The sequence below is a fragment of the Pinus tabuliformis genome, chromosome Q (genome assembly GCF_031772625.1).
Source record: "Pinus tabuliformis cultivar Carrire ecotype Pingquan chromosome Q, CPIR1, whole genome shotgun sequence".
Classification (NCBI taxonomy): Eukaryota; Viridiplantae; Streptophyta; class Pinopsida; order Pinales; family Pinaceae; genus Pinus; species Pinus tabuliformis.
Genome location: NC_142296.1, coordinates 928,626,529 through 928,698,617, shown reverse-complemented (window position 1 = coordinate 928,698,617; position 72,089 = coordinate 928,626,529).

The following is a 72,089-nucleotide window of genomic DNA, read 5'->3' as shown; positions in this document are numbered from 1 at the left end:
ATTGCTGAGAGGGTGTGTTGAAAATGCAGTAAGAAAGTTTCAATTTCGATTTTTCCTTAATCAAATTGAGGAAATTCGAATTTCCTCATTAGCAGGGAACGTGGAGGAGCTAACTAAGGTGAGATGGTGCTTGTCACTCAGTTAAGAACACTCGATTCTTGTTAATGATTTGAAGTTCAATTTTCTTGTGTTGATTCCTAAAAAATAGGAGTCTAGCTCAGTTAATTCAATTTAAGGGCATGAAGCTCAATTGGATGTAGCGATTCCTAAATTTTAGGAGCCCAGGTTGATTAATTTCAGTTTTAGCAATTTAATTCAGCTAAATTGAGTTATGGCCAATTAAAATAGTTTTAACTATTGGAGGAACTAGTGGAAGATCAAGTTGTGGAAGTGGAACTTCAACCACACTTAGTGATCATCCAGATAACTGATCAATCAACCTAAATTAGCTCATGCATGTAAAGAATTTGTGTTAACCAATTGAGATGGAGATTCCAAGGCAGTGTACTATCAGTTGTAGACTATTCCGAAGCGTAGAGGTGGTGCATGCAGTCAGAGGAAGGACCTAAAGGAATTGCGCAATCCAAACAAGGGAATTTCCTAATTAATAGGGTCCTAATTCTTTAAGGAACAACACAAGGAAACATGATCTTGGAGGGCTTGAAATTTGGCTAATTTTTGGCCAGAGTCAGTCAGTCAGGCAGAGAGATAGACTATACATTTGCAGGTTATGCTCAGGCTTGAGAAAGCATATGTATTCTTCTCTATTCTTTGATTAATGATACATATATGAAGAGGTTTTGAGAAGTTTCTTTCCTCTAGATAAATATCTGTGCATGTGCGATGTTTCCTTTTGCATGTCTATGATTTATGTTCTAGATTGTGAATTAACTTCCACAGAGCATTAGAGTAGCTTCGAGTATTGTGATTTAGTAAATTTCATGAGAAGTTTCGAATCTACACATTAATTTATATATTTCTTTAGGCCTGGAATGAACATGACATCCTTGAGTCAGAGAGGGGATCCCAACTCCATATAAAAAGGTGACTGTACCAATCCTGGTCGCGCTATACCTTTTGTCATCCCCCAACTCTATGTGCATATGGAGATCTTTCTTCTCTAGGTCACTAAAAAACTCTCTACACCTTGTCATGTGGAACAATGCACCTAAGGTCAAGTACCACCCGCTCCCCATCACTGTGTTGGCCATGCAATGGATAAGGGTGGAGTCAAGCTCGAAATGTGAAGCTAAGGCTTCACCTACTACTCCTCTTGAGGTCTTCTTGCTCAAGTTTTTGTGTGGACACTTTATGGCATAGTGCCCGAATTCATGATAATTGAAGCATTTAATTTTGGACAAATATTTCTCCTTGTTCCCTTGGATGGATTTTGGTTTGGTTTGAGATTTCTTCTCTTTTCCCTTCTTTCCCTTTCCAACTAACACAAATTTTTCTTCATCCTCTCCCTTGGATGAAGTCCAATTTATGGTATTTTTCTTTATCTCCTCTTATACAAAATTAAACCATAAGCATTCCCAATTCGGTAATTTCTCCCTCCTGTTCACAAGTCTTGGTAGCTATGTTAGCTTTTGGGAAGGCCTAGAAGATCTAGGATTACCAAGTCATCTTCTACAACATTAACAAAGACCCCACCAAGTTCATCATTAACTTGTGTAAATATTCTCAGATACTGCGGGATAGTGCCATTCTTTTGCATCTTGATATTTCAAAGTTTATCCTTGAGTTCTAGTTTCTTGTGGTTGCTGCCATTCTCGAAAAATTCTGTCAGTGCTTTCCACATTGAAAAAGGAGTTCCTTTTCATGGATATTTGAGATAATGTGGTCTCTTACTCCCTCCAAGATTATTCTCCTCACCTTCGCTACATATTTATTCCATTGGGCTAGGTTCTCTGCATCAGATGGTTGTGGTTTTGCAATATATGTGTTGAGATATTCTAGTAATCTATTGTCATCCAATACCACCTCCACGTGATCCTTCCATGCAATGAAATTAGAGATTAATTGCAAGGTATACTCTAGTCTCATCCCATTAAAGGTCATATTCCCAACTCTGTAGAGATCCATCTACACTGAACTGAAAATTCAAACCTCCTAAGAAACAAATTTGAAATTCCTATTCTAATGTGAATCATGCTTTGATACCATGTAGAAATTATAGTGTAGAATTGTAATTGCTCATGAAATTTTAATCTAAATCACAAGATACAATACTACTCTTTCTCTACGGAATTCAAATTCACAATTTATAACATTAATCACAAACATGCAAAGATAAATGACACACATGCAGACAATATTTTTCTAGGGGAAAGCAATATGCTAAAACCCCTTTGCCTTCTTGCATTAATCTGATGAATAGAGATGTATTACAATTTCTAGCTCAATCTAAGCTCAACCTACAAGTGAATAACCTATCACTCTACTAATTGAGACGCTCTGATATAGACTTAGTTGATTTATACCTCTTTTTTAGCCCCTATTTCCTTGCACAATTCTTGAGGAAATTAAGCCATTATTATTTAGGAGTTTTATCCAAAATTATTCCACAATTCTGAAGGTTTATCATGTGAATGCATGCAACACATGTACACTTAAGACTAGTCGACAGATGATTTTACATTTCCTTAGAATATCCACCTCAGTTGGGGAACTTGAATTATCCGCATGCACTAGCTTTATTTGGTTGATTTATAAATTAACTAGATGATCACTGAGTTAGACTGAAGTCCCACTGCACAACTAACCTTCCACTAGTTCCTCCAACAGTTAGAACTAGTTTAAATGAAAACAACTTGAAATAACTGACATTGATTGCTACAAATTAGCAATCATACATGCTAAACTGAACTATAAATCCTCTTACTCGAATTTATTGAGCTAACTTGGTGACAAGAGCCATGTCACACAAGTTAACTACATCCAAGTTGTCTGCTAATGTGGAAATTCAAATTTTCTCAATTTGACCAAGGAAAAATAAAATTGAGACTTTCTTGTTGGATTCTTCAACACATGTTGCATACTTTTGATGGGCCCTGTTACATGAAAAATTAGAAATGCATGAAAGCACATGCTTGCAATCACATTTTTAATGTATTTCTAATTTTTCATGTGGCAAGGTCCGTTGAAAGTATGCAACATGGGTACTCCTTGGACGAGGAATTAAATTCCACACCCAACGAGTGCTCCCACTTGAAATTTGAGTGAAACAATTGGGAGATACGTTGAAAAGGAAGTTTTATTTTATTTTACTCTTTTTACCTTTTGTTGATGGTCCTGGAATCGCCAACATGTAAAGGGATCTACCCAGTAAGAAGTCTTAATTATGCCTCAGCGTGTTTGGTGTAGGAGTCCCAGTAGTGGGTCGTACGGTAATGCATTGACCGCGATTTTTCACAGAGGAAAGTAAGATGTCCCTGTTGGTAACAAGGGTGTGACAACTGCAGTAAGTCAAGGAAGGTGCATGAGAGGTTCTAACACATGAGGTTTGAGATGAGTGCACCCCTTGGAAACCTGTGATAGAATGTAGTTAACAAGGGAATACACAAGCAAAGATGCATCACAACATGGAAGGCAAGTTAGCTAGCAATCCAAAGTGATGGTTAAACCAACAACATGTTTCAGAAAGATTCATACATACATATAAAGAAATAACTATAAATGCATGAGTAAGAAAACAGATGCATATATAATTTAGAGTAAACATATAGCTGAAATACAATACAACATATGCATGAAACATGCTGGCTCTTGTTATATTAATAAGTGTAAGTTCCAGTCATACAATACATCCATATCCAACCACTAGTTCTGATAGTGGAACGTTATAGCCACAACCGCCTTCTCCTCCAAAGAGATGTACAAGCTCTATGCAGTGGAGAAGCCAAGGCTCGTTACAATACTGTTGAGGCTCTCTCTAAGATAGTCCTATCAGAAGCTTGGCTGACCAAAAGCCTTTACAATGAGTTATGAGGTTCTATTTATAGCAAAGGGTGGGGTGACCCTTGACATTCCCCTTTGTGATAGTTCATCTACCCTCATGACTCTTCATCTACTCTATGACTGTTACATCCAACTATTGACACTTGAACTTCCAATTGACAAGACATTACATTACAATGAACATGTGCCCATGTGAGACAAAATGGCTTGAGCAAGCCATGCAAGACATCACTGACACTCGGTCCGTTGTGGTGAGACCAACTCTTTGACATGCTTGTGATGGTGAAGGTGGTGAGCTGATGCCAAGCTTGGTCATATGTGATGGTGTGCATCCGCTCCATGGTGACATCTTGTTGAAGTGAACTCTTGTCTTTGTTGCATCTGGGTTCAGTGGTGCGGCTCCTCCATCCAACTTGTCTGCTAGCATGCACATGGTCTTCTTGGGTGTGGCTGAATCGGCAACACACTGATGCATAGTATCCATGCTGATCTTCTAGTGTGTGATGGTGGTTATGCACATCAACTGTCAACTGCACGTTCAGCTCCAGTCGGAATTGCTTCTTGTCTTTGCCTCGATGAGTGTGCCAAATGGGTTAGATCGCACATGTGCGCATAATGACATGCATGCTACTGAATTCCCTTGCATGCGATCAACAACACTGCTCACCATGTCTGCTCCGTGCCAATTGTTGGGATGGATCTATAACTTGTACAAGCGTAGTTTCATCTGTGAGTGCATGTTGCACCCATTGCTGTACCTATTCCTACTGCAACTCATTCTCTCGTCTATGCAACTCCTATTCTTCCTTGAGTTGCTACTTCAACACATGCAACTCCTTCTCTATTTTGTTCTCTGTCTTCACGTGGTCTTCATGTCATGCCGTCACCTCATAGCCTGAGTCTCCAAAGTTTATTTTATCACAAGTTGATCTACTTGAGCTTGCGACTTTGTTCCGTCTCTGTGTTGTCAAAAAACTTCCTCTTGCATTCGTAGCATCCAGTATGTTGCCTTCAGCTGCTGTTGATGGTGCTACTTGCTGTGATGCCGCTGCCATCATATCTTGATGTCCTTGTCTACGAACAACTTGATGTCTTTGCGGGTAGGCAAGTTCATAGACACTTGATTGACTGCATCCCCAAGTGTTCTTTGAACAGTGTCTTTGACTCTGATCTCCTGGAAACCATTGTACCTGTGCTGCTGAGAGGCAGATGAACACCTGCGATACCTGGAAACATGACAACACTCATGGAAAGCAATCTGTCAGTTGAAAACCAAAATGAACTTGAGAACTGACTTACAACATACCTATGTGACTGATCATGAAGGTCGCGCAATTTCCGCTGGGAGGTCGGAAGATTGACTGCCAAAACTACACGAGGCATAGTCCAGGCTGTTAGGAGGATGAATGAATGATGGAACTACATAATGCATAGTCCAACCTGGATTACTGAGGAATAAACTACACAATACATGATTTCAGTCAGCAGTGACATGCAAATAGCAAACTACATTACTCAGTTTCTAGGGCCAACAGGACATTGCCTCCAAGAATTGTGCAATGCAAGCCTGGAGGTTAGTGCCTGGCTAGAATTGCACAATTTTTGGAGGGAAGGTAGAGTCTTCGCTTCTAGGAATGTGTAGTGCTAGTCAGGCAAGGCATGGTCCAGGCCAATGCAGCTCAGTCTGGCCGACGGGTGACTGAAAACATGAGATGTGTGAATGCATGATGAGATGAGTGAAAACAAGAGTGAATTATAATTCATGGAAGCAACAAGTGTAGGATTCAGGAAATAGGAAGGCATGCAGGTGTGTGAAGCGAGTTGCTACAATGGCGACCATCCATGCAAAAACAATTTCATGCAAGCAACAACAATGAGATATTAACAAAAATTGAAACGGTGCTAGTACAAGCTAGTATGTATCAAAACGACACCAAGAGCTCACTGAAATCAAGAAGACAACATTCATACGAAGCAAAACACAAAAAGCGCCAGAAATGTAGCGCGAGACATGAATAGCGGGCTTACCCCAAAACAACTGAGCTGAATGTGCCGATGACTCCTAGATGCAATGTGGGATGCCAGAGCTGCAAAATTGATGTGAGGAATGAGCTATGCAGCGTCTGGTTGAGGATTTTTAATAAAATCGAGGTTGCAACATGCATGCCACAAATCTAGGGAAAGCGACACTTGGTGGGAGGTTTCTAAAATGATCTTTGCATTTAACCTCTAGTTACTAAAAATAGATCCCTAAAATAAGGGATGCCTTTGCATGCTGCCTTGGGAGGAGTAGTGCATGCATGCAAAACAATTTTTCTCTGTCCCAGAGGGAACCGATCAACTCAACTGCACATGCAACAATCTTCTCAGCTGGGAGGAAAAATAATGCGCATTTCTGGGAGGGAGCTGGGTTGGCTTCCTAGAGGGATTGTGCAATTTATGGGCAGATCAGCTGAATGCTGCCCAAGATTACGTAATTTATGGGATGAGAAGTCATGCTGGGAGGAATTATGTAATTTTTCCAGTGAATACTGACATGCAAATTTGTACAATTTTGGAGCTCAGCAGACTGCCAAACAAAATTGTGCAAATTTCTAGAGGGAAAAGATACATAGAAATATAATAAACCTTCTCTTTATTGATTCTCCCAACGATTACAGACTCGACTTGCCTTACACACTCAGCTGCAGGGGTCTGCTCACTGAGCTGCAGACTACTAGGCCTCTGCACACTTAGCTGCAGAGCCTTCTCCTACTCTATGACCCACATACACACTTTATACTTTGACTCAATCACTTAGACTTCTCCTCCTCTTCTATTCCTCTTCTATCATTTATCTTATACACTTAGAGCCTCACTCTATTTATACAATCCCATGGCCCGTCGACCATGGGTAGGTATATCCATCCGACATTACATTACAAAAACTAGGGTGGGCAGCCCTCTGACTCTATTATAATTTCGCGCCCCACACCCATAACTTGCGGAGCTTTTATAAGAAGACTTGGTCAAAACTAGTGCTTTAAGCCCAAAAACATGCCTTGGGGGGATTCCATGCCCAACACTTGTGCTCTTAGGAATTGATTGGGCCAGTGACATGAACAGGGTGATTAATCTAAAAAAGCGAAAAATGATTTTTGAAAAGAAGTCACTATGCGTAATTATACCCCTGGACCCTGTTGAAGGATCGTGCTATACGGAGCCGGTGCGCGACTATGAAAGTGATGATGATTTGGATTGCATCTATAAGATAACAACACAAAACCAGGATTGGGTGAATCCCATCGTGGATGGGCGGATTGCATGGGAGCGCGAAAGCTCCTGTAATTCAGACTCAGATGAGGAGACAAAGCGATGGCAGAATCAGTTACACGAGGTAACTACACTAAATTGTAATATGATGACAAGGTTGTTGTGCTGTGTATCAAAAAAAGTAAGAGACGTACCTACTTATGATGGCCTAAGTGAGGCAGATACCTTCTTGAATAAATTTGAAAGGGAGGTTCCGGAAAAGCAATGCTTCCAGGCCTTGGACTGGGTACTGCACGCTATGCCCACGAGGTGGTGGGGTATGCACAAAGGGAACTTTGATGAATGACGCGAGTGTAGGGGAATGATGTGCTTACATTTTGGGAAGCCTAGGGTGTGATTGATAGATAAGTACAATGGGCAGGATGATCCACGCACACATCTAGCCAAATGGATGCAGGCATATGGGGAAAATCCACAGTCTGAGTGGGTACACCTATTCTGTCATACCTTGGATCTTATACCAATGAATTGGTATATAGAAATAGACCTCTGCCACGGGACAAGTGAATGGGATGTTCTACACAAAGGGTTCATGATAACCTTCAATTTTGAGGATGAGTGGGACAACATTGATGAAGCACTACAAGAGGTAAAAGCAACCATCTTTAGGATACCATAGGAGCCAGTAGAATCAATTCAGCTTGAATGGTCTACTCAGTTGATTTGCACGCTGGAATGTATAATGTAATTGCTGAAGAAGAAGATGAAGATCTGTGGAGAATTAACATTCCAGAGACAAAAGGCCATCGCAAGGTTCAGGGACCACATAGGGAGAACCCTGACATCACCACGCTGGTGAAGTCTACGCAGGTGAATATTGGTACGGAGGCGGAACCTAAAATTGTGAAGATTGGAGACTATTGAGATGGCTCGATGATGGATAAGGTCACTGAATTAATCTGCGAATATCAGGACTTATTCCCGACCAAGTTTACAGATTCGAAGGGAATAATCGAAGATTTAGGGGTAATGAAGATCACGTTAAAACTTGACACGAATCTAGTTAAGCAGAGGCCGTATCGCTTCAATTCGAAATACAAGGAGAAGGTCCGCATAGAACTAGACAAGATGCTTACAGCAGGCATCATTGAGCCTATGGAGGAATCTGATTGGGTAAGCCCTATGGTGGTACAAGAGAAGAAGCAGATGGAAGAAATTGGAATATGTGTGGATCTCAGAAAGTTGAAAAACACATGTGTACATGATCCATTCCCAACTCAGTTCATAGATGAGGTGTTGGACAATGTAGGTGGTCAGCAAGCATATTCTTTCACTGATGGGTTCTCAGGGTACCACCAGATCAAAATAGCGCTAGAGGATAGGAGCAAGACAACCTTCGTGACTGAGTGGGGTTGCTTTGAATATACTGTCATTCCATTTGGATTGAAGAATGCCCCTGCTATCTTTTCGTGCGTAGTTGTTGCGGCATTCAGGGAATATATTCATAAGTTCTTGGAGGTCTATTTTGATGGCTGGACTATATTTGGGCTGGTTAGGTGCCAGGTAGCGAACCTATTGTTGATGCTAGATACATGCCGAAGATAAAAAATCACGCTAAACCTCAAGAAGTGTACGTTTCTCGTTCCTTTTGGGAACCTATTGGCTTATTGGGGCTTGACCTAGGTTTAGAAATGTTTAGCCCAACAAATCCCGAAACTACTGGCCCTTTCGGCAACAGTCCGTGGAGTGCCGACTGAGGTCTCACCTGAGGTAGTATGGGAGGGTTCTGGAACCAGGTTTTCGCACCCTAGGGATGTCGTGATGAGGTCTGGAAGTTCGCGAACTGATCCTACACGCTACGCTACTCCCATGCAACCATCTGTTCAGAGTATCTACCTTCGTGTGGTTTGGAAGATGAGTGCGAGTGAAATTTACCTTTTCTGTGCTTAATATTATTATAGATCTTGAATTACTTAAGATGGTACAATGCTTTCAGTTACCATTTAACATAACAGACATACGCGCAATCATAAACCATAAATAGATGCATGAACCAAAATATAGAACAGATACGCAATATTCCAAAACCAACTTATCTTTATTAATGTCTTTTTCTAGTTACAATCCTCCTCCTGCCCTGCGCACACAGTTGTAGGGGTCTGCGCACACAGCTGCAGACTCTACCGAGCCTTCGCACACACAGCTGCATAGCCTCTATCCCCAATTACGACCCAAAACCTAGACTTACTGACTCAGATCTAATACCGCATTCAGACACCCATATTACTTCTTACATCCCCACAAGCTTCCTTTTACACTTAGAGCCTCGCTCTTATTTATACATTCCCATGGTTCGCAGACCGTGGGTAGGTTGACACGTTCTAGATTAATTTACAATATTTTAGGGCAGAATACCCTTAGACTTGACTCATTACAATTCGTGCTCTGCACACTTTGCAGAGCTTGTACAATACCAATACCCAAAAGTGTGGCCTTTAAGCCCCAAAACTGTTACGTGGGGGATCAGTTGCCCAACGGGCCCCCAACACAATCATCGTGACTCATCTTGAGTCACTCATCGATGTGGCGAGACACATTACCAAGGCTTCGTGATCCACCATCCCAGTGAGTGATGCACTACGCTTTGTTGCTTCATCCTTGCCTCCTGCAACACTTCTTCAAGCTCCTGCTCCATTGCCCCTACTAATTCGCGTAACCAATGATGCTCATTCTGCTCTACTTGGTTAACAAAAAGAGGTCCCTCATAGGATTTTAGCTCTAGCTGAGATGCCAAAGTCATGAACTCTTTGTGCAAGAGCAACAAGCTTGCGATCACTGGTCTCGTATACTCAATGTCTGCTGAAGCTTGTGTTGCATTTTTTCAAGAGAGATGTTGCTGTCTGCGAGGTCCCAATCTTCAAGTTTCATCATGGCACGTGGCCCAGGGATGCACTTTTCAATGGAATTCTATCTTTTATCCCAAGATTCACCATCATGCCCTTATCTTTCATAGGTCGCTTTCCAGACCACAGGTTTCGCGGCGACATCAGAACTAGTCCTGCTATCTATTTGGGAATTTGTGGTATATCTCCCACTACTGGCATTGGGCTCGGCACGGTGACCTCGGCTGTCGGAATTACGTTGTCCTGAAGGTCTTGCATCTCTTTTGGCAATGTTGCAACCACTGGGTTTATTCTCAAAGCATCGAAGTTGGACGGGTCCATATCTATCAGATAGCTCAATAACTTAGGTCTCACAGTGCCATGGTTTGTTCGGTGGATGACCAGCTATGATTTATAGGCCAACCAATATTCAAATTCGATCGTTCCCTCCTTTTCTGGTTCATTAATGCAATACTAACGGGAGATCGTTTCAAATCCAGTTCTAACTCCATGTCTTAAATGCCCGCCGTCTGCTTCTCGTTGTCTCAGATTGAAAATATTGTCATGGACAGTGACCTCAATGGTCACTTTCCCACCTTTATGTGTAGTAGCGCAACCCTTTATGCGCGACCACGATTCCTACGATAAACGCACCTTACGTGGAACCCTGTTTCCACGCAGCTTTCCTACAGACTCGTTTATAGTCCCGTTCCTTCTTTCAACTACTTGGAGTGCTGAGACTGTCTCCTCTTCAGCTAGTCAGGTGGTCACACCCTCTTGGTGTACTGCTAGCATGTCCTGGCGAACATCCCGTGACACGGTTTCTGTTGTCACCGCTATGTGCACTGTTGGGTGCGGCACGCTCTCTTGATTTCTCTTGAGAATGAGGCGCGACCTTAACCACGGTATCCGACCAATTACCTTGCGGTCATATTCCTTCAATTCATCCTTAGGTTTGCACATATCCCACTGCAACTTTCCAGGTTTGTCATTTAGAAAGTCCTCCTTTAGTTCTTTTTCCAACTGTTTAATCTCCACGTCTAGCATCATATTTTTCCTTCTGAGTAGTACCCTGTTTTTTTCCAATTCGCGAATTTGTGCATTCCATTGCTGAATGGCTTCCTGAATCCCTTCATACTCCTCTTCCCACGGTTGTATGAGCCCTTTAGCCTAGACTTCGCACGGTATTCTCTTCTTCGATATTACTACATCCACGGCCTTTTGTAGAGATGCTTTAGGGACCTCAGTTCTTGTACCATTCTATAGCCTCAACTTCACATCCATGTTTTTGCAGAGTGCCGAACATGCCCATCTGACCTATGGGACGTGTAGATCCATTTTTTTATATTGTATCCACCAACCCTTATTTGTGACTTCGCGTACCTTGGCGAATGCTCCCCCCTTCGCACTTGGTAATGTGATTCGCCATTGCATCCTATTATATCCCACACTTGTAATACTGCTACGCGCCTGAACAGTCCGTTCTAGTATGGTACTTTCAACTTTGTCTAAGGATTCGTCCAATCTTGTTACTTCCTCATCTGTTAGCATTTCCCTTTCTTTGGTCGTCACACGTCGTGGTGATCGAATCATCAGGTTGAAATTCAACGTGGTTACTTCATGCAACCAGTTTTGCCAGCATTATATTTCTTCATCTGAATCTAAAGTACAAGAACAGTCATGTTCCCATGATATTCTCCCATCTTCAGTTGGGTTCACTCGATCCTGGTCTTGCGCCATTATCTGGTAAATGCAATCCAACTCATCGTCACTGTCATTCTCGTGCACAGGTTCTGTGTATCGTGCTCCTTCGGCTGGATCCAGCGGAACTACTACGCATAGGCACTTTTTCTCGAAAATTATTTTCTGCTTCTTCAGGTTGATGCCTCCATTCATATCCGTGGCCCAGTTTATTCCTAGCAATGCGGGGTAAGGGTTACTGTCATATACAATCTCTATTACCTCGAAGTCCATTTTCATGCTCACACCTTCAATATCCACTGTTACCCCTTGCAGTCTTCCCATGGGCACAATCTTTTGTTGGTTCGCCATCCGTAATTGAATAGGAGACCACTGTAACACGGGCCGGCACATTTGTTCCCAAGTCTGTTTTGGTAACACGTTCGCATCTGAACCCAGGTTGAGGACTACCTGATCCATCTCATTTTCATCAATTTCCGCCGTCAACCACATTTCCCTCCCAGTGCACAAATCATGCTTCCCAATCTTTCGAACTACACGCGGTTCCCCCGATCCTGTGCACCTAGAGATCAGCTCTTGGAGTCCTTTAACTACCTTATTATCTCGTAGTAGCTTCATGCAGGTCTCTAAAAAGGTAGTAAGCATAGACGGATCCATTCCTGGTTCTGGTTGATACTTACTACCTGAAGTAGAGGTCTCCTTGAAGCTCTTCTTAGCTTCCATAACTATTTCCTTTGCGCGTTCCGAGTCAAGCTCAGATTCCTTTGTAGGGGTCGTGCAAACCCATGTATCATCATCATGTTGCTTTCCCTTATCTTCCCCTGTAGTTGCGCCATTTCTAAGCACCATATTCACGTTAGGGTCTTCTTCTCGTGGTTCAGACCTCATCATTTGGATATTTTGAGTTGGAGTAGGCTGTAGTACCCCTTTCTCGCGCATCTATGCGATCAACTTTAGACAATCTACTGCTTCATGATCAAAATCATAACAATACAGACAACATATTCTAGTCGAATTCATATAGTTACGCGCGTAGTGCTCGGGTCCTCCGCAAGTGTAGCAGATTAATTGTCCACGCCCTCATTTGGGTCCTATTCCTCCTCATCCTCGACCTTGCCCTTGAAATCCGCCTCGTGCGATTGCTGCAGCTAGATCGAGGCCTCACATTTTTGTCTGCATTTGATAAGCTGGGGTCCTATCCATCATTAGCTCATAGCTCCGACATGTCCGCTCATCATGACCCACTGATCTATAGAAATTACAATACAGTTGCTGCAGAGTCTGGGTATACTTCTGCAACAGGGGATAGTTGTCCATCGTGTGCTTTCCTCCCACCTGAAAAATCGCACAAAAAAGTGCGGGGGGTGCACTCGTCCCTGCTTGTGCCTCCGGTCTCAACAACATCAATCCCCCTCCCACCAAATAGTTCACGAATACAGGATAGTGATCCTTATCATGACCTTGGCCTTTACATTTTATACACCACACTTCTTCGTGTGCCTCTGGTCGGGGTGCCCTATCCTGCTTCAAACTTTTCATCTCCAAGAATAGGTTTTTTAGTTGCATGTGGATTTGTTGGACTCCCAAACCTAGATCCTGTGTCAGAGTTTCATGCAACCTCATCGCCATTTCCAATGCTTCTGCCTGGGTTGAGAGCTTTTGTTGTGATAGTGCCATCCTCAGGTGTGGTGTCAAAGATGCCACAAACCACGCACGGTGTTGCAAATCTGTCAGTGTCATATTAGCCTCGCGGATTATACTTTTTAGCCTCTAATCCAGATCCCAGGGGGTTTTGCCTTGAAGCATCGCGATCTCCTTGAATCTGATGATCAGTTGCGTCTCCGAATTCGGCCGGCTAAATTCTCTGTTCAATACATTCTGGACCTCCACTATTTCGAAATTTGAGTGATCATTCGAGTGCTTGATATACCATGTCAGTGCGCGATCCTACAACACACTTACTAATGTGGCCTTCTTAATGTTATCATCTATAACCCCCATGCTCTTCCCACACTGCTCTTACTACGAACCAAAACTGATTTGGATCTTCATTCCCTACTCCTCTGAATATAGACAACTTGATCATGCTCGCCATGCTAAAATGCTGGTTTGGTGGAGGCGGTGTGGGTGAAGATGGAGGTGAAGAAGGTGACAGGAGTGGTGGCATTAGCGGGGATGATAACTGCGGAATGTGCTGCCTGATCAAACTGACTGCACTCCTCATAGAAACCCAAGCGCGCTCTTCCTCACTTGCTCGCGGAGGTGAAATTAAAGGAGTATTTCCTAACCCTTCAATCCCTTTGTAGACCTTTCTGCTCCACGTCATTCCACTCATTAATGTATTTGCATCACCCATTTTTCACATAAAAACATCTTAATCCAAGTATTTAAAGACTTGATGTACTTACCTTGTGGTCCCTTGAGAAAACATCTTTCTACTTCGCTATAGCTAACAGTTGTGTCTATCGTAAATTCAGTGATAAACCCTCCTATTATCTGATCCAGCCAATGGTCTACGACCCACGCGATCTTATCTTCAGATGCCTCTAGCCTGCGCACCAACTTTGGAGTCCACACTATCGATTGATTGAGCTTGCACCTTCCTTGGCTGTTTGTTAGCCTCATGATCCAATCGTAGAGTTCCGAAGAGAAGGTCATGAAGAAGATCTTGTGGATTTCTGTATATATGAAGCGATCCAACCACCTCTTCTCGAATATCTGCGGGGTTTTGTTTTCCTGTATTACGAACTCGTGCAACTTCTGATCCAATCAATCTTCAATTTCTTTCTTCGTAGGGTTCCAATGTTTCAACATTAGACATCCCTTAGGTAGATCCCAGTCCTGGCAATGGAACCATTTGTTGGCTTATTGTGGCCTGACTCAAGTTCAGAAATGTTTAGCCCAACAAATCCCGAAACTACTAGCCCTTTCGGCAATAGTCCGCGGAGTGCGGACTGAGGTCTCACCCAAGGTAGTATGGGAGGGTGTTGGAACTAGGTTTCCTCACCTTAGGGATGTCTTGATGAGGTTTGGAAGTTCGCGAACTGATCCTATGCGTTGCGCTACTCCCGCACAACTGTCTATTCATAGTATCTACCTTCGTGTGGTTTGGGAGATGAGTGCGAGTGCAATTTACCTTTTCTATGCTTAATATTATTATAGATCTTGAATTACTTAAGACAGAACAATGCTTTTAGTTACCATTTAACATAACAGACATATGCGCAATCATAAACCATAAACAGATGCATGATCCAGAATATAGAACAGATACGCAATATTCCAAAACCAACTTATCTTTATTAATGTATTTTTCTAGTTACAATCCTCTTCCTGCCCTGTGCACACAGCTGCGGACTCTACCGGGCCTCCGCACACACATCTACGAACTCTACCGGGCCTTCGCACACATAGCTGCGGACTCTACCGGGCCTTCGCACACACAGCTACGGACTCTACCGGGCCTTCGTGCACACAACTGCAGAGCATCTATCCCCAATTATGACCCAAAACCTGGACTTACAGACTCAGATCTAATACCGCATTCAGACACCCATATTACTTCTTACATCCCCATAAGCTGCCTTTTACACTTAGAGCCTTGCTCTTATTTATACATTCCCATGGTCCACAGACCATGGGTAGGCCGACACGTTGTAGATTAATTTAAAATATTATAGGGTGGACTACCCTTAGATTTGACTTATTACAATTCGCGCTTTACGCACTTCGCGGAGCTTTTACAATACCAATACCCAAAAGTGTGGGATTTAAGCCCCAAACCGTTACGCGGGGGATCTGTGCCTAACAAAACCTGTTGGGGCATGTGGTTTGTAGATAAGGGCTGATGGTAGACCCTACGAAAATCGCGATGATTATGAATTTGGAAGCACCGTGGAGTGCAAAAAAGCTGCGCGCTACTTTGGGGCATACAGGGTACTACAGGAAGTTCATCAAAAGCTATGCCCAAATCACTACACCGATGGAAAAGCTGTTGAAAAAGGATGTCATGTTCTACTGGAACAATGACTATAAGAAAAGCTTGGATGTATTGAAAGAAAAGATGGTTACTGCACCGATTCTGGTCTTCCCGAACTGGAAGAAAGAGTTTCATGTCCATGTTGACGCATCGAGTATAGCGCTGGGGGTAGTACTAACACAAGATGGTGGAGAAGGCTTGGATAACCCTAGCGCATTCTCAAGTCGCAGATTATCTAGAGCAGAAAAGAACTATTCCACCATTGAACGCGAGGGACTAGCTATGGTATATGCTCTCTAGAAGTATCAACACTACTTGCTAGGAGGTCACTTTAAGATGTATACAGATCATCCCGCGTTGAAGTACTTGGTCAATAAGCCTATTTTGGGGGGGCACATATGCAGATGGCTTTTATTGTTCCAAGAATATGATTTTGAAGTCGTTCTGAAGCCTGGACGATTGAACGCGGGACCAGATCACTTGTCGCACATTGAGACAAGAGACGAACCTACTAGTCTGGAGGAAGGATTACCCGACGTGCAGCTCTTTGCTGTGCGTGTAGTGGATGGACATTTTGAAGATATAATTCACTTTCTCATGACTGGAACTACCCTAAAAGGGTACTCTATCCAGTATAAGAAGGAACTAGTGGTGCGCGCGGTAGATTTCTTTGTCATTGCAGGGCACCTATATAATATGGGGAATGATGAGATACTGCGCAGGTATGTACCTGATTTTGAACGAAGAAATATACTCACGAACACTCATGGGGGCACTGCAGGAGGACATTATGTAGGGAGAGCAACCGTGTAGAAGATTCTCCACACAATGTTGTGGTGGCTGACCCTTCATCAGGATTTAAAAGTACATTGCAAGGCCTGTGATGTATGTCAACGAACAAGTGAACCATTGCAGAGGGATGAGATGCCTTTGAATCAGCAAATAACATTGCAACCTGTTGTACCTCTGAGATAGTAGTAGGTTAGGCTACCAATACCAGAGCATCGAAAATAATTGTTTTGGGGGTTTTTGGTTTAAGTTTTTGGAAGACCAATGAATGAAGACAGATGTAGAATTAAAGTAATTAATCCTTTGGGGTACATTAATACCTCAGTAGAGGGCTGCTATAACGCATTACACAGTGATATAGATCAAAATAGCGGTGAGTAGAAGACAACAAAAATATGATTATCACAATTTCTAGATTGTAAAACAGAACAATCATAAGTTGGAAAACCTTCTGAACTATGTTCAAAAGATTCAAGGCAGTATACTTAAGCTTACACAAGATGCTAGTGATTTATGATTAGAGGGGATTAGATACACAAACAGTTTCATTAATCCAATCTCTTAATAGATGATCACTTTAGGAGCTTATAGGAATCAATTGAAACTCTAATTGTTCCTACCTAGATATCTCTGCAAGTCATAAGCATATGAAGAAAACACATAATAATTGAAAACTGGAAAAACTTACTGGATAACTGTGTAAAACCAGATTCAGAATCCTCTTCTTTGTATTAAGGTTCTAGAAAGATCGATTACATCAAGTGTTTGCAAAAGCTTCCTTCAAAGGTGGCTTCCAGGTTCATAGTAGTATAAACAATCAAAGACTTTTACAAGCAATGAGCTATGAATCTTGAACTCCAAACCATTACAACTCAAGAAGAGAGTTATTTATACAATAATAAAACTACAAATATCTTAAAACTGTTTAAGATTTATTCAAGGAAAGAAAAGATCTCCATGGCAAGAAGGTATGGGCAGCTGTTTGAACTACTTCTTGTTGTCCCATTTGTTCAGGCTGTGCTGGCTTTTTGTTGGATATTTTCACCCTTTATGCTGCTTTGTTGTTGTATCCTCTATGCTGGTAGATTTCTTCAGTTAAAGCTTTTATTTGACATTGTTTAAACTCTGTGAATCTCTTTTAACCCTGATGAGTAGATTTGACTGTGCATTCCAGGTTTTACTATGTTTTCAACAGTAAATCTTCATATTTAGTCTTTAAACTGTTTCGCAGGCTTTTTGTTTATAAGCCTGAAACAATAGTCTTATTACCTGCAAAACATAGAACTCATTAAGAAAAATATGGTGATAGAGGAGGTCATGATGGCTCTGCTGAGCTTGAAAGGTTATCACAAGAAGTCTGGGGCATATCGGAGGCTAAATTATGGCTTAAATGGGCCGCAGAGGCATTATTGGGATGCACTGTGTTTAAAATAGGAAAATAGAGCAAATGGTGCTTTTTGTTTAAATGGAGAAAAACAGTCTTGCTTTTGAACTATCGGGCGATGAACAATGCGAAAGAGATACGAAGGATTAATTAAGGTGAGAATGGCTTAATCATGTTTAAAACAATGATTAGTGGCTTAAATGGTGGTTTTGGGTCATTTCCATGTTTATATCGAAAATCGATTTAACACAGAAAATCATCGTAAAACAATACATGGTGGATTTGAAAATGTATTAACTCTGGCGGATAATGATATCGGGTCCAAGGTTAATCGCATATCACTATCGGAGTGGGCAGGGGGTAGGCTCATCGCAAAGGGATGTGATGGGGGCTGGATGCGATACGGTAGTGAATTGCAATATATAATTGGTCGGGTGCGTATCCCATCACAATCGGAGATTACACTGGGCAATGGGTTATGGTATAGCGGGACGCTGTGACAAAGGCAGATGCGATATGGTAATAGACTGAAATATATAAGTGGTCGGGTCCTGCTTTGATATCGCAGTCGGGGATCGGAGTAGGTAGAGGGTTATGCAAATGCGGGGAGGTTTATTTATATGGAAAAGCTTTCAATCCACCGAGATGCGATGCGATATGTTAATATGAAATACATAGTTTTTAATAAAATTATTGTATATGCATGTTTTAAAGGCCTGTGGTCCCGCCGATTATTGCGATGCAATATTATATTGTAATATATAGTTTTATTATAAACTAAGGGTTTCGGGCTATATTATAAAGGATTTAATATTTATACGGGAAAAGGGAATTTATTAAGGATTTAATAAATTATGTCAATGTTAATATGAAATATAGCGGAAAAGAGGAATAACATTAAATATAATGCTTTTTATGAACGTTTTGACTTTTTCTATAGCATTTATACTTAGGGTAAAGGTATTTTTATGGGTTTTTTTATGTAAAAAGGGATTTTACATGGTGTTTTTACTTTTCCTAGGTAAAAAGGGTTTTTACCATAGGAAAAGGGATTTTTAATGGAAATTAATGCTTATGAATGTATGAAGGGGAAATTAATCAATAGATGAATAAATGGAGATGAATGGGAAAGTTAATTACTTGATCAAGTAGTCCTTCATTTGCCTTGTATAATTGCCTCTTGGACATAGAAACATGATAAATGTACTTTTTTCCAATCAACCATTAAACTTCTGCGACCTTTCTCTACTTACCCTTTCCTTATCCTATCATTTTTTCTTCATTTAATGGGTGCATTTAAGCTAGCAAGCCCTTATTCTTTCTTCTTATTCTACAAAAGAAAACTATCTAAATCTACCCAAATAACTTCCAAGGGCTCAGATTAAATTGATGAGCACCTTATTATTCTCTACCTAACTACTGATATGCTAAGATTAAATAGTTTGGACAGATCTTTATTCTCTAACTATAACATCAAATTTTACAGCATGAAACAGTCAAGATTAAACAGTTTGACTATCATGGGTTGTGGCATTTAAACAAGCTGCACACAACCATTATTTTGTAGGAACATAGTAGTGGCATTTAGACTTGCTCACTTTCAGAGTTTAGTTGTTTTCTTTCTACCCAACATTTTCTTTTTGCCTTGATTTTTTAGAGCATCTAACCTAACATTTTCTTTGATATGGACATCGTCATCAAAATATTTTTTAAACTAACATTTTATTCACTATGTTATGTCCATATCCTAACTTAACATTTTTTGAAATATTCTATCTAATAAAAACCAAAAAATGCTACAACATTGGCTCCATCTGGGGACTGCTTTCTCCTGTAGAATGCAGAGAACCTGTAGATCCATGTGCCTTCTCCTTGGGCTATGGAGTCCTTGCTGTAAGAAAATCACACTGACATCTTGGAAAGGAAAAGAAAACCGGAGTATTTACAATGAAAACTATTTCAACTTCTTAGTACTGAATGTAATGTTTGAGAAACCTTCCATTTACAGGATAAGTGGAATATTTCCCCTCAAGATTCTGCAACACAAAAGTGTTGTTACCCTTCACTTCAGCAATTGCTAAAGGTCCAAACCATAGATTGTCAAATTTTCCATGCTTTCCTTTCTCTTCTCTCCTGGCATCCCATCTTAGAACTAGATCACCTTCCTTAAAGTCCCTTTCCCTGGCTCTTCTATCAAACAAGACCTTCATCTTATTCTGATATTTCTACAATTTGTATTGAACTTCATCTCTATTTTCATTAAGCTCAATAATTTGATTTATTCTTCTAGAAAAATCATCAGGTTCATCTGTTGCATCTTGCAGAAATTTTAAAACAGGGAAAGCCAAATTGGTAGGGAAAATTGCATCTTTCCCATAGACTAGCTGAAATGGAGATTTTCCAGTTGACCTCTTTGGAGTAATTCTGTTTGCCCATACTGCATAAATCAAATGTGAATCCCAGCTCTTCTTATGATCAGCTAGTGTCTTTTTGATTACCTTTACCAAGCTCTTGTTTGATGATTATGCAAGGCCATTACCCTGAGGGTAATATGGAGTTGAATGATGTGGCAAAATATAATATTTTTGGCAAAAGTCAATCATTTTAACACTAGAAAAAGATGCTGCATTATCAGTGACAATTTGAGTTGGGCAACAAATTCTAGCTAAGATATTCTCTTGAATAAACTTAATTACCACTGCATCAGTAGCATTTCTGACTAGAATTGCTTCCACCCATTTAGTAAAGTAATCTGTTGTAGTGAGGATCCATATATGCTGATTACTTGAAGTGGGATGAAGCTCTCCAATAAAATCTAATCCCCATTGAGAAAAAGGTGCTGAAACTATAGATGGAACAAGTGGGAGAGAAACTAATTTCTGTTTTCCAGCAAAAATTTAGCAAGGAACACAACCTCTCACCTTTGACCCTACTTGTAAAAACAATGTGGGCCAATAAAATCCTCCCCTCAGAATCTTGTATGCTGTAGCTCTCCAAGCATAGTGTCCCCCACAAAATACTACATGAAACTGATCAATGATTCCTTCAGTTTCAGAATAATGCTAGACACTCAAAATGGATCGAGAAATTTACAATATCTTGATACCAGTTTGACAACAAATATTTCTCATCAATGTGTATAGGACTGATCTACGCTAAAGGTGGAGGTTCTTGTGGATTCTTCCCTGTAGGATGAAAAGAAGGTTCTTGTGGATTCTCCCCTTCTACAAGGACAGAAGGTTATTGTGTATTCTTCTCTTGAGACTGAAAGAAAGGTTCTTGTGGATTCTCCCCTTCTGCAAGGATAGAAGGTTCTTGTGTATTCTTCTCTTGAGACTAAAAGAAAGGTTCTTGTGGATTCTTCCCTTGTATTTCTAAAATAGAATTGTTTCCAAGTACTTTGCAGTTGGATTCAGCTAGAAGCTTAGCTAATCCTTGACCTTTTACTAGCTTGGTGGTCTTGATAGTTAGATCAAATTCCAAAATTTTAGTGATCCATCTACCTCTTTTCCCATTGGTGTCTAGTTGGGTTAAGATAATTTTGACAGCACTATTTGGGACATAAGCAATAATAGGTGAGTGTAAGACATACATCCTAAATGATTTCAGGGCTTGAATAAGGGCATAGGCTTGCTTTTCAATGATGTCATACTTCAGCTCAGCATCTCTCATAACCTTGCTAAAAAGGCTATGGGTTGGTCACGAGAATCTTCATTTTTCTGTAAAAAAATAGCAGCAAGGGTTGTTTCAGAGGCAAAAGAGAAAATACTCAATGGCTTGGTATAATTGGGGTTGGCTAAGGTGGGAGCTTCAGAGATTGCCATTTTTATTTGTTCAAATGCATGGCTAGAAGAGGGAGTCCATTTGAATTCATGGTCCTTTCGGAGCATGGCTGTTATATCTTTCACTATCTTTGCATAATTGGGAATGAAACGCCTTAGAAAATTAATCTTGCCTAGAAAAGCTTGAATCTCCTTTCTGTTTCTAGGCAAGGTCAATGATTCTATGGTAGATACTCGTTTGGGATCAATTACTATGCCCTCCTTTGGAATAATATGTCCCAACAATTTTCCTTCTTTAACAGCAAACAAGGACTTCTTTGGGTTCAGTGATATTCCAAATTTTCTACACCTGTCAAAAACCTTCATCAGGTGCTTTAAATTTTTCTAATCAGATTTAGAAAAAACAGTTATGTCATCAAGATAAATAACATGAATTTACCCCAGGGTGTAGTAAAAGTTGTTTTCTCTTTGTCTGTTGTATCAACGTTCACCTGGTTATAACCTGAAAAACCATCAAGCATAGACAGTCTTTGTGCACCTGAAACCATTTGCAGTAACTGGTCCATTTTGGGCAAAGGATAATTATCTTTTAATGATGCCTTATTCAGATTTCTAAAATCCACGTAGAGTCTTATTTCTCCATTTTTCTTTCTAATAGGAACTAGATTTGCAACCCAATTAGAATATCTAAGAGGGAGGATGATCTGTGCATCTAACATTTTCTTAATCTCTCTTTCTATAGTTGGTAAAAGGGTTGGATTTATCCTTCTAAGGTTCTGCTGATACGGTTTGCTTCTGGCTTCAGAGGAATTTTGTGTTGTATTAACAATGTGTCATATGTCTTTAAATTAGTGTAAGTCCAGGAAAAAATGCCTTTATACTTTTGCAGCAACTTAAAATATTGAGCTTTGATTTCTAGGTCTAGAGATGCGCACAATTTGATGTTTTTAACATCTTTATCAATTCCAATGTTAATTTCTTCTATGTCATCTTCTGAAGAAATGGACTGTGGGTTTTGGAAAACATTGTTCTGATTGAATAATTTTTCTAAAGGAATAAGTCCTTTTGGAATAAAATTATTAGATAGTTGGATAACATCGTGATTAGCAATCTGGGCTTTAAAATCTGTAGTATCATTTCCTTCGACGTTTTTATTTCCTTCTGCATTTTTAGTTCTATTATCATAAATTTGTAGAAATGAAAAATCATCTATTACCTGAAGAAACATTTTCAATTGTTCATCATCTTCAAATATTTGCCAATGTTTGAGGTTATTAGGGATAGATGGCCTATATTTGACTTTAATTTGATAGAGTACATCAGTATGATCAAGGATTTTAAAAGCGCTGGCAGAGATAGCTAAGGCATCTGCGTGAACGTTTTGATCTCTGGGAATGTGAGTCAAATTAAAAGCATCGAACAGGTTTTCAACTGTATCCCATACTTCATTACGATAGGACCTAAGTCTAGGGTGGTTGGTCTAGCAAACATTCTTTACTTGCTTAACAATAAGCTCAAAATCAGTAAAAACACTCAAGTTCTGAACTTTTAAACTTTTGGCTAAATTCAATCCTAAAAGAAAAGCTTCGTATTCAACTACATTATTAGTGACTTCGAAGTCTAATTTACATGATTGTGTTATATTTTTCTTTTCAGGGGAAATTAAAATTACACCAGCTCCTGCCCCATCTTTTGTGCATGAGCCATCAAAGAACAATTTCCAAATATCAGCTTGGTTTGGTTCAGAACTTTCAACCACCTCTTCAATTTTGACTTGAGTTTTATGTTGGTTTAAAGTGAGCTGAAAACAACCAAAGTCTTGATCTATTGCATAAATTGGATGGTTCCTTGGCTGGTCAATTTTATAAACAGTATGTGCAAATCTTACCTCTCTATATAATCTTAAATGCTCTCCTCCATAAATAGGAATAGTAGCGTATGACATGTCCATCTGTAGAGTTCCCCCTAGTTTGGCACAACATGACCTAGAAAGGAGCATTCCAAACTTGGGAGGGATATCTGTAACAACAATGTCAAACACTACACTTTTAACTAGGATTTGGGCAAGGGTAACCACTAAATCCTTGATCAATCCTAAACAGGGCACCCTTTTGGAATCAATGGTGTACAAGTCATGGTAGGATTTAGTGATATCTAATTTCAAAATATCCATGATAGATTTCGGCATAAGATTGTGTGATGCTCTTGAATCAAGCATACAATTGTATAACATGGAGTCATTTGTTTTAAGAGTTACATAGAAAGGAGGCACTCATGGAAAATTTTAGGGGCTAATGTTCGCCCAGTGGGCTAATTTTCCATGATTTTTCCACAAAAAAGATTGGCCAATTTCCAATTTTATAAAAGACGATTCGCCCAAATTTTAGAATATAAAATTATTTTACCTTAAAAATCGCCAACATTATATAGAGACTATATATAAAATAATTATAAATTTGATTAATTTTACAAATATATCAATAAACATTTATAATTTGCATATTAGGGATTAGTGAGATTCGCCAATATTTTAAACTTCAAGAAAATTTTCCGTCCTTAAAATTTTCCTTGGAGGCACTATCTCATCTATCATATCTAAACTAGGTCTAAAAACTACTGCTGGTTTTTCATCTTGTAGACTTATGACATCACCTTCTGCATCAACACAGGTGTTTTGAATCCATTTAGTCACTTGGCTTTTGTAACTAGGGTTTTTAGAAAGTTCTGACAATGGAATTGGGATCTTAACCCTCTCTTATTATTTTTCAACATTAAACGCGGTCAAAATGTTTTTACCAATTTGGTTAGTATCATTTGATTGATCTAATGGCTAAATAAGAGTTGTTTGAGCTTCAACAGTTTTGGTACGTGGTTCAATCACTGGAGTTTCCTTTGGAGGTCTCCCAAGACCAAGTCTAGGTCTAAGATCATACCTTTTGTTTAATTCTGCAATTAAAAATTCTGAAAAAGCATGATATTTAGATACTTGTGCAACTTCCTGATCTTCTTGAGCATGATTTTGTTGTGAGAGAGGAATGATGGCTGTTTGATTGGAAGAAGAATCCATACTATTAATATCTTCAGTAATTGTCATAGTGTTATCATCAGGTTGTTGGTCATCTATTAATGGAAGAGTAGTAACCTGTTGATCATTGCTAGGTCTCTGAAGAATTTGTACTAACCTTGGTTTTGGTTTTGAGGTCTAGTAACTGTTTGTTGTATTGCTCTAGGTTGGGTCTCAATCTTTGAAATCCTATTTGATAGGTTTCTAAGAAGAGATGTTATTTCATCTATTTTTGAGTCTTCTAACTTAGTATTTGAGGAACTAGAGGCTTCTTGAGCACATTTAAGCTTTGTTTGGGATTTTTTTCTTTAAGTTTTAATGAAGTTGAGGCTGCCCTATTTGCTTCTACTTCTATGGCATTTGCTTGCATGTCTTCAAGAGTTCTTGAAGTTCTCTCACGTAACATAACAACAAAGTAATCATCGAAAGCTCTAGAAAAACTAGACTTAGCTACTGCTACAGGGGTCTTACAATCAGCAGGCATTTTGTGATAGAGTTTGTTAAATATTTTGATAAAATATGCAACTGGTTCACTGAAGTTCCTTTTAAGCTCTTGAAATTCTGTGAGGAAATAAAGAGGATCCTTTTTGACACCCCACTAATTTTTGAATATGGTAGTAAGCTCTTCCCAATTTCTAATGGAAGCTGCTTGTAATTGCCTAAACCAAATCCTCACATTTCCTTCTAATGACTGTACAAACAATCTCATATAAACATTTTCTGCTTCTATGTTCATGTTGTCTGCAAAGTCAAGGAAAGCTTGAAGATGGTCTTCAGTTGAGGGACCAGTTTCTCCATTGTATTTGGGAAGGTATTTTAAATAACCAGCTGGGAATGCTTCAAGATTATTAGGTAAGACTAAGGCAGCATATCGAGCCTGTACAATTGGTCGGAAAGCCATGACAGCAGGTGGTGTATGAGGTGCTTGAGGTGTATGAGGTTGTTCAGGTGGAGTATGATGTGTTTGTGTGGATGTAGAGGATGAAGAAGAAATAGAGGAAGAAGATGGTGATTTAGGGGTTGGTGAACTAGTTGGAGGTGAAGGAGGAGGGGATCTCTTGAAAGACTTCAAAGGAGTCTTAAGAAATAACTTTGGGACCTGAAAAGGAATACCTTATTTTGATTCAAAAAGAGGATTGGTATATACAGAAAAGGTCTCTTCAGGTTGTTCAGAAGAAGAAGCTTTAGGTTGATAAAAAATGGAAGGAAATGGATAGGTGGTAGGGGATATGAAATCTGTGGGTTTAAATTAAGGTAGATTAACACCCAAATCAGATCCAGTGATAGGTGGTCCTGGTGGTAGTGTGGGTCTTGGATGAGATTCTAATAAATGAATAAGGTATGTTGACTTGAAATCAACTCCTTTATTTAGAAGTTCAACAATCCTAGGTGATAAATGGGAGTAATCAGGATCAAATGGGATATTACTATAGGGGTCAAATGATTCTACTTCTTCAGATTGTAGGACTGAAGAGGAAGAAGAAGATGATCGGTGGTGTCACCTTTTAGAACTTGCTTTTCTCAAAAGACTTTCAGGATCTGATAGAGGTTTAACTATGTCAGCTTCTGAACGAGATCTGGTATGTTTATAAGGTGCCAGCTTGGGAGTGTGGAGTCACCAAGGTGAATGATTTTAACATTTCTAAATCCTTTAATCACCTTTAAAGGAAAAGAGTGAATGAATATTTTTGTCCCAAGGGAAACTTGAATGAAATTCGAATCCCCAGAAATGGTGCCAGTTTGATGTTGTACCTTTGAGATAGTAGTAGGTCAGGCTACCAACGCCAGAGCATCTAAAATAATTGTTTTGGGGGTTTTTGGTTTAAGATTTTGGAAGACCAATGAATGAAGACAAATGTAGAATTAAAGTAATTAATCCTTTGGGGTATATTAATGCCTTAGTAGAGGGCTGTTATAAATCATTACACAGTGATATAGATCAAAATAGCGGTGAGTAGAAGACAACAAAAATATGATTACCACAGTTTCCAGACTGTAAAATAGAATAATCATAAGTTGGAAAACCTTCTGAACTATGTTCAAAAGATTCAAGGCAGTATACTTACGCTTACACAAGATGCCGACGATTTATGATTAGAGGGGATTAGATACAAAAATAGTTGCATTAATCCAATCTCTTAATAGATGATCACGTCAGGAGCTTATAGGAATCAATTGAAACTCTAATTGTTCCTACCTAGATATCTCTACAAGTCATAAGCATATGAAGAAAACACATAATGATTGAAAACTGGAAAAACTTATAGGATGACACAAAATTGTGTAAAACTAGATTCAGAATCCTCTTCTTTGTATTAAGGTTCCATAAATATCGATTACATCAAGTGTTTGAAAAAGCATCCTTCAAAGGTGGCTTCCAGGTTCAAAGTAGTATAAACAATCAAAGACTTTTACAAGCAGTAAGCTATGAATCTTGAACTCCGAACCATTTACAACTCAAGAAGAGAGTTATTTATACAATAATAAAACTACAAATATCTTAAAACTGTTTAAGATTTATTCAAGGAAAGGAAAAGATCTTCATGGCAAGAAGGTAGGGGCAGTTGTTTGAACTACTTCTTGTTGTCCCCTTTATTCAGGCTGTGCTGGCTTTTTGTTGGATATTTTCACCTTTTATGCTGCTTTGTTGTTGTATCCTCTACGCTGGCAGATTTCTTCAGTTAAATCTTTTATCTGACATTGTTTAAACTCTATGAATCTCTTTTAACCCTACTGAGTAGATTTCACTGTGCATTTCAGGTTTTACTATGTTTTCAACAGTAAATCTTCATATTTAGTCTTCAAACTGTTTAGCAGGATTTTTTGTTTATAAGATTGAAATAGTAGTCTTCTTACCTATAAAACACAAAACTCATTAAGAAAAATATGGCGACAGAGGATGTCGTGATGGCTCTGCTGAGCTTGAAAGGTTATTAGAAGAAGTCTGGGGCATATCGGAGGCTAATGATGGCTTAAATGGGCCACAGAGGCATTATTGTGGTGTGCTGTGTTTAAAACAGGCAAACAGAGCAAATGGTGCTTTTTGTTTAAATGGAGAAAAATAGCCTTGCTTTTGGACTATCGGGCGATGAACAGTGTGAAAGAGATAGCAAGGAGGATTAATTAAGGTGGGAATGGCTTAATCATGTTTAAAACATTGATTAGAGGCTTAAATGGTGGTTTTGGGTCATTTCTATGTTTAAATCAAAAATTGATTTAACACAAAAAATCATCGCAAAACAATACATGGCATATTTGAAAATTTATTAACTCTGGCGAATAATGATATCGGGTTTGAGTTTAATAGCATATCGCTATTGGAGTTGGGGGGGGGGGGGGGGTAGGCTCATCACAAAGGGATACGATGGGGCTAGATGCGATACGACGGTGAATTGCAATATATAATTGGTCGGGTCTATATCCCATCGCAATCGGAGATCGCACTGGGCAATGGGTTATGGTATAGAGGGAAGCTGCGATGAAGGTGGACGTGATATGGTAATAGACTGAAACATATAAGTGGTCGGGTCTGGCTTTGATATCACAGTTTGGGATCGGAGTAGGTAGAGGGTTATGCAAATGCGGGGAGGTTTATTTATATGGAAAAGCTTTCAATCTGTCGAGATGCGATGTGATATGTTAATATGAAATACATAGTTTTTAATAAAACTATTGTATATGCATGTTTTAAAGGCCCGCAGTCCCGCTGATTATTGCGATCCAATATTATATTGTAATATATAGTTTTATTATAAAACTAAGGGTTTCGGGCTATATCATAAAGGAGTTAATATTTATACAAGAAAAGGAAATTTATTAAGGATTTAATACATTATGTCAATGTTAATATGAAATATAGCAGAAAAGAGGAATAACATTAAATATAATGTTTTTTATGAATGTTTTGACTTTTCGTATAGCATTTATACTTAGGGTAAAGGTATTTTTATGGGCATTTTATGTAAAAAGGGATTTTACATGGTGTTTTTACTTTTCCTAGGTAAAAAGGTTTTTTACCATAGGAAAAGGGATTTTTAATGGAAATGAATGATTATGAATGTATGAAGGGGAAATTAGTCAATAGATGAATAAATGGAGGTGAATGGGAAAGTTAATTACTTGATGAAGTAGTCCTTCATTTGCTTTGTATAATTGCCTCTTGGGCATAGAAACATGATAAATGTACTTTTGTCCAATCAACCATTAAACTTCTGCAACCTTTCTCTACTTACCCTTTGCTTATCCTATCATTTTTTGTTCATTTAATGGGTGCATTTAAGCTAGCAAACCATTATCATTTATTCTTATTTTACAAAAGCAAACTATCTAAGTCTACCCAAATAACTTCCAAGGGCTTAGATTAAACTGATGAGCACCTTATTATTCTCTACCTAACTATTGATCTGCTAAGATTAAACAGTTTGGACAGATCTTTATTCTCTAACTATAACATCAAATTTAAAGCATGAAACAATCAAGATTAAATGGTTTGATTGTCATGGGTTGTGGGATTTAAACAAGCTGCACACAACCATTATTTTGAAGGAACAGAGTAGTGGCATTTAGAATTGCTCACTTTCAGAGTTTATTTGTTTTCTTTCTACCTAACATTTTCTTTTTGCCTTGATTTTTTAGAGCATCTAACCTAGAATTTTCTTTTATATGGACATCATCATAAAAATATTTTTTAAAATAACATTTTATTCACTATGTTATGCCCATATCCTAACGTAACATTTTTTGAAATATTCTATCTAATCAAAACCAAAAAATGCTACAACATTGGCTCCATATGGGGACTACTTTCTCTTGTAGAATGCAGAGAACCTGCATATCCATGTGTCTTCTCCTTGGGCTATGGAGTCCTTGCTGTAAGAAAATAAAACTGACATCTTGGAAAGGGAAAGAAAACCACAATATTTACAATGAAAACTATTTCAACTTCCTAGTACTGAATGTAATGTTTGAGAAACCTTCCATTTACAGGATAAGTGGAATATTTCCCCTCAAGATTCTGCAGCACAAAAGTGTTATTACCCTTCACTTCAGCAATTGCTTAAGGTCCAAACCATAGATTATTGAATTTGTCATGATTTCCTTTCTCTTCTCTCCTGGCATCCCATCTTAGAACTAGATCACCTTCCTTAAAGCCCCTTTCCCTGGCTCTTCTATCAAACAAGACCTTCATCTTATTTTGATATTTTTGCAATTTGTATTGAAATTCATCTCTGTTTTCATTAAGCTCAATAATATAATTTATTCTTCTACAAAAATCATCAAGTTCATCTATTGCATCTTGCAGAAATTTTAAAATAGGGAAATCCAAATTGACAGGGAAAATTGCATCTTTCCCATAGACTACCTGAAATGGTGATTTTCTAGTTGACCTCTTTGGAGTAATCCTGTTTGCCCATACTGCATAAATCAAATGTGAATCCAAACTCTTCTTATGATCAACTAGTGTCTTTTTTATTACCTTTACCAAGCTCTTGTTTGATAATTCTGCAAGGCCATTACCCTAAGGGTAATATGGAGTTGAATGATGTAGCAAAATTTGATATTTCTGGAAAAAGTCAATAATTTTAACACTAGAAAAAGATGCTGCATTATCAGTGACAATTTGAGGTGGGCAACCAAATCTAGCTAAGATATTCTCCTCAATAAACTTAATTACCACTGCATCAGTAGCATTTTTGACTGGATTTGCTTCCACCCATTTAGTAAAGTAATCTGTTGCAGTGAGGATCCATCTATGCTGATTACTTGAAGTGGGATGAATCTCTCCAATAAAATCTAATCCCCATTGAGAAAAAGGTGCTGAAACTATAGATGGAACAAGTGGGAGAGCAGCTAATTTCTCTTTTCCTGCAAACATTTGGCAAGGAACACAACCTCTCATCTTTGCCCCTACTTGCAAAAATAATGTGGGCCAAAAAAATCCTCCCCTCAGAATCTTGTATTCTGTAGCTCTCCAAGCAGAGTGTCGCCCATGAAATCCTGCATGAAACTGATCAATGATTCCTTCAGTTTCAGATTCTATTAAACATAATAACAAAATGTTAAGTGGATCTTTCCAGTATAACTTTGCATTAATAATGCAGTACTTGACTGATTTTAATTTGAGGGTTTTACACTGGGTTTTGGAGAATGATGCTAGACACTCAAAATGGATCAAGAACTTTACAATATCTTGATACTAGTTTGACAACAAATATTTCTAATCAATGTGTATAGGACTGATCTGCTCTGAAGGTGGAGGTTCTTGTGGATTCTCCCCTTCTGCAAGGATAGAAGGTTCTTGTGTATTCTTCTCTTGACACTGAAAGAAAGGTTCTTGTGGGTTATTCCCTTGTATTTCTAAAACATAATTGATTCCAAGTACTTTGCAGTTGGATTCAGCTAGAAGCTTAGCTAATCCTTGACCTTTTACTAGCTTGGTGGTCTTGATAGTTAGATCAAATTCCAAAATTTGAGTGATCCATCTACCTCTTTTCCCATCGGTGTCTGGTTGGGTTAAGACAATTTTGATAGCACTATTTGGGACATAAGCAGTAATAGGTGAGCGTAAGACATACATTCTGGATGATTTCAGGGCTTGAATAAGGGCATAGGCTTGCTTCTCAATGATGTCATATTTCAACTCAGCATCTCTCATAACCTTACTGAAAAAGGCTATGGGTTGGTCATGGGAATCTTCATTTTTCTGTAAAAGAACAACAACAAGGGTTGTTTTAGAGGAAAAAGAGAAAATACTAAATGGCTTGGTATAATCGGGGTTGGCTAAGGTGGGATCTTTAGAGGTTGCCATTTTTATTTGTTAAAATGCATACCTAGAAGAGGGAGTCCATTTGACTTCATGGTCCTTTCGGAGCATGTCTGATATCTTTCACTATCTCTGCATAATTGGGAATGAAATGCCTTAGAAAATTAATATTGCCTAGAAAAGCTTGAATCTCCTTTCTATTTCTAGGCAAGGTCAATGATTGTATGGCAGATACTCGTTTGGGATCAATTACTACACCCTCCTTTGAAATAATATGGCCCAACAATTTTCCTTCTTTAAGAGAAAACAAGGACTTCTTTGGGTTCAGTGATATTCCAAATTTTCTACACCTGTCAAAAACCTTCATCAAGTGCTTTTAAATGTTTCTGATCAGATTTAGAAAAAACAATTATGTCACCAAGATAAATAACTACAAATTTATTTACCTATCCCATGAAAGCGATGTCTATAGCTCTCTCAAATGTTGCTCCAACGTTGGTCAAGCCAAATGGAATCCTAGCATACATGAATGTACCCCAGGGTGTAGTAAAAGTTGTTTTCTCTTTGTTTGTTGTATCAACGTTCACTTGGTTATAACCTGAAAAACCATCAAGCATAAACAATATTTGTGCACCTGAAGCCATTTGCAGTAACTGGTCCATTTTGGGCAAAGGATAATTATCTTTTAATGATGCCTTATTCAGATTTCTAAAATCCAGGCAGAGTCTTATTTCTCCATTTTTCTTTCTAACAAGAACCAGATTTGCAACCCAAATAGAATATCTAAGAGGGAGGATGTTCTGCACATCTAAAATTTTCTTAATCTCTCTTTCTACAATTGGTAAAAGGGCTGGATTTATCCTTCTAAGCTTCTGCTAATACGGTTTTGCTTCTGGCTTCAAAGGAATTTTGTTTTGTATTAATGATGTGTCATGTATTTAAATCAACGTAAGTCCAGGCAAAGACGTCTTTATACTTTTGCAGCAACTTAAAATACTGAGCTTTGATTTCTGGGTCTAGAGATGTGCACAATTTGATGTTTTTAACATCTTTATTAGTTCCAATGTTAATTTCCTCTATGTTATCTTATGAAGAAATAGACTGTGGGTTTTGGAAAACATCATTCTGATCGAATAATTTTTCTAAATGAATAAGTCCTTTTGGAATAAAATTATTAGATAGTTGGATAACATCGTGATTAGCAAATCTAGGCTTTAAAATCTGTAGTATCATTTCCTTTTGCGTTTTCAGTTCTATCATCATCAATTTGCAGAAAGGAAAAATCATCTATTACCTGAAGAAACATTTTTTGTTATGAAACCAACTCACAAAATGATAGAAAAGATAGATCAATGCCTTAAAATTCAGCCTCTTCAAGGGGGCAACCTCCTTTACATTACACAAATGAACAATTCTTGGATGATACAAATGACAAAACCTCCTTTCTATATATAGGAGTCTAAGGGGTCACAATATAACCAAACCGACCTAACAATAATAATATAAAGGCACAAAAATAACAATAGAGGGATTCTATGGGGCACAATAATAACAATATGGGGACAATAGGGGCACAACAATATTGATAAGGGATACAACTACAATAGTAATGGGGGAATCACTAGTATTATAGGGACCTAACATGCCCCTGTCCTTCAAAAAAGTGTTGTCCTCAATGCTTGAGTAGTTCTGGATGCTTCTGTATAAAATTCTCATTCTCCCATGTGGAATCTTCAGCGGATAAGTTCTTCCACTTGATGAGATACTCCGAAATTGATCGATTTCGTAGCTATCGAGTTTTTGTTTCTGTGACTGCTTCTGGTTCCAATATAATTTTTCCTTCCTTTTCAAGTTCTGGCAATATTGTTTGAACTGGGAGCTTTTCGCTTATAACCTTTTTTAAACATGAAACATGGAAAATTGGGTGCACTCGAGAAGCTGCAGGAAGCTCCAATTTGTATGCCATAGTACCAATCTTTTGCAACACCTTGTATGGACCATAATACTTTGGTGATAATTTATTATCATTCTTATCTTGCTTGATGGACATTTGTTTATATGGTTGTAGCCGTAGGAATACCCAGTCACCTACATCAAAAATTCTTTTGTTGCGATGTTGATCTACCTGTTGTTTCATTCTATTTTGCACCAACACGAGGTTATCCTTTAAGAGTTGGAGAACTTGTTGTTGATGCTCGATGTGATGTTCCACTGCTTGAACCTTAGAATTTTCTCTTAAATATGATGTGATGGATGGTGGATGATATCCATAAAGTGCCATAAATGGGGCCATTTTTGTTGTAGTATGGAAGGAAGTGTTATATCACCATTCAGCCAGAGGCAACCATTTGACCCATTGTGTTTGTTTATCAGATACAAAGCAACAGAGATATCCTTCCAAACATTTGTTTACTATCTCAGTATGGCCATCATATTGAGGATGATAAGATAAGCTATGAGCTAACTGAGTGCCAAGACAAGAAAATAATTTTGTCCAAAAATTTCCAGTGAAAATGGGATCTTTGTCACTTACAATAATCTTTGGGTTTCCATGTAGCTTTTGAATTGTTTCCATAAATGCAGTAGAAACTGTACTGGCTTTAAATGGATGTGATAATGCACAAAAGTGTGCATACTTGGTAAGTTTGTCAATTACCACCATGATGACACTCTTTCCCTCAGACTTGGGTAAACCTGTGATAAAATCCATTGAAACCTCCTCCCAACGTTGGCTTGGAATGGATAAAGGTTGTAGTAGACCTGGGGCCTTAATTGTTTCAACTTTATTTTTTTGGCAAATCAAACATTCTGCCACAAAATTTTGAATATCCGATTTAAGGCCATCCCAAAGAATTCCTTCTTAACCTTGTTGTAAGTTTTTAAAAACCCTGAGTGCCCTCCTAAGGGAGAAGTGTGCAATTCCATAAGAATATTTTGTTTGAGTTGGGAAATCTTACAAAGGTATAAGCGATATTTGTACCATAACGAATCATTTTTCCAGCTAAATGTATCAGATGTACTGGAATCTTGTTGTAACTTTTGAATAAGTTCCCACACTTCTTCATCATTCTTCCATTCCTCCCTTGCTTCGTTTATCCAATCTGGTTGGATAATAGAAATGGCGCACAACAATGCTTCCACATTCTCATCCTTTCTTGAGAGTGCATCTGCCACAACATTTTGCTTCCCTTTTTTGTAGATGATTTCAAAGTCATAACCCAACATCTTTGTGACCCATTTTTGTTTCTCTTCAGAGGATAATCTTTGTTCTAAAAAGTATTTAAGGCTATCATGATCCATTTTTACCTTGAAGTGTCTTTGCATTAGGTAGGGTCACCATTTCTTAAGTGCATGTAATATTGCCAACATTTCCTTCTCATAAATAGCTTTGTGTAAATACTTTCCCTTGATTGGACGACTTTTTAAAGCAATGGGTCTTTCATCTTGCATTAAAACATCACCAATTCCATTTCCTAAAGCATCACATTCCACAATAAAGGTTTTTGTGAAGTCCGGTGTAGCTAAGACCGGTGCTTGGCACGTTGCCTCTTTAAGATGTTCGAAGGCCTTTGTTGCTTCTGGAGTCCATGACAATGCATCTTTCTTCAATAATGTCGTTAGAGGTGCTGCTATTCTCCCATAATTCTTAACAAACTTGTGATAATACCCTGTCAACCGAGAAATCCTCATAGATGCTTTATGGATGTGGGGATTGTCCATTCCTTAATGGATTTGATTTTGCTAGGGTCTACCTTAACTCCTTCATGAGATAGAATATGACCCAGATATTCCACCTCTTGTACTCCAAAGAAACATTTGGATCTTTTTGCATATAATTGTTTCTCCTCCAACAGTTGTAGCACCGTGTCAACATGTTCAACATGATCCTTCCAAGATTTGTTGTAGATTAGTATATCATCAAAAATACTAACACAAATTTTCTAAGGAAGGGTTTGAAAATGAAATTCATCAAACCTTGAAATGTAGAAGGTTCATTGGTAAGGCCAAAAGGCATGACCAAGATTTCATAATGACCCTCATGAGTTCTAAATGTTGTTTTTGGAATGTCTTCAGTCTTCATTTTGATTTGATGATATCCTAAACAAAGATCCAACTTGGTGAAGTAAATTGATCCATGCAATTCATCCAATAATTCATCAATGACAGGAATAGGAAACTTATCTTTAATAGTGAGTTTTTTAAGCTCCCTATAATCCAGACACATGCACCGTGATCCATCCTTCTTGTGCACCAATACTACTGGAGCAGAGAAAGAACTTTGGCTAGGTTGAATTATACCATCCTCTAGCATTTCTGCAATCATACATCCAATTTCACTTTTTTGGGCATAGGGATATCTGTGCGGCCTGATGTTTGGAGGAAAACTTCCTGGAATCAAATGAATAGCATGATCATTATCACGAATAGGTGGGAGACCTTTGGGAGTCTCAAATACCTTGGAATGATTGTCCAAGACTTTTTGGAGATATGGAGAAATAGATGATTTCGATGTGGAAACATCTAGCGAACATAATTGTGCAATTACACCTAGTTGTTCCTTTTTTAGAAGCTTTGTCATACTGTTAGAGTTGATTATTTTTTCCGGTTTCCCTGCAATACCCCTTAATTCAACTTCCTTTCCTTCCACAGAAAATTTCATGAAAAGTTCTTGAAAATTAAAAGCTATTGTACCCAAGGATTGTAGCCATTGGACTCCTAGTACAACATCATCACCTCCCATTGGAATGGAAAGCATTGGGCTATTCAATACATATGCTCCCATGGATAGCTTGATATTATGGCACTTTCCAGAGCAATTTATGGTTCCTCCACTTGCAACCATCACTTGACACTTTGGTGCTGGATATAGGAAGAAATTCATTTCTTTTTCTATCTTACAATGAATAAAATTGTGGGTATTTCCTAAATCAATTGACACTATTACCTTTATCTTCTTGATATGTCCTTCTATCTTGATAGTTTGAGGAGTGGGAATTCCAGCCAATGCATTACAAGATATGGTCGGATTCATTACCTCTTTATCTAGGGTTTGTTCCTGGAGTATATCCTCTTCTTTTGACATTTATTGTTCCTTTTCTTCCTCCTCTTCACAATCTATGTAGAATAATTTCTTCTCAGCACACTTATGACCTTTAGTGTATTGCTATCACAACTGTAACAAAGCCCTTTTGCTCTTTTTTCTTCCAATTTTTGTGTTATCAACCTTATAGGTTGTGGAAGGCTAGGGGCAACAACATTTCCATCATTATAGTTGTGAGTGGTAGGCTTCCTGGTTGCCATAATTTTGCTTTCCATTTTTCTTGCTAACCTGAATGCCTTCTCCAATGAATCAGGTTCCCAAAGGCAAACCTCATGTTGGATATTATCCTTTAAAGTCCCTATGAACACATCAATCCTATGCTCTTCTGGAATATCTTTTACCCTTATGTTCAATTTTTGGAAGTCCTCAATGTGCTCCATCATTGAACCCTTTTGTTTGAGACTTATCAATTGGCTAAAAAAGGTGTTGCTTTTTGTATCTTCATGATGTGCTATCATTTCTTCCGTAAAAATTGCCCAAATGAAAATTCTTTTATGAGAGAAAAGCCATAGATACCATACAAACTGATTTGGTTCCAAATATAAAGTTTCAATACGTACCTATTGTGTGTTTTGCACATTATGGAGATCGAAAAATTGCTCCATCTGTAGTAACCATGTTGCGGGATCCTTGCCATCAAACTTCCTCATATCGATTTTTGGAATATGGTGGTTCTTCATTCCAATGTTAGAGTCTATGAAATCATGATTAACATTTATTTTGTTCTCATCGTGAGTTTCCTTTACTACTCTTTCACCATTAGTAAGCATTTCTTGTAGAAACTTGTTGGAAATAATACTGAGAGGGGGGGGGGGGGGGGGGTGAATCAGTGTTATCAAATCAATAAAAAATTTTCATTTCCATACTTAGATACATATACGCTACTTCAATTAAGGGAACCCGCGTGTATACGCAACTGTGTCTAATGCAACTAGCATATATCCAGAATACTTATGATTCAATTAATCCATTAAATGTTGATCTTTAGTTAGTGCATCAGAACTTCTTTAACCATATGTATAGTAAGCAGGTGCAGCAAAACAGAACAGATCATCACACACAAGAAGCACACATGAACACCATGATATAAGGTGGAAACCCAATGTGGGTGAAAACCACCTACTGCAAGTTGTCTCTATCTTCTTTTAATAAGAAGCTTCTTTTACAATAGTTCTGTACTGGTGCAGTCTTATACCAGTATGCAGACTTCTACCTGTAGAAGGCTACAACCTTCTCGTTCTCCAGACTCTCCTGGAAGGGAGCTACAACCCCCTTAGCTCTTGTACTAGCCGATCCACTTACTAGTACGTAGGTGCTGGCCTACTGAAATGCTCCAACCTTTACTCGTTCTCGAGCTGCTACTGGAAGGGAGCTACCACCCCCTTAGCTCTTGTACTAGCTGATGTACTAGTACATAGGTGCCGACCTACAACAACCTTCTCTTTCTTCCTCCAGGTACCACGTTTCATACATTTTCAGACTAGATACTCCTGAAGCACAACACTATAATCTGAAGGTCACGTTTCATCCAATTTTCATATTGGACCCATCAATATCATTGAAGCACAAAAAAATCAATACTAGCATCATCAATTTCTGAATCACTGAAACACTGAAACCTTGTCAACAACACAGTCACTAGAACACAGAGTAGACTACAGAACTCTGCAATAACAATCAAACCCAACTGCAACTTCAAACATCATACTTCATTATGTATACGCTACTACAGATCTATACATATTCAATCATGACTTTGCAGCTGTTTCAGACATCGGTCATACCCAGATCATAACATGCGTACAATAAAACATGCATCAATAATTCAGATCTAGTCTATCCATGATCAAACCATATAAAGATGATTCATTTCAAACCATTTGATCACGATCTATCCTTAGATCTTGTTCTCCATCAACCGGTGAGATCCCTCCTTAGCTCAGATCAAGAAATGCATCATAACCCATATCCTGCATACTGGATCTCATACTACATCAGATATTCAAGTCTTTTTCCATGCCTTTTCCTAATGATCTTCTTCTCCTTTTATAGTCTTAGGCCTTACTCAATACCATGGTCCAAAACCATAACAAAACAATACCATGGACCCAATACTTGGGTTCAACTCTTTTGGATGCAATACCACAGACCAAAACCATAGGATCAAAAACTGTCAGACTAATACCATGAACCAACCATAAGATTTCCCATGTGCGTGCACTTTTCTCTGCATGAAAGTGCATGAACTTTTCTCTGCATGAAAGTGCATGAAATTTTCTCTACATGAAAGGAACTTTTCTCTGCATGAAAGTGCATGAACTTTTCTCTGCATGAAAGGAACTTTTCTCTGCATGAAAGTGCGTGAAATTTTCTCTGCATGAAAGGAAATTTTCTCTCCATGAAAGTGCGTGAACTTTTCTCTGTATGAAAGGAACTTTTCTCTGCATGAAAGTGCGTGAACTTTTCTCTGCATGAAAGGAACTTTTCTCTTCATGAAAGTGTGTGAACTTTTCTCTCCACTTTTCTCTTCATGAAAGTGCGTGAACGTTTCTCTCCACTATAATTTATCATCTGAGATGAGTGGGTTGCCATCAAGTACAACATATGTATCATAATGCCAACAATCTCCCCCTTTGGACTTGATGGCAACAACAACCAATCACTCTCCCCCTTTGACATCAAGGGCAAAGGGTAGACCAAGATAATCTCTTTCCTAGATAAACATTCCGCTGTCCATAATCCCCCTGAGTACCTACTAAAATCTCTGAATGAGATCCCCCTTTGTATATACTAAGGTGTGCCACTCTGTCCATGCTTTCTCTGAGTACATCCTGAAGTCTCTGCTCTGCTGAAGTGTGCTGTTCATGCTCCCCCTGACTATAAGCAAGATCTGCAAAAAGATGTTCTCCAAGAAGAACATGACTCTATCATAAATGACCTTCCTATCACCAAAGACTCATACATACATCCATCTCTCAACCAAGTGAGGATATACAAATGTTGACTCATCCACCCAACCAAGTGGGTTCACACCAGGAGTTTACTCATGATAAACAAGTACATTACATCATTCATCCTAGGCATAGTGGGGAAACCAAAATAGGCCGTTACATGACCTTGATAACAAAAGACATATAGAGACGAAATATCTAGAGCAAGACTATGAAAGTCATCAATAACTAATATCAGCAGCATCTGTCAATCACTATTTAGATCAGCAACCATGTTCTCCTTCTGTTCTCCCTCTGCATTTGTTCCACTTCAAATCAACAACAACTGAGTATTTGAACCAAAAGCTTCTAAGATAATGCCAACAATGCATTATCAGAAGTTTATCTGCTCTCCCTGAACCTGTTTCAGATGGTCTTTGTCAAACCCATATCAGACTTCCTTCAACCAGAGTTTGTTCCTTAAAAAAAACACCATACACGCGACTATATCCACATAAACCTGCATATATACGTGGATGTTCTTCATAAAACTCGTGTACAACCATTTCCAGATCAACAACCTGTAAATGTCCTGTAGCAAGGTATGTCTGCATATAGATATCAACTCATCCTCTTGAAAGACATCATAGCCATCTCATCAACATCAAGATTTGCATGATCTTATATTTCATCCATGTATCATCATTTGGGGACATCTGTATCAATCAACATATGTAAGTATCAATCTGTCATTTTATCATCATCATGTCTCCAACAATGCAATTTTGAGTAATCATTCATGTATCCAGCATACTGTATATAGTACTATGTATCTTTAGCTCAAGATCATCAACCGCAACAATCCTCATCCACATGAGAGCCAAGAACTATAGGAGATTTGCATCAACTATATTATATGATCTTTATGCATATGACGACAGTAGCATATGACAGACTCATCATCAAGTAGTGAAGATGTGTATACAAGCTTTGTACTTTTCCTTATCCTTATAAATATCACCATGTAAGCACTATATCAGAGAATCAACCACAAATCTGATTTGATCATCAACTATGTGACCCCAAACATCATATGAGATTTCGTCATGGACAACTCATAATCATATCATAGCAAGATGTATCCTAAGCATCATCACCAAGGACCACTAACCATAATGCCAACAATGCATTATTAAAAGTATCTGCTCCCCCTGAACCTGTGCCATCTATTTACTGTCAAATATGATTACGCATATATCAACAAGAAGTATCAAGACATCATCATCATCAAGTTAGGATCAAGACATTTCCACACATCATTAATAGATTGTAACCATTATCAAACATGTTAAATAATGGACCGAATCATATCAGACCCTCTTTCTTGAGCTTGTCCCTACTACTTTTCCTCAAACAATCATATACGCGACTGTGCAGTGACCAACTCGCGTATATATGCGACTTTCCTTTATGAAACTTCGTATGAAATTCAGGATACTGAAGTTTCACACTTTTAGCTCCTTCTGAGTCTGTTGTGCCTATACATTGTGCTATGCCACATTTTTCTGACTGTACTTCCTTTTTCTTCCATATCTTCAAGTGTGATGATGTTTTCTCCTTTTGGTGTGGTGCCCGTACCTTGTTCCTGCATTCCTTGGCTATATGTCCAAGCTTGTTGCATGCATAACATCTTACATGTTTCATATTCCTTCTGTAGCAATCAGTAACTTTGTGACCAAACATATTGCAAGCAAAGAAATATCCATTAAAGTACCTGGAATGTGATGATCTTTCTGTGTGATGATCTTGAACCATTCTTCTTCTGCATCTAGCTACAACATGTCCAAGATTATGACATTCATAACATTCAATATTATTCATCTGAGTAAATGGACGAATATTACTTCCACAGTTAGGAGTAAAATATTTTCTTTGAAGAATCTCTTTCCTTGATTATTGATGGGGTTGATCTCTCCTCTCCTTGTTGATTATTTTAGATTTCTCTTTAGAGTCCCTTGCCTCACCTTGTGAACTAGATTCACCTTCAATAGATTCATGAAAACCAAGACCAGTTTTGATAGCAGGAGACCTTTGACTACTAAGAATATCATCCAAGACTTTAGTACTATCTTGAAATCGTAACAGTTTATCCTTTTCTTCTTTTAAGATATTTACCTCAATCTGAAGTTGTTCTTCCTTTTCTAGACATTTCTTCTTCAAAATTTCTTCAGACTTTCTTCCTTCTTCCATTTGTTGCCTTAGTTTGAGAATCTCCTTTTCTTGTTCTTCATTCAGATCCTGTTGCATTTGACGAATTCTAAAGGCACATTCCAGCTGAGATTTTAAGTTGATAACTTCGTTTTCCTGTTTTTCAATAGCTTGGAATAGATCTTTATTCTGCTTCTTTGATTCTTCAAGATCTTCTTTTAGTGAGAGGATCGTAGCTTCAAGCCTTTCATAATAACTGGATCTATCTCTGAGTTTCTTGATTGTTGTGCTCTTTTCATTGACTTCATTTCTTAGTGATGTTACTTCATCCTGCAACTTTTGATATTTGTCCTTGAATAACTTCCTTACCTTGCTTCCTTCCTCTTGTTGAGCCTTTAGTCTGGTAGCTACTTCTTTGAAGGCACCATCCTTTATGTTCAATAGATCTTCTTGATCTCTAATTTTGTCTGTCAGCCTCTTAAATTCTGCCTCTATTTGATATCCTTCTTGCTCACCCATAAGAGCACATTCAGTTGTTTCGTTATCACTTACATCACCTTCAAATGGATAGATAGCTGGAACATCAAAGGATAAAAAATTCATACCTGATAGTTCATCTTCATTCTGAAATGATTCTGAATCTGATTCTGAATCTGAAGTGCTTCTTCCACATAATCCCCAATCGATTCTCCCACTGTCATAGTTCTTCTGAGATGTCTTCTTCTGCTTAGGCGCTTTCTTCTTAAGCTTCTTTCCCATTGTTCCACGGATCTCCTTCAAGCGATCAAGTTTCTACCAAAGGACTTGCTTTGATACCAATTGTTGGAAATAATACTGAGAGGGGGGTTGAATCAGTATTATCAAATCAATAAAAGTTTTTCATTTCCATCCTTAGATACATATACGCTACTTCAACTAAGGGAACCCGTGTGTATACGCAACTGTGTCTAATGCAACTAGCGTATATCCAGAATACTTATGATTCAATTAATCCATTAAATGTTGATCTTTAGTTAGTGCATCAGAACTTCTTTAACCATATGTATAGTAAGCAGGTGTAGTAAAACAGAACAGATCATCACACACAAGAAGCACACATGAACACCATGATATAAGGTGGAAACCCAATGTGGTGGAAACCACCTGCTGCAAGTCGTCTCTATCTTCTTTTAATAAGAAACTTCTTTTACAATAGTTCTGTACTGGTGCAGTCTTATACTAGTACGCAAGCTTCTACCTGCAGAAGGCTACAACCTTCTCTCGTTCTCCAGAATCTCCTAGAAGGGAGCTACAACCCCCTTAGCTCTTGTACTAGCCGATCCACTTACTAGTACGTAGGTGCTGGCCTATTGAAATGCTCCAACCTTTACTCGTTCTCCAGCTGCTACTAGAAGGGAGCTACCACCCCCTTAGCTCTTGTACTAGTACGTAGGTGCCGACCTACAGAAGGCAACAACCTTCTCTTTCTTCCTCCAGGTACCACGTTTCATACATTTTCAGACTAGATACTGCTGAAGCACAACACTATAATATGAAGGCCACGTTTCATCCAATTTTCATACTAGACCCATCAATATCATTGAAGCACAAAAAAATCAATACTAGCATCATCAATTTCTGAATCACTGAAACACTGAAACCTTGTCAACAACACAGTCACCAGAACACAGAGCAGACTACAAAACTATGCAATAACAATCAAACCCAACTGCAACTTCAAACATCATACTTCATTATGTATACGCTACTACAGATCTATACATATTCAATCATGACTTTGCGGCTGTTTCAGGCATCAGTCATACCCGGATCATAACATGCGTACAATAAAACATACATCAATAATTCAGATCTAGTCTATCCATGATAAAACCATATAAAGATGATTCATTTCAAACCATTTGATCCCAATCTATCCTTAGATCTTGTTCTCCATCAACCGGTGAGATCCCTCCTTAGCTCAGATCAAGCAATGCATCATAACCCATATCCTGCATACTGGATCTCATACTACATCAGATATTCAAGTCTTTTTCCATGCCTTTGCCTAATGATCTTCTTCTCCTTTTATATTCTTAGGCTTTACTCAATACCATGGTCCAAAACCATAACAAAACAATACCATGGACCCAATACTTGGGTTCAACTCTTTTGGATGCAATACCACAGACCAAAACCATAAGATGAAAAACTGTCGGACTAATACCATGAACCAACCATAAGATTTCCCATGTGCGTGCGCTTTTCTCTACATGAAAGTGCATGAACTTTTCTCTGCATGAAAGTGCATGAACTTTTCTCTGCATGAAAGGAACTTTTCTCTTCATGAAAGTGCGTGAACTTTTCTCTCCACTTTTCTCTTCATGAAAATGCGTGAACTTTTCTCTCCACTATAATTTATCATCTAAGATGAGTGGGTTTCCATCAAGTAAAACATATGTATCATAATGCCAACAAAAATTTGTCAAATCTGTCTTCAAATCTTCCATGCCTCTCTTCAAATCTGTCTTCAAATCTATCTTCAAACCATCCATCTTAGCCTCCACGTCATTCATCTTAGCTTCCATGCCATACATCTTAGCTTCTACATCTTTCTTTAAACCATCCTTCTTAGATTCTGTTACTTTTTGTGTGAGTGACATTTGTTGCACTTGGTCTCGTAATTTTGATATATCATGTTGCATTTCTTCCTCTTCTTAATGAGTCATGTTAGAGCTTTCAGGCTGCTTACTAGGTGTTTTCATTTTCTTTCCTCGGGGCATCAATTATCGATAATAATGCTTTACTATGCCCTTTGAATTTCTTCAAACTAATTTTTCAAACCAATCTTATGCAAAAATTAAAAAAAACTACACACCTTTTTTCACTTTGTAGGAGCTCGATATTGAATCTAATGCATCTTTGTAATTTTGGATTATCAAGTTTTGAAATTGCAACCTGCAGTAGCCCTCTGCATCCTCTTTCCAATGCCACCAGTCTTATCAAATTTAGATTCTCCAAGAAAGAGTTATGCACAATCTCCCAAGCTGACCTAATTATATACCTTTTTAGAAGAGCGAACTTGTATGAAGTGCCACATGTCACTATTTTGACCTTCGGATCAAAAAAATATACACAGGAAACTACAGTCCGTCCTCTTTCTGTAACATCTTATGAAATTTTAATCTGATGCTCAAAACAAAAGTTATGAGTATTTTCCTCAGGTCACTTGTTTGGAATGTAATTCGAGAGTCTAAAAAAAAGGCCAACTTACTCAGATCATATCTCAGCAATTATAGTGCGAAAAGCTCTGAAATTCGGCTCGAGGTTCAAAATGATTTCGGCCCAAATGGGTTTTTTTTATAGTGTCTAAAACATCGAAGAAAGAAAGTTATAGCACAAATTCCACGATGACCTGTTTGAAGCATGCGAAACCCTAGAATCCAAAGCTCTGATACCAAATGTTATGAAACCAGCTTACAAAATGATAGAAAAGATAGATCAACGCCTTAATTTAGCCTCTTCGAGGGGAAAACCTCCTTTACATTACACAAATGAACAATTCTTGGATGATACAAATGATAAAATCTCCTTTGTATATATAGGAGTCTAAGGGGTCACAATATAACCAAGCCGACCTAACAATAATAATATAAAGGCACAAAAATAACAATAGAGGGATTCTATGGCACAATAATAACAATATGGGGACAATATGGGCACAACAATATTAATAAGGGATACAACTACAATAGTAATGGGGGAATCACTAGTATTATAGGGACCTAACATTTTCAATTGTTCATCATCTTCAAATATTCACCAATGTTTGAGGTTATCAGGGATAGATGGCCTATATTTGACTTGAATTGGATAGAGTACATCAGTATGATCAGGGATTTTAAAAGTGTTGGCAGAGACAGCTAAGGCATCTGTGTGAACATTCTGATCTCTGGGAATGTAAGTCAAATCAAAAGCATCGAACAGGTTTTCAACTGTATCCCATACTTCATTACGATAGGACCTAAGTCTAGAGTGCTTGGTCTGGCAAACATTCTTTACTTGCTTAACAATAAGCTTAGAATAAGTAAAAACACTCAAGTTCTAAACTTTTAAACTTTTGGCTAAATTAATCCTAAAAGAAAAGTTTCGTATTCAGCTACATTATTAGTGACTTCGAAGTATAATTTACATGATTGTGTTATATTTTCCTTTTCAGGGGAAATTAAAATTACACCAGCTCCTGCCCCATCTTTCATGCATGAGCCATCAAAGAACAGTTTCCAAATATCATTTTGGTTTGGTTAAGAACTTTCAACCACCTCTTCAATTTTGACTTGAATTTTATGTTGGTTTGAAGTGAGCTGAAAGCAACCAAAGTCTTGATCTATTGCATAAATTGGATGGTTCCTTGGTTGGTCAGTTTTACAAACAGTATGTGCAAATCTTACCTCTCTATATAATCTTAACTGCTCTCCTCCATAAACAGGAATAGTAGCATATGACATGTCCATCTGTAGAGTTCCCCCTAGTTTGGCACAACATGACCTAGAAAGGAGCATTCCAAACTTGGGAGGGATATCTGTAACAACAATGTCAAGCACTACACTTTTAACTAGGATTTGGGCAAGGGTAACCACTAAATCCTTGATCAATCCTAAACAGGGCACCCTTTTGGGATCAATGGTGTACAAGTCATGGTAGGATTTATTGATATCTAATTTTAAAAGATCCATGATATATTTCGGCATAAGATTGTGTGATGCTCCTGAATCAAGCATAGAATTGTATAAAATGGAGTCATTTGTTTTAAGAGTTACATAAAAAGGAGGAACTATCTCATCTATCATATCTGAACTAGGTCCAAAAACTACTGCTGGTTTTTCATCTTGTAGACTTATGACATCACCTTCTGCATCAACAAAGGTGTTTTGAATCCATTTAGTCACTTGGCTTTTGTAACCCGGGTTCTGTTGAGGCCTCGAAAATCGCTGCCACAACAAAGGGGAAACCACCCGGTCCGGACCTTAGTACAGCTCCTTTTCCGTTTGGAATAGTGGCTCCGACTGGGGATAATGGGACCAGTTTCCCAATAATGAATGAAAGTGGGATGGACGAGTAACTTAAGAGGTATGATAGTGATAAGGGAACAACTAAAACTATCAGCGAAATATATATTAACTATAATCTAATCGCGGGACTTATCAATCTTTCCAAGCGTAGCGTTTGATAATCTGTGCTTTAAGGCAGGCATATAGATGACTCTAACACTAAAGCATAGACATTTAAACCATTTAAGATTGCTCTGCATAATTAGTTATGCAGAGCGATAATAGCGAATTACTACACATTGTCATTCATATCATTGCTACATGCATGATTAAAAGAAAGGCATATCACAAAACATCCAATAGTGGAATGAAATGAAGATTTGCTGTTACAGCGCATACATGTATTCAACAATAGCAAAAGATAATAACACAGCAATTCATATAAAAGGAAAGAGGACAGATGCAGATAAAAGTACCATGTAAGCTGCTCAACAATCCATTATGTAAATCGCTATGTCGCAGTCCTTCCTTCAAACCAGAAAGCATTCCAAACAAGAGACAATAGTGCACAAATGCATAAAACAACCTTCTCGTCAAATAAAGGACTATTGGTCGAGTTTCACAAAAGAATATAGGCTGAAGCACAGTAGTGCAAACTTCAGCCTTTAAGTCTATTACAAAATTTTATGACCCTTTCCAAAACAATGAAAGGGTCTATAAATACTAATCTAATCTAAATATCTAAGAAAAACTGAAAACTATTAAATTGGCATCAATAAATATTTCTCCATCTTTCTTGGCGATCTGGCAGTCGGCAGCAATGCTTCATTCGGTGAGCTCTTTGCCTTTAAACCTCAACTGACATATCGCCAGCATTGGCTCTACTTCCGGTGGAGTGTTAAGACGCGACGTGAGCTGGGCATCATATGTGGCATCCTGAAAGTCGGGGATTAGGCACTTGAGAGCATCTGTTAAACACTTAAGAGCCGACCTTTGAGTGTGCGGCTTGATTAGAAAGTGCCAATATGCATCGGAGGTTAAAGTATTTACTCCAGCGATTAACTTTCTCTTTTCCTCCAGTCCATGATAACTTGTTTGTTCAATTATGTTCGCCGTGGTTATGCTTCCAGGTGTACACTGAGAGATCATGTTGGCCCAATAGAGTGTATTGTTGACCAAATCAATCATATTGTTGGCAATCATTTTACACCTTGAAGATGCTCTTTCCGCTTTCATCATCTGAGTGTTCCATTCCGTGAAGAGTATGTCTTTGAATGGCTCATAGATCCTAGGCAAGTTTGCTTCTTTTCCCTCATCAGTATCTTGCCAATCAAGATATGAGGTTATGGTTTCTTCGGTCTGATCTAGCTCATTTATGGCTTTTTCAATTTGCTGACATACTGCTGTAGATACTTCACATAATGGCTCAGCCTCAGTTAATTGTTGGCTCAAGAGTCTAACCTGAGAGATTAATGCATTATTTATTTGAGCTGCCTCTGCTCTGAAATCTTCGACTTTCTTAGTGCCCTTGATATCTTCGAGCTGTGCTAATAGTCGAGCAATTTGCTCATCCTTTGACTTCGTCATTAGCTCGTTTGCCGCTCTCAATTGTGCCAATGCCTCTGTTAATTCGTTCTTCTTCTGGATTGAGCTCTGATCAATCCTCTGTTTTTCAGTCTGTAGTTGCTGGGTTAATACATTGTTTGCTTGCTGTTGCACCAGCAACTGCTCTTCTACCTGTGCTGCTTTGTTTCGCGTCTCGGCTACTTCTGCTTGTAATGCACATATTTCCTGGTCCTTAGTCTTTAACAAAAGACTTACCTCTGATGCTTTATCAATAGTCGCTGCAGAATAAGCTCCCGCATACTGCGATAGCTTGGTTAGATCGTCAGAGGGGTCCAATTCTTCCTTCCAGACTACATTCCCCGTAACTGTCTGCTCAGGAAAGATGGAAGGTTGATCAAGCCTTCGTCTCTTCCTTGAGCGCTTAACAACTGCTTTGTGCCTAGGGCTGTAGAAAACGTCCAGGGGAGGAATATCTTCCACCTGGAGCACAATCTGATTGGAAGGGTCTTTGGTGATTACCTCGAGATCCTTTGAAGTGGGTGGGCCGCTGGTTCCGCTTAGAACCTGAGAAGAAGTGGTGTCTGGTGCGTCTTTGGGGCCTTCCTTTCCACTGATAATGGAATCGAATTGATTCCATTGTTTCAGAAATTCAGGATCTATGGAGGTCTGGGATTTACTCTTCTCCTTTTCTTGTTCCAACCTCTTTTGCTCCTCCAACTCTTTCTGTTGTTGTTCTTCTAACTCCTTTCTCTGTTTCTCTTCTTGCTCTCTTCTTTGCTTATCCGCTAATTCCTTTTTCTGCCTATCTGCCAGTTCTTTCCTTTGCTTTTCTTCTTCTTCCTTCTTCTGTTGTTCCTCCATCTGCTTCTGTTTTCTCTGTTCTTGTTCCTTCTGCTCTTTCTGCTGCTTATCCATTTGCTCCTTTCTCTGCCTGCTGCTTCTCTTGCCTTTCCTCCTGTTGTTTATTTTGTTCTTTATTTATAACAGGAGGTTGGCTTGTCTGTTTCTGACCAGGCTCGCTTAAGGAGGACGCTGAGGTTAATGACGATAAATCCAGAGGCAGAGTTTGCAACCTCTGCTCTCTGAGTTTATTGAACTCAGTTAAATTCTCATCATTGTATCTCATCTTGGCAAGCTGCTTGGTTTGGCTTATTGAATCAGCAGCTCTGAACAGGTCATCAAACTCATCCTCTTGATGGTCAATCTTAGTCAGTTTGGCCTGTTCTAGGGCATTGTAAGCAGTTTTATGTGGATCATAGAGTCTGGCTGGCATAGTGGGCAGAGATAAAGCTTGCATCTTTATAGCCTCCTTTTCTGCATGCTGAAGATTATGCAGAGTAAAAACACCCATCCTTAAGGGAAAAGAGGGCCAGCCCCTCTTCTTCTCTTTCTTGAGTGTTTGGGTTACACTCTTAGCCATAATTTGGTAGGATATCTCTCGGGCTAACAGTTTGTCTGGAACATATAGAGGGAGAACATGCGGTTTGGCTTGGCTTCCATAAACCCTAATATAGGTAAAGTGCTCTTCTCCAAACCATCCTGCTATAGCTGGTAAGTCAAAGGAATCGAGATAGGAGATTTTGGGAATAGGCCGATCAAAAATGGAATAATGAATGGGAACCATAAAACCATTGCAAATTTGATACAAATGGTCCTTGTAAGAGGACTTCCATAATTTCCGATGATACAAATGAATGGGCGAAGGGTCTTGGGTGGTCCCTCTCCAACCGAGGATGGGAAACTCAGAGTTAAAACACAATGTATCCATAATGTAGGCACTATAATAAAATGGGGGGATTTTCCTTTCGGTGACTACAGATTTAGCTCTAAAATCCCGAACAGCTACAGTCAATTTATCAGAAAGAATGGTGGCCCAATCCATGATAAAACTATTAACAGCTTCTTCCATTAGGGGAACCATTTCTATATCGAAATTGGCAGAATCATGTAATCCCCATAGCCTACACATCATAATTCCCGCATAGAAATAGGGAGAAGCCAAGGAATCGACGGAGTACTTACCCGAGCTTTCGTGCTTGTGTTTGGCCGGGTTCTGCCTCCAATCCCGAATGGGCTCAGATGGTACTTCATTTTCAGCTACAAACTTCTCCATGAAGTCTTTGTTGTAGATTTTCTCTGGCTCAGGCAGATGATACATTTCCCTCAGGTGCTCTGGCTTGAACGACCCGAAAATCCGTCCGTCTCTTGTGTGGAACGTTCTGTCAATGATTGGAATTTCCTCAATTGCCCATCGCACTACATCAGTGTAGGGAAGGACTTGCTCTCTGGCGGCTATTCTGTGAAGAAAGGAATCGGCCAACTCTTTGAGAGTTGCGTCGGACTTTTTGAGTGGGTCCGCAGTAGCCACTGTCACTGAAACTTGTGGTTGTTCGGCCTCTAATAGATTATATGTGCCCTGCCATGTAGTCTTGTTAAGACCAGTGCATGTAGTATCTGAAATGAGGCCTTTTTTCTTATCTACGGCTGCTTGACCTGCTACAGGTGTAACAGCAGAGCCCGTAGCCCTCTTGGATCTTTTCCCCATCATGCTTAAGCTTCTCTCAAAAGCCGAATCCTACACAATTGCAAGAGAAATCGTAACAACATAATAGCAATAACGCTTCACGGTAGGATAGATATATCATTTGAAGCGTGTCAAGATTAATTTTCAAAAGTGGCTGCGGATCCAATCGCTAAGAGGATATTGCAGATGCATTAATGGTGATTTGAGGCCTACTACCCATTAAATGTGATGATTACACCGTTATCCGGGTGAATGACTCACTTAAGCGTGCAACAGATATTCTGGCGGTTAAACGCAGGTGTTCATTAATTGAAGGGGCAAAATCTTTTAAATACACACGCATTACCTTATCCCTTGCATTAACGGCATTTTGGGATTCGCGCTTTGTCAACCGGATATGAATATAAAATTAAAGCTTTAAGTGATGGCTTTTTAAGACTGCCGACCACCGATGAGCGATATCGCATCGCTTCGGGGAATAGGTGCTGCACAATTATCACCAAATGATCGTGCCGACAGCCGATAAGAGATATCGCATCGGGTTGGGATTTAAATCATAAAGCGGTTTCACATGAGGTATCGCCGATAGCCGATCGCCGATATCGCGTCGCGTCGGGACATGAGTTATGAGCCGTTAGTGGTGTGCTTGTAACATTGCCGATCGCCGATAGCGATATCGCATTGGCGGAGATCAAAATGCCATTTAAATGCGTCTCTCATGTTGTTGCGATATGCGATCTTGCGATCGCTTTATCGCAATAACAAAAGATTATTTATTATTTGAAATATTGATATCCCAAAAAGGCTTAAATACCTGAAAACTCATTTGACTATGCGGCCTTTTTTGAACATGCAAGCATTGATGCCAAAATTTTAAAAGGGACCCATTCCATATGTTAATTTTTTGAAAAATAAGAATGATATGAAATGGGGGGTTGTTGTAGGGCACAACAATTGGTGATTCGCTGGAAGAACCAGTTATCTCTGAAAGTAATCCAAATACTTAAGCTTTTCAAAACTAGAAACCCAATCAGAAGGGAAAAACTTCTAATTTAACTAGATATTCGCGCGTTCTGAACCAAGTGAATTCTGTTAACTTCTTTCCTTTTGGTTTCGAGAAAAATAAATACATTCTAAGTCTTTAAAATCGGCCTTTATTGGTTTATAATGATAAAACAAAAACTTTCCCAAATCATCTTTTATAATTAACTCCTCTGTCATAGGTAGATCCTCTGTTGCCAGAAAACGTTTATAGTCTCGACAGGGATACCTTTTAACCATAGTATTATTCACTTTTCCATTCACATAAGAGTGTGGTTAACAGAATGAGTCTAAAACATGTTCCCATATTTTATTTATCATCTGTTTTTTTTTCTTTGTCATTGATAAGATAAAAGCCATTGTCCTGGTTTGGTGGCCAGCTATTGACAATGCCATTCACTGGTAATAATTTAACTGAACGAGCCGGCTCGTGATGAGACCTCTTGTCTTGAAATTTCAAGCCATTACCCTGTTATGATAGGCAGTATTGGTAATGTCAGTCAAACTATTTTCCTATGAACATGGTAAGCAGGCTTGTAATAAGACCTCTTATCTTTAATCTTCTATATTTTAGAATTACACTCTGAGTAACCATAAACTTTAGTGAATGGAGTGAACAATTTTCTCCTTAAGAGCAAATGGATGACAGGTGAAGAGTTGAAGATGCTGAAAATGGGTTAGTTTTCACCTTAAAATGAATAACCTTTGGAGACCAGTTTTGAAAACAGAAAATGATTCACAGAACTTTTACCTTTCGAGAAGAGTCTTCAAAACATTAGGTGGTGATTTCAGAACAAACAGATATCTAGTTCCCTAGAAATTATTCCTTTTGGTTGAGGGTTCTACTATCTAAAAGCAAATATTTTTATTATTTTGTGAGACAGCTTTTTCAAACCAAGCCAAAGGTCAATGGAGATACTCTACAGTTTTATTTCCTATGATTCTACAAACTACACAAATCTACAAAGAGGAGAAGGGATCACCTTCTCAATTGAAGAATTTCTTCAAGACCAGGCCATTAACAGGGAGAGAATCTCTCACCCCTGATAAGTATTGCAATAAAAAGGTCGAATGGCCTATCTTTTCACAGATCTGAAATGGTCCAAGCCACATTTTCTGAAATTTGGTATGCTTACCCTTATCTTCATGGGCCCTGTCCCATTTGAGAACTAAGTCACCAACTTGGAAGTGTTTGGAATCGGATGAGGTTAAGTCAAAGGATGCTTTGATCATTTGTTGATGTTTGGCGTGGGTGATTCTGACTTTCTCCCTTTCTTCTTCTAATTTGAGAATTTGGTCATGTCTAAATTGAACAGAGGAAGAAGGAGTCTCTTCGATGTACTGTACTAGGGCTAAAGAAGGTAGAACAAGATTGGTAGGCAATACTGCTTCTTTTCCATATACTAGGTTAAATGGGGAAGAACCTATAGAAGCCTTTTGTGTAACCCTGTCAGCCCATAATGCAAACACTAGAGATTTGTGCCAGTTTCTATGATTCTGTTCAACAGTTCGCTTAATGATTTTGATGAGATTTTTATTAGTAGATTCTGCTAAACCATTTCCCTGGGGATAATAATTAGCAGAATATTTCAGTTTAAACCCCCTCTTAATAGCAAAATCATATATAGCATTTCCTGAGAAATAGGAAGCATTATCAAATACGAGAGCGTTTGGGACACCGAACCTGGTAATGATGAATTGGTCTATGAAATCGATGATTGCTTCTGAATTTGCTGCCTTCAAAGGAATAGCCTCTACCCATTTGGTAAAATAATCGGTAGCGGTGAGGATATACCTGTGTTGTTTGGAACATGGTGGAGTTATCTCTCCAATGATATCTAATCCCCATTGTTCAAATGGCTGTTCAATGTTGACAGATTGCAGGGGGAAAGCTGATTTCCGTTGTCTTCCACTAGCAGTTTGGCAATTGAAGCATTTTCTTACGTATTCATGAGCATCTCTAAACAAAGTAGGCCAATAATATCCAGCATGAATAACTTTGTGGGCTGTTGTGTCCGCTCCAAAATGTCCTCCCGCTGGCCCATCATGTAGCTCCTGTAAAACTTTTTGAGCTTCAGGTTTCTCAAGACATCTTAACAGGATAGAATCATAATTTTGTCTAAAAAGCACATCATTAATGAGAGTAAAATTCTTCGCTTTTAACCTAATGGCCCTTTTATTTTTGTAAGATAAATTTGGAGGAGCATAACCATTATTCAAATAAAATATTAAATCTGCATATTGAGATTCGGAATCAGTGACACTTAGCTGATTGATTGATTGAGTCTGATCCATGTCGCTTGATTCAGGAATGTTTGATGCTCCTGCCAATATCCTGCAAAAACCTTGGCCCCTAACAATCTTTGCTGGCTTTATTTCTAGGTCATATTCTTGAAGTGCTGTGACCCAATTGGCTCTTCTTTCACCCAGTTCTTTTTGAATTAATAGTTGCCTTACCGCTGGGAAAGGGACTATTACTTTCGTGTGAGTTTTCAAAAGAAAGGGCCTGTAATGTTTAACTACTTTGAACACAGCAAAGGCTTGTTTCTCCACATCGGAATAATTTAGTTTGGCACCCTGAAGATTTGAGCTAAAAAATGAAATGGGTGCTTCCAAGTTGTGAGCATTTGGCTGCGTGAGAACTGCAGCATAGGATACATCGGATGCAACGGTATACAATGTAAAATGATTAGAAAAATTGGGAGTATTCAAGGCTGGGGCATTGATTATTGATTGCTTGATAACATCAAAAGCTTGCTTTTCTTCTAATCCCCACTTGAAGACTGAATTCTTCTTGATCATTGTCTGAAGTGGTAATACAATTTGAGAGAAATCTGGAACAAATCGTTTGACAAAATTAATCTGACCCAAGAATGACTGCATCGATTTTTTATTGTGTGGGAAAGGGATTTCAGAAATTTCCTTAATCCTATCAGGATCAATATAAATGCCATCTTTGGATACTATAAAGCCTAAAAGTTTTCCTTGATCAAGAGCGAAGAAAGACTTCTTTGGGTTTAGAGAAATACCATATCTTTTGCATCGCTGAAAGATTTGATTTAAGTCATGCAAATGATTATATCTCTTTTTAGAATATACAGTAATATCGTCTAGGTAGACGACTACTGATCGATTAATCAACCCTTTGAAAGCTATATCCATGGCTCTCTGGAATGTCGCTCCCGCATTTATGAGTCCAAAAGGCATTTTCTGATATGCGTAGGTTCCCCATTTTGTTCTGAATGTGGTTTTAAGTTGGTCCTCAGGATGAACCAAAACTTGGTTATATCCGGAGAATCCATCAAGAAAGGACATCAATTCAGAACCTGCTACTGATTGAAGAATTTGCTCCATAGTAGGTAACGGGAAATTATCTTTCAAGCTTGCTTTATTCAGGTTCCTGAAATCAATACAGATTCGAATGTCGCCATTCTTCTTTCTGACTGGCACCATATTAGAGACCTAGTTTGAATGTCGGACTGGAAAAATAATTTTGGCTTTCAAGAGCTTATTAAGCTCCGACTTTATCTGGCTCTCCAAATTTGGATGTATTTTTCTTAACTTTTGCTGAATTGGTTTCTGATCAGGAAGCATAGGGATGGTATGCTGGATAATAGATGTATCATACGTCTTTAGGTCATCATATTTCCAAGCAAAGACCTGTTTGTTTTTTCTCAATAGTTTAATAAATGCTTCCTTTTCTTCTTGGGAAAGTCCTATTCCTAAGTTGATGTTTTGAGGAGCATCTTCTGTGCCTAGATTTATTAATTCAAACCTAAGGGTAGAACTTTGAAGTTTTGCATTAATTACAGGTTTAAACCTGTCCTTGATATCATAAAGGTCTTCAAGCTTCACCACGGGTTTGGGAATTGAATTTTCTTGAGGCGCTTGTTTCATCTGTAGATCGTGATCATCTTCGTCAATGACTTGATTGTCATAGGATTTTTCCGAAGTTAGAAACTGCAAGATATCTTCGTCATGGTTAAATACTCTCCAATTAGTGACATTGTCAGGAATTGAAGGCCTAAAAAGTAATTCTACAGAAAATCTATCAAGGCTGTAGTCTTCGGAAGGTAGAAGCTTAGAAGCTACATTGGCTAGTAGGTCGGCTGCTGAATTTTGTGACCTAGGAATGGAAGAAATGTTGAAGGCTGAAAAGTGTGAGGTAAGATCCTGCACTAACGATTGATAATGCTTAAGGTGAGTCGAAAGGAAATGAATTGCATTTCTGACTTGTTTAACAATGATTTCCGAATCACCGAACACTTTTAGGTATCACACTTCAAGGCCGATCGCTTTATATAAACCTTGGACCAAAGCTTCATATTCGGCTGTGTTATTAGTACACTCAAATTCTAACCTACAAGACAACATTGTCTTTTCTCCTTGCGGGCTAACCAAAATGCAACCTGCTCCTGAGCCTTCACTGGACTTAGAGCCATCAAAATATAAAGACCAAAATAAAGAAGTATTAACAAAAATATCTACATTTTTCTCAGCATCATTAAAACATCTGGACTTATCTGTTTGTGAAAAATTTTCAATTTGAGATGTAAAATGATTAACTGAAAAGGGAGATGGTTGGGCAACAAAGTTGCCAAAGAATGATTCGGACGAATAGTTCCCCAAAATATTGTTGTTGAACGCCACAGGTTGGTTTTCTTGCTCAAATTCAGTAACTGTGTGGGTCATATGCTTCTCCCGATCGATCCTTATTTGATTCGGCTTTCCCTTGTAGGGAAGCCACATATGTGACCAATCTGTGGAAATATATCCATGCAGTTTTTCGGACCAATCTCTGCTTAAAATTAAACCATAAAATTCAGGTATGTCGGCAATTAAGATGTCAATCCTCTGAACAATTCTGGGGTCGGCTGACAACCGGATGGTTACAGAATTAATTTCTCCCACAACCTGCACCTTAGTCCTATCCAACTGTACAATATGAATAGCAGACTTCTGGGGTTCAATGTTCAGCTTAGAGCAAACTGAAACTGGCATTATATTAGATGAGGCCCCTGAATCAATTAAGCAGTTGTGCAGGTTTCTATTATAAATCTCATAATTCAGCAGGAAGGGTGGAGTGTGAGAATTTGATTTATCTCCGATTAAAACTGAATCGGTAATTTCAACCATACCTGCAGGAGGCTGGCCTGAATCGTTGGCAGCTCTTGCACTGGGAAGGGGAGTAGAGGGAACAGCATTTAATTCTTTGAGGAGTAGCTTTTGTTGATGTTTCAGTTTACTAAGTTCAAACATGGTTATATTTGCCTTAGTCTTCTTCATGTCATCAACAATGTTATATTCCATTGAATCGGATACCACTAGAGTCTTGGATGTTGAAGGAGAACTAGAAGTTGAAGGCTGGTTTTGAGGAACTACTACAGGCGACTTTTTTGGGGGAACTTTTTCCTTTGCTGTAGTAGCGCCTGCGCTCCTCTTCTTTGAAGTTGCCTGGGCGGGTTCAGGAGTGCTTTTACTTCTTGTAGTAACCGAAAAGGCTTCTTCTTCATTCTCCATATCAGAGTTTGGAAGTATAAAATCCCACATTCTGTGGCATTCAGCTACTTCTTCTTCATCATCGGTCTGTGAAGGTGTTTCCTCTTCCTCTTCTTCTTGGTCTGAATCAGCGTTAGATATAACATTGGGCGGCTTTGATTCGGTTTTCTTAAAAGTTCTGAATGGTCTTTTGTTTGAAGTTTCGGCCACCTGCTTTTTTATCTCAACCATTTTGTTAGACAATGTTTTAAGGACCTTTTGTAAACCTTCCATGTCATACGGGTCCTTCGGGGTTTTCTTCTTGGAATCTTCTTTAAACGAGACTTTTTTAGCTTTTCTATCCTCTAGAGCAGCTTTCTTTTCAAGAGCATTGATGTGCTTTTCAACAGCAAGTGCCTCTCTCATGTTTTCAGCTAAGGTAGGTTTGCCAGCCCTGTCTACAAAAATAGCTATGTTGGCAGGTAGGGCAGTGATATACCATTCGCTTCGGATTTGTTCACTTGGTTTAGAAGCGGTAGGGATTTTATTTAGTAGTTTATTAAATCTAGCATTAAACTCCTTTATTGGTTCCCTGTGCTCTATTCTCAAATTGGAGAGGTCGTTTATTAAAGTTGCTAAGGACCTATCATCTCCATATTTGGTAAGAAACTGCTCTTGACATGTGTTCCAACTGGTAATTGAACCAGAAGGTAAGGAAAAATACCAGGATCCTGCTGATCCTTGTAAAGTGTAAGGGAAAAGTCTTACAACAACATCTTGCTCTGTCACTCCTTTTAGGTTAACTTCTAACATAAAGTTGTTGATATGTTCTTCAGCCTGGGTCCCATCATCTGGATTGAATTTAGGCAGCCATTTTTCGGGAGCATCGGGTAGATCATGCAATGGTCCAGGCATGTTGACTGCTCCTGGCCTAGTCCATGGGTCTGCCATTATGATAGCAACAGTGGTTGAGACTACTGCTGCGATTCCAGATGTATGGGAAGCGATTAAAGATGAGGAGTGAATAGGTTGGGATATTGAGGCTTCTGATCCCTGGTGAACGACAATTTGTAATGGGGGAGTGGATGGTCGACCTTGCAGTGGAGAGGATGCAATGGAGGAGGTGGATGAAATCCCTTCACTATCAGATCCTTCAGTAATTTTCTTTGCCCTTTTCCTTTTAGGTAAAGGAAACTCAGTGGGTTCAATACCGAGTTTTTCGCTCTGAAGTCTGGTGAGAGGGTGAGTGAGGTTGAACTGCGAAGTCGCACTGCTTTCTGATACCTCAGATTTCTGTGGTGAAATCGAGAAGCTCTGAAGTTTATGGATTAGAGACTGAACTTCAGGTGATTCAAGACTTAATTGTTCTGTGGTATGATGGGTTTGAGCAGTGGTAGTTGATTCCTCTTCTTCTTGGTCGGGTACCGGCGAACCAGTATACAAATGGGAAGATCGAGGGGATTCGGAGGGGGAAGTGCTCTTGGAATGGCTTATAGGTTTGGACTTATGTTCCATTCACAGCTGAGGCCCTCCTTCTAGCGCCAATTTTGTTGAGGCCTCGAAAATCGCTGCCACAACAAAGGGGAAACCACCCGGTCCGGACCTTAGTACAGCTCCTTTTCCGTTTGGAATAGTGGCTCCGACTGGGGATAATGGGACCAGTTTCCCAATAATGAATGAAAGTGGGATGGACGAGTAACTTAAGAGGTATGATAGTGATAAGGGAACAACTAAAACTATCAGCGAAATATATATTAACTATAATCTAATCCCGGGACTTATCAATCTTTCCAAGCGTAGCGTTTGATAATCTGTGCTTTAAGGCAGGCATATAGATGACTCTAACACTAAAGCATAGACGTTTAAACCATTTAAGATTGCTCTGCATAATTAGTTATGCAGAGCGATAATAGCGAATTACTACACATTGTCATTCATATCATTGCTACATGCATGATTAAAAGAAAGGCATATCACAAAACATCCAATAGTGGAATGAAATGAAGATTTGCTGTTACAGCGCATACATGTATTCAACAATAGCAAAAGATAATAACACAGCAATTCATATAAAAGGAAAGAGGACAGATGCAGATAAAAGTACCATGTAAGCTGCTCAACAATCCATTATGTAAATCGCTATGTCGCAGTCCTTCCTTCAAACCAGAAAGCATTCCAAACAAGAGACAATAGTGCACAAATGCATAAAACAACCTTCTCGTCAAATAAAGGACTATTGGTCGAGTTTCACAAAAGAATATAGGCTGAAGCACAGTAGTGCAAACTTCAGCCTTTAAGTATATTACAAAATTTTACGACCCTTTCCAAAACAATGAAAGGGTCTATAAATACTAATCTAATCTAAATATCTAAGAAAAACTGAAAACTATTAAATTGGCATCAATAAATATTTCTCCATCTTTCTTGGCGATCTGGCAGTCGGCAGCAATGCTTCATTCGGTGAGCTCTTTGCCTTTAAACCTCAACTGACATATCGCCAGCATTGGCTCTACTTCCGGTGGAGTGTTAAGACGCGACGTGAGCTGGGCATCATATGTGGCATCCTAAAAGTCGGGGATTAGGCACTTGAGAGCATCTGTTAAACACTTAAGGGCCGACCTTTGAGTGTGCGGCTTGATTAGAAAGTGCCAATATGCGTCGGAGGTTAAAGTATTTACTCCAGCGATTAACTTTCTCTTTTCCTCCAGTCCATGATAACTTGTTTGTTCAATTATGTTCGCCGTGGTTATGCTTCCAGGTGTACACTGAGAGATCATGTTGGCCCAATAGAGTGTATTGTTGACCAAATCAATCATATTGTTGGCAATCATTTTACACCTTGAAGATGCTCTTTCCGCTTTCATCATCTGAGTGTTCCATTCCGTGAAGAGTATGTCTTTGAATGGCTCATAGATCCTAGGCAAGTTTGCTTCTTTTCCCTCATCAGTATCTTGCCAATCAAGATATGAGGTTATGGTTTCTTCGGTCTGATCTAGCTCATTTCTGGCTTTTTCAATTTGCTGACATACTGCTGTAGATACTTCACATAATGGCTCAGCCTCAGTTAATTGTTGGCTCAAGAGTCTAACCTGAGAGATTAATGCATTATTTATTTGAGCTGCCTCTGCTCTGAAATCTTCGACTTTCTTAGTGCCCTTGATATCTTCGAGCTGTGCTAATAGTCGAGCAATTTGCTCATCCTTTGACTTCGTCATTAGCTCGTTTGCCGCTCTCAATTGTGCCAATGCCTCCGTTAATTTGTTCTGCTTCTGGATTGAGCTCTGATCAATCCTCTGTTTTTCAGTCTGCAGTTGCTGGGTTAATACATTGTTTGCTTGCTGTTGCGCCAGCAACTGCTCTTCTACCTGTGCTGCTTTGTTTCGCGCCTCGGCTACTTCTGCTTGTAATGCACATATTTCCTGGTCCTTAGTCTTTAACAAAAGACTTACCTCTGATGCTTTATCAATAGTCGCTGCAGAATAAGCTCCCGCATACTGCGATAGCTTGGTTAGATCGTCAGAGGGGTCCAATTCTTCCTTCCAGACTACATTCCCCGTAACTGTCTGCTCAGGAAAGATGGAAGGTTGATCAAGCCTTCGTCTCTTCCTTGAGCGCTTAACAACTGCTTTGTGCCTAGGGCTGTAGAAAACGTCCAGGGGAGGAATATCTTCCACCTGGAGCACAATCTGATTGGAAGGGTCTTTGGTGATTACCTCGAGATCCTTTGAAGTGGGTGGGCCGCTGGTTCCGCTTAGAACCTGAGAAGAAGTGGTGTCTGGTGCGTCTTTGGGGCTTTCCTTTCCATTGATAATGGAATCGAATTGATTCCATTGTTTCAGCAATTCAGGATCTATGGAGGTCTGGGATTTACTCTTCTCCTTTTCTTGTTCCAACCTCTTTTGCTCCTCCAACTCTTTCTGTTGTTGTTCTTCTAACTCCTTTCTCTGTTTCTCTTCTTGCTCTCTTCTTTGCTTATCCGCTAATTCCTTTTTCTGCCTATCTGCCAGTTCTTTCCTTTGCTTTTCTTCTTCTTCCTTCTTCTGCTGTTCCTCCATCTGCTTCTGTTTTCTCTGTTCTTGTTCCTTCTGCTCTTTCTGCTGCTTATCCATTTGCTCCTTTCTCTGCTTCTCTGCCTGCTGCTTCTCTTGCCTTTCCTCCTGTTGTTTATTTTGTTCTTTATTTATAACAAGAGGTTGGCTTGTCTGTTTCTGACCGGGCTCGCTTGAGGAGGACGCTGAGGTTAATGATGATAAATCCAGAGGCAGAGTTTGCAACCTCTGCTCTCTGAGTTTATTGAACTCAGTTAAATTCTCATCATTGTATCTCATCTTGGCAAGCTGCTTGGTTTGGCTTATTGAATCAGCAGCTCTGAACAGGTCATCAAACTCATCCTCTTGATGGTCAATCTTAGTCAGTTTGGCTTGTTCTAGGGCATTGTAAGCAGTTTTATGTGGATCATAGAGTCTGGCTGGCATAGTGGGCAGGGATAAAGCTTGCATCTTTATAGCCTCCTTTTCTGCATGCTGAAGATTATGCAGAGTAAAAACACCCATCCTTAAGGGAAAAGAGGGCCAGCCCCTCTTCTTCTCTTTCTTGAGTGTTTGGGTTACACTCTCAGCCATAATTTGGTAGGATATCTCTCGGGCTAACAGTTTGTCTGGAACATATAGAGGGAGAACATGCGGTTTGGCTTGGCTTCCATAAACCCTAATATAGGTAAAGTGCTCTTCTCCAAACCATCCTGCTACAGCTGGTAAGTCAAAGGAAGCGAGATAGGAGATTTTGGGAATAGGCCGATCAAAAATGGAATAATGAATGGGAACCATAAAACCATTGCAAATTTGATACAAATGGTCCTTGTAAGAGGACTTCCATAATTTCCGATGATACAAATGAATGGGCGAAGGGTCTTGGGTGGTCCCTCTCCAACCGAGGATGGGAAACTCAGAGTTAAAACACAATGTATCCATAATGTAGGCACTATAATAAAATGGGGGGATTTTCCTTTCGGTGACTACAGATTTAGCTCTAAAATCCCGAACAACTACAGTCAATTTATCAGAAAGAATGGTGTCCCAATCCATGATAAAACTATTAACAGCTGCTTCCATTAGGGGAACCATTTCTATATCGAAATTGGCAGAATCATGTAATCCCCATAGCCTACACATCATAATTCCCGCATAGCATTAGGGAGAAGCCAAGGAATCGACGGAGTACTTACCCGAGCTTTCGTGCTTGTGTTTGGCCGAGTTCTGCCTCCAATCCCGAATGGGCTCAGATGGTACTTCATTTTCAGCTGCAAACTTCTCCACGAAGTCTTTGTTGTAGATTTTCTCTGGCTCAGGCAGATGATACATTTCCCTCAGGTGCTCTGGCTTGAACGACCCGAAAATCCGTCCGTCTCTTGTGTGGAACGTTCTGTCAATGATTGGAATTTCCTCAATTGCCCATCGCACTACATCAGTGTAGGGAAGGACTTGCTCTCTGGCGGCTATTCTGTGAAGAAAGGAATCGGCCAACTCTTTGAGAGTTGCGTCGGACTTTTTGAGTGGGTCCGCAGTAGCCACTGTCATTGAAACTTGTGGTTGTTCGGCCTCTAATAGATTATATGTGCCCTGCCATGTAGTCTTGTTAAGACCAGTGCATGTAGTATCTGAAATGAGGCCTTTTTTCTTATCTACGGCTGCTTGACCTGCTACAGGTGTAACAACAGAGCTCGTAGCCCTCTTGGATCTTTTCCCCATCATGCTTAAGCTTCTCTCAAAAGCCGAATCCTACACAATTGCAAGAGAAATCGTAACAACATAATAGCAATAACACTTCACGGTAGGATAGATATATCATTTGAAGCGTGTCAAGATTAATTTTCAAAAGTGGCTGCGGATCCAATCGCTAAGAGGATATTGCAGATGCATTAATGGTGATTTGAGGCCTACTACCCATTAAATGTGATGATTACACCGTTATCCGGGTGAATGACTCACTTAAGCGTGCAACAGATATTCTGGCGGTTAAACGCAGGTGTTGATTAATCGAAGGGGCAAAATCTTTTAAATACACACGCATTACCTTATCCCTTGCATTAACGGCATTTTGGGATTCGCGCTTTGTCAACCGGATATGAATATAAAATTAAAGCTTTAAGTGATGGCTTTTTAAGACTGCCGACCACCGATGAGCGATATCGCATCGCTTCGGGGAATAGGTGCTGCACAATTATCACCAAATGATCGTGCCGACAGCCGATAAGCGATATCGCATCGGGTTGGGATTTAAATCATAAAGCGGTTTCACATGAGGTATCGCCGATAGCCGATCGCCGATATCGCGTCGCGTCGGGACATGAGTTATGAGCCGTTAGTGGTGTGCTTGTAACATTGCCGATCGCCGATAGCGATATCGCATCGGCGGAGATCAAAATGCCATTTAAATGCGTCTCTCATGTTGTTGCGATATGCGATCTTGCGATCGCTTTATCGCAATAACAAAAGATTATTTATTATTTGAAATATTGATATCCCAAAAAGGCTTAAATACCTGAAAACTCATTTGACTATGCGGCCTTTTTTGAACATGCAAGCATTGATGCCAAAATTTTAAAAGGGACCCATTCCATATGTTAATTTTTTGAAAAATAAGAATGATATGAAATGGGGGGTTGTTGTAGGGCACAACAGGTTCTTAGAAAGTTATGACAACAGAATTGGGATCTTAACCCTCTCTAATTCTTTTTCAACATTAAACGCAGTCAAAATGTTTTTACCAGTTTGGTTAGTATCATTTGATTGATCTAATGGATGAATAAGAGTTGTTTGAGCTTCAACAGTTTGGGTACATGGTTCAATCACTAGAGTTTCCTTTGGAGGTCTCCCAGGACCAGGTCTAGGTCTAAGATCATACCTTTTGTTTAATTCTACAATTAAAAATTCTGAAAAAGCATGATATTTAGATACTTGTGCAGCTTCGTGATCTTCTTGAGCTTAATTCTGTTGTGAGAGAGGAATGATGGTTGTTTGATTGGAAGAAGAATCCATACTATTAATATCTTCAGTAATTGTCATAATTTTATCATCAGGTTGTTGGTCATCTATTAATAGAGGAGTAGGAACCTGCTGATCATTGCTAGGTCTTTGAAGAATTTGTAGTGGTTTGTTTCTTTTATACTAACCTTGGTTTTGGTTTTGAGGTCTAGTAACTGTTTGTTGTATTGTTCTAGGTTGGGTCTCAATCTTTGAAATCCTATTTGATAGGTTTCTAAGAAGATATGTTATTTCATCTATTTTTGAGTCTTCTGACTTAGTCTTTGAGGAACTAGAGGCTTCTTGAGCAGATTTAAGCTTTCTTTGGGTTTTTTCTTCTTTAAGTTTTAATGAAGTTGAGGCTTCCCTATTTGCTTCTACTTCTATGGCGTTTGTTTGCATGTCTTCAAGAGTTCTTGAAGTTATCTCACGTTACATAACAACAAAGTCATCATCGAAAGCTTTAGAAAACCTAGACATAGCTGCTGCTACAGGGGTCTTAGAATCAGTAGGCATTTTGTGATAGAGTTTGTTAAATCTTTTGATAAAATCTGCAACTGGTTCACCGAAGTTCCTTTTAAGCTCTTCAAATTTTGTGAGGAAATAAAGAGGATCCTTTTTGACACTCCACTGATTTTTGAATATGGTAGTAAGCTCTTCCCAATTTCTAATGGAAGATGCTTGTAACTCCATAAACCAAATCCTCATGTTTCCTTCTAATGACTGTAATGGAAGATGCTTGTAACTCCCTAAACCAAATCCTCATGTTTCCTTCTAAGAATCTCACCCCCGTTTTAGATTCTCTGTCTCCACAACCCATGGTGAATTCTTTTGTCCATATCCAAAAACAGTCGCGTCATCCTCGTCATCACTTCCTGTAAGTACTACTGCTCTTGCTGATGAAAATGCCTTTCTAAAAAAGATTGTCAAATGCAACAACCTTCTGTATATCCCAGTTGAAGTTCAAGTGAAAGGTGAATGGATAGCTGTTGATGCTTTTATTGACACTGGTGGCTCCAATAATCTTGCACGACCACATGGTGTGCACATGCTGAAGAAGTGCTTGATGATCTAGGTTGCCAGAGTGAGTTAATCCTTGCCAATCTAAAATTATTACAAGATGAACAACAAGCCGATAAACAGAAAAGAGAAGAAAAAGAAAGGAGAAGAAGAGAAAAGAAGAAAAGAGAATCACAGCCTCCGAAATTTTCCAAAACCATGGAAGTCCCTCAAAATTGGGATACTAGTGAATCTCAAGATGATAATGTAGCTGAATCTAGTAGTCAAGTGGGACACAAAATAGAAATGCCAAAACCAGTTATTGCCCATAAAAACAAAAGTGAATTGGATACTTTAGAAAATGCTGCTACTTTGTTTCTATCCTTTATAATGCCATCTCTCCAAAAAGCCAATGTCTTTAAAGAAGCTAAATACCCCAGAGTCGAAGAAGATTTGTTTCCCACAAATTCATCTGGATATGTTTTAGATCTGGATAAATATAAGGATCCAGCAGAATCCATCCGAGTCTGGATTGGTGCTCTCTACCAGATGCAAGTTGTCTCCAAGCTAGATAACTATTCAATCTTCTTTTTAGCAGAAAAAGGAATGGCCAGTATTGTATATGATTGGTGGATGGGTGGAACAAATGAAGAAAGGACACATGTTGTAGCCGCTGGATTAGCTACTCTAGAAGTTCTCCTGCTTACACAGTTTTTCCTGAAATGCTAAATATATCATCCTTGTGAACATGAACCTTGTTCATTTCTCGGGTTAAAGCATCTGCTAAGAAATTAGAATTCCCTGGGATCCATTCTACATCAAAATCATACATTTGGAACCACATTTGCCATGCTAACAATCTTCCGTGTGCAAGCTGTTTTGAGATTTTTGCATTTAGAAAATATTTGAAATTCATTGAATCAGTTCTAATCAAGAACTTGGCTGGAGCAAGATAAATTTCAAACTTCTGTATCCCATTAAAAATAGCAAGGGTTTCCTTCTCAGCAGGGAAATAATTCTTTTGATGTTTTAAAAATTCTCCTGAAGCATAAGCACACAAAATTTCTTCAATTTTTTCTCCTTCTCCCCTTTTTTCAAAAAGTGCGGCTGCCCAAAAATTGTCTGAAGCATCTGTCTGCAAAATTAGAAAACCATTTCCAGGAGGTTTGAGTGCAGAGAGATGCTGGCATTCACCTTTCAAAAGTTGCACTGCTTTAGTAGCTTCAGGTGACCATCCGGCATGTAAATGCTGACGAATAGGAGCAGTTTTCTCAGAAAGATTAGGAATATATTTATGTACATAATTTAAAATTCCTAAAAATCTTTGAATCATTTTCACATCTGTCAACTGATCAGGAAATTTAGAAAATTTTGTCAAAACATGCGGCTGCATCTGTATTTTTCCTTGACTGATATGAATTCCAAGAAAATCAATACTGTCTTGAAAAAGAAGCATTTTCTTTTCTGATAACACGAGACCATGTGTTTTTGCTTCTTCAAGAAACACTTGTAAATGTTTCATATGTGTTTCTAGATCTGGGCTATGTACAAGAATGTCATCAATATATACAACAATAAAATCATATTTACTGAAAATATGGTCCATTCTTCTTTGGAAGAGCGCAGGAGCATTCTTTAATCCGAATGGAACAACTTTCCATTGAAAGAATCCGGCAGGACATGTGAAAGCAGTTTTATGACGATCTTCTTATTTAATCTGAACCTGATAATATCCAGATTTCATATCAAATTTGCTAAAGATCTTACTACCTTGGATTTTCTGCATTATAGTTTCTTGCCGGGGCATAGGATAATTAAAACTTTTAGTAATGGCATTCAATAGTTTATATTTAATAACCATCCTATCTTTTCCACGGACTATCTCAGAATGATTTCTAACAAGGAATGCAGAACAAGAGTAATGAGATCCACTTCGTTCAATAAGTTGAAGATCTAACAATTCTTCAATCTGCTTTTTCATTTCTTTTTCTTCAGCCGGGGTGTAGGGTATTAACTTACCTGTTACCCCATTATCATGCAGGGTGATAATCTCTTGTTGAGGACTTTCAACTTGCCAGAAAGCTTGAGGATTGTTAGAACAACATTTTAGCAATTCCTCATATATTCTGACTTGTTCTGGTGACCAATCAGGACTTCTATTGGCTTTCTGAGTAGGTTGGGATTTACTCTCATAGATTTGCAATACCTCTTTCCAATCATGAGACTCATTCTTTGTTTTCGTTATACCTACTTTCTTTTGACTCTGCTCTCTTCTTGCTTCAGAGTTTGCCAACGTTCGTCTAGGAACTGCAACTGCCTTCTTTTTTATATTGCAAATGATTTTGTCCTCACTGATAGTAATAGGAAATACTGAATTAATAAATGGAATTCCTAAAAACAAACTGGCAGAAGCATCGTAATGATGTATTGCAGAGATTTTGATAATACTCCCCCCAAGTTTTAAAGAGACATTGTCTACATAATGGGTGAGATTGACCGAACCGCCAATAGTTTCTGAGACTAGAATATGCTGTAGAGGTTTCCATAAACCTTTAAAGAGAGATGGTCGTGCAAGATTATTGGAGCCACCAGTGTCAATAAAAGAATCAACAGCTATCCATTCACCTTTCACTTGAACTTCAACTGGGATATACAGAAGGTTGTTGGATTTGACAATCTTTTTTAGAAAGGTGTTACACAACAATTTGTCACCGTTTGTCACCGTCCCTATTATCCCTCACCCGCACACTGGAGGACTCATTCCGGGACCTGTGAGAAGTGACATGACCTGAAACCACTTGCATCATATTCCTCTGAGTATGAGCTTCATTTGCCCTGAAGACATCTCCTGCAAAATACCCATGAAAACAACTCTTTTTGCATTAGCGCGGTTCCACAGTTCACTGCCCGCGCCAATGAGGGAAATCCTCTAAAAAGGGCGCGCCATTGGCACTCTTTCCTAGAGTCGCACTTGTGCCAACCGAATTGAGTAAAGTTTTTAACCAACAAGCTCCCGAAGGTTCTCTTCAACCCATCCACCAACTGAATCTATGTTGAGCTAGGATGGTTTGGCTTCGAATCTCCATAGACGGGAAAGTGGTTTGCCACCTCTCATGGAAGTTTCCAAGTGATAAAGCCAATCCCATGAATAAGTGGTTGATCCTATCTCTTTCTTCTCTATCTATAAAAGCTTGCCTCTATGCCTTGAGCAAGCTAGTCATAGTTACAGTAGTTCTAGTTCCAGCATAGTGATAGAGAGTTTGAAGCTGCAAGAGCCTTCTTTGCACCCATAAGGCCAAATCTAAGTAAGGAGATTCTTGTCACCCAAAGAGAGAGAGAGGCTTGTTCCTCATCCCAACAAGCTTTGCAAGACTTGTGTAGCTGACTACCCAGCCAAAGGAGGATTTGACGTCAGAAAAATGGTTGTATTCTTCTTTATTATTTATTAATAATAGATGACTATCATTATGGTTCCACTCTCATTGTCTTATGTTTGATGTTGAGTTATATCTTTTCTGACTGATATATAATTGCATCTACTAGATTTTATGCTTGTTTTCATGTTGTTCTTTGCATGTGCAGGTGTCCAATCACGGAGATTGTGGGGATCGTGACCGACCGAGGCAAAGGAACGAGGGCAACATCTCTTCTATGAACACTAGCGTTGGAATCCAAGTAGGTTCTCACCATCCACTTTTTATTTGCAATTAGGAACTTGCGTGATAGCATTGTTTGATTGTTGCTAGACCCGGTCTGGGCTAGTAGGGATCGCCTCTGTCCACAGAGGGGATTTACCTCCACAACAATTTGGCGACTCCACTGGGGAGTTAGCTTGTTGTTTGATTTGTAAACTTTAGACGGAGCCTGAAGTACAGCCAGATAGCCTTCGAAACGCTATTGCTTTGCATTAGCGAAGTAGATCAACGCCACTTCAGTCAATCTCCAGTTTGGTTTATGAACTAAACAACTTGGAGTTTGTCTTGTCTCTTTGGTTTCTCTTGTTTTGATTGCTTAGATAGCTTTCTGGGTTGGATGCTCTATTGTCTCTTGCTGCCTGGTTTGTCTGGATACTGTCGACCAAGTCTTGGACTGCTTGTTTTTATTTTTAAGCTAGCAAACTTGATTGGCGCTCTTTTTTGCATGACAGTCGCGCCAATTGGCGCTACTTGCCAGTGTACAGCCCGCGCCAATCCTCAATTGGCGCTAGTTTTCCGCCTGACAGTCGCGCCAGGCCTGTGAACTTTTCCAGTTTGCTTGTTTGCAGCCTTCCAAGCTTGGGTTTTGTGTCTAGCTACACCTTTTTCAATCACTTGAGTGTGTCAGAGTCTTGTTTGACTGGTTTTGAGTTTTTTTGGCAAATTATTAATTTGATTTCCTTTGATCATTACTTGGAGGTTTGTCTCAGTCTTTTCACAATTTTGCATCTTTTTGCTTTTGTTTTTGCAAAAAAATTTCCCCCTCATTCGCCGGGGGGGGGGGCTAAATTGTGTATGAGTGTTAATCGCCTTTGAGTGTTTTTAGTTTATGATCTTTGGAACTCACACCCGTTTTTCTTGATTTGCACTTGATTGGTTCTTAGATTACATTAGAATCATCGTGTGTTTGAGAATTCTCTTGCATAGATCACACTTGCATAATTAGAATTCTCATTTTTAGGATATGAATGAAAAGTGTGCATAGATTACATTTGCATACTTTGGGTGTTTGCCATTTTCCACCGATTTCACATTTTAGCCCTAGGGCATCTAGTGGCTTTGTGCATCGAGTTTTGGTCTTCTGTTGGTCCAGTCAAATTTTTGGTTACTCTCTTGCACTTGTTCAGTGATTGTTAAAATTTTTATTGCGTTATTTGAGTGATTCTCTTCTTTTCGCTTGGATTTCGCTTGGCTTCCTTTTGGGCTTAGATTACATGGCCCATTGAGGTCTTTGAGATATTCTCTTGGTTCTGAAGGACTTCCTTGGTATTTACGGACTTGATTGTATTTGCATTGAGTGAAATTTGTCTTTTTACTCTTTGTTATTATCTCTCAAAATTTGTTTAGTGCACTTTGCCATTGAAAAGAAAACAAACAGTCTCTTTTGCGTTGAATTAGTTAATGGAAATTAGAGCTTTTCATTGATTAGTGACTTCAAAGAAAAGTTTCGTTTATTGCCATTAGCTGCATTAGAGTGGTTCTTGATTCTTTATGGTCATTTTGTTTGATTGAAAAGTTCTCAAATCTCTCGTAGTTAGTGTTCATCGAACGAAATGATACTTTTTGGCATATAGCTTGCATTTAGGGAATTGTGAGAGATTACATACGGTAGGACCTGAAAACCGAAACCTAATCAAAGATCAGCTGTAAAATGAACTGAATGAAATTAAAAATGCATTGGAACATAATGCTCACTGTTTAGAGGTCTAGGCTAGAGACGTGCTCCGACGTCGTTAAACCTAGTCACTGTTGTTTCACACTACGGTTGGGTGATTCCTCCTTTTGTGACTCGATAGTGGTCTAGCACGGACTTGAGCTCCCACGTACCGTCGCGTATATAGGGGAGACCCCACTAGGTTATCATCCTTTATCCATAGGAAGCCGTGTCTGCCACCTTACAAGCCGTAACGCACCGAACACAACATTCGGGAAGATTGACTGCCGTACGGGAAGTCCTTGGTTTTCATATGACTGCCAAGGTGTATATGCAGTTTTACGGATTTTTTTGGTAAACCTTTTTGCCTAGTTCTCCAGAGTAGTCACTTTTGATCCTTTTCAGACTCCTTAAATGAAAAGGCTCATCTGAGCATTTGTCACTTCGGGCTCACTAAACATTCGAAGGAGACTAGAGTCATCTTTTTGTCCTTTTCTCGACTCTTAAAACATGAAAAGGTCAAGTTCAGTTCCTTTTTCTTAAAATTTATTTGGTCGCGTTAACATTTACTTTGTTAGATCTTGTTTGCATTAGCTTGAGTAGGTTTCTTTTCGTTCTCGATGGCAACTTTTCTGGGGTTCACCAACCCAGGGATCCCCTCTGACGGGAATCCTGGTCATTTCGCTCCTTTTGGAAATGTTGGTGCTCCTTATATGGCAACGTTGTCCCTCCCAGGGTTAACTGTTGGGTTGCCGGTTTGGTTGTTCTCAACCTCTTTGGTCCCTGCCGTCTCACCGTCTAGTCAATCCGTCCCTCCACATGAAAAACATCATGTTGATTCTAAGGTGGATCTCTCCCCTTCTACGCCCACTTCTACGTCGTCATCTTCTACTTCACCTGGTGAAAGTCTAGATTCGAGTAACCAGGTGGCTAAGAAGAAGAAGAAGAAGACGAAGAAGAAGAAGGCTCCTAAGGGAGAGGTTACAAGTGCAGCTACCCCCTCGAGTACACCTGAAGTCGGGCCCCCTTCCGCTCCTCCGTGGAAGGTCAAGTTTCCTTGTCGATTATGCAAGGAGGACCATCTTCTTCGCGATTGTCCTGGCATTCCTAGGGTACTAGAAGTATGGTCTCGTGATCTGGCCCACCCCTCATCGTCCTCTGAAGCTCACAGCGATGCTACCTTATCAGTCGGGAATGGTAAGGGAAAAGGGAAGATTCGAATCCCCTGTAGACTTTGTGAAGGCAATCATCCCCTTCACCTTTGTCCACTCATGGATAAAGCCTC